The sequence below is a fragment of the Gouania willdenowi genome, chromosome 1 (assembly GCF_900634775.1).
Source record: "Gouania willdenowi chromosome 1, fGouWil2.1, whole genome shotgun sequence".
In the NCBI taxonomy this organism is placed as follows: domain Eukaryota; kingdom Metazoa; phylum Chordata; class Actinopteri; order Blenniiformes; family Gobiesocidae; genus Gouania; species Gouania willdenowi.
The window spans coordinates 43,728,652-43,800,740 of record NC_041044.1 but is presented as its reverse complement, the minus strand read 5'-3'; the positions used below and the strand labels follow the sequence as shown (position 1 = coordinate 43,800,740).

General features: G+C 39.2%; 1 protein-coding gene and 1 long non-coding RNA gene across 2 annotated transcripts in view; one reads left to right on the top strand and one right to left on the bottom strand.

Moving 5' to 3' along the window:
- Positions 1-41,209: 41,209 nt before the first annotated feature.
- On the bottom strand, positions 41,210-54,934 carry LOC114471907 (uncharacterized). Its single transcript, XR_003675041.1, has 3 exons — positions 54,772-54,934; positions 54,457-54,458; positions 41,210-41,244 (listed from the first exon to the last, which is right to left on the bottom strand). It is a non-coding gene; the product is annotated as an uncharacterized LOC114471907 (long non-coding RNA).
- Positions 54,935-64,913: 9,979 nt separating this feature from the next.
- Positions 64,914-72,089, top strand: part of LOC114466598 (uncharacterized) — a 9,129-nt gene continuing 1,953 nt past the window's right edge. The window contains exons 1-6 of the mRNA XM_028452173.1: positions 64,914-65,245; positions 69,244-69,447; positions 69,536-69,741; positions 69,861-69,963; positions 70,595-70,784; positions 71,825-71,932. Of these exons, the coding sequence (XP_028307974.1) occupies positions 64,964-65,245; positions 69,244-69,447; positions 69,536-69,741; positions 69,861-69,963; positions 70,595-70,784; positions 71,825-71,932 (1,093 nt within the window). The 5' untranslated portion in view covers positions 64,914-64,963. The remainder of the gene's footprint in view (positions 65,246-69,243; positions 69,448-69,535; positions 69,742-69,860; positions 69,964-70,594; positions 70,785-71,824; positions 71,933-72,089) is intronic.

The window sequence follows — 72,089 nt, the reverse complement described above, 5'->3', positions numbered from 1 at the left end:
GGTGTAATTTTCTGTATTTTTGGTTTTATTTTGTTCAGTTTTCTATATTTTTCTACTGTTGGCATCTTTTTGTGTATTTATTTTTTGATTTTGTAAATTTAGTGTATTTTTGACATCATTTTGTGTATGTTTGGTTTCATTTTGTGTATTTTTGGTATAATTTTGTGTATTTTTGGTATAATTTTGTGCATTTTTCACTAATATTGAGTGTTTTATTGGAGTAATGTTGTGCTTTTTTGTTGTCTTTTGGGTTTTTTCCTGCCATTTTTGTGTTTTATTTTGTCATTTTGTGTATTTTTGTGTGTTTTCGGAGTAAACTATCACTTATTGCTTTGATATGATCAGTGCTGCATGTACTGCTTCGTAGTCGACCCCTGAACTAAAATGAGTTTGAAGCCCTGCTATAAAGTGACCGATGTAAAGTTTTAAAAATATGTGTTTTATTTTGAAAGAGTGTGAGCACTGGTTTTTACTACGTCAATATTCTATAATCCGATCCAAGTGAGAAACTCGATGACTTAGAATAAATACTTCATCTGCTGCCGTTTCCTCATTTCCATCATTCAAGGTCAGCATCGAACGATCCAAGTGAAGTTTAACTCGCCGAACACCCGACTCTTACACGACCTCCACCCCCCCACCTCCCACCCTCCTGTCCTCAGTGGCTTCTGAAAGACGTCACGCTAACATCAGAAGGATTATCAGCCTGTAGGACGTCAGTGTGTAGTCAAAGATATACTCACATCTCCTCCTGACACCAGGAGAAACAGCAAGACCAACACAAACACACACTGACCTACAAACACACACTCACAAACACACACTGACCTACAAACACACACTTACAAACACACACTGACCTACAAACACACACTCACAAACGCACACTGACCAACAAACACACACTGACCTACAAACACACACTCACAAACACACACTGACCAACAAACACACACTGACCTACAAACACACACTGACCTACAAACACACACTCACAAACGCACACTGACCAACAAACACACACTGACCTACAAACACACACTCACAAACACACACCTACAAACACACACTGACCTACAAACACACACTCACAAACACACACTGACCCACACACACACACTGACCTACAAACACACACTCACAAACACACACTCACAAACACACACTGACCCACAAACACACACTCACAAACACACACTGACCTACAAACACACACTGACCTACAAACACACTGACCCACAAACACACACTGACCCACAAACACACACTGACCTACAAACACACACTCACAAACACACACTGACCTACAAACACACACTGACCTACAAACACACACTCACAAACACACACTGACCTACAAACACACTCCCTAAGTGTAGCAGGTGATTGGTGGACTGCTAAGGAGAAGAAGAATCATCTTCTCATCTTTTTACTGAGGACTAAACACACGCCTCTATCTGAACCTCGGTCTGTTTTTGTGAATCCCCCAAAACCCAGACTTTATCAGTGATATTTTTACTTTTATCACTGTCTCTAACGTGTCATAGTGAACTTTAATATGTAAAGTTGATAAAATATTATTTACAATATTTAAAACAAAAAAATTGCAAATAACAGCAAAAACACACAAAAATACAATCCAAAAATACACGTAACAAAGAACGACAATAAAAACAGAAAATTATTCAAGAAACACACAAAACAACAGAAAAATATAAAAATTGACTGCAAAAAACATCTAAAAAAAAAATGCAAAATGGCTCAAACATATGCTGAAAAATGCACAAAATGACTCCAAAAACACAATATGATTTAGAAAAAACATACAAAATGAGCAAAAAACACACAAAACAACAAAAACATAGACAAATAACAGCAAAAATTCACAAAAATATACAAAATGACAATAAAAACCATCAAAATTACCCCAGAAACACATTATAAATATAACAAAAAAAATGTGACGACTGAAAAAAACCCACAACTTCTCCAAAAAGATGCAAAACATCTAAAACACAGAAAAACACACAAAATGAGTCCAAAACATACAAAACAATTTCAAAACACACAAAACAACAGAAAAATATAGAAGATGATTGCAAAACAAAATCAGACAATACGGGTCCAAAAACACACAATATCACTTAGGGTTAGGGTTAAAAAAAAAACATACAAAATGAGTAAAAAACATACAAAACAACAAAATTATATACAATAAACAGCAAAAACTCACAATACTACATTTCTAAAACATGTGACAATAGAAAAATACATGAAATGACAAAAAACTGACAAAAACGAGTCAAAACACACAAAACAACAGAAAAAAAAAAAAATCTAAAGCAAATCCAAAAAACAGAATGATTGAAAAAATAGTTATTTCCTGTATTAATGCAGATATTTTTTAATACTGTTGATATTATTCTTAATATTCAATCAAAGTCAATATCCCTGTCTGCACAAACTGAATCAGCAGAAAAGAAGGTTTTCAGACTCTGATTAATTGTAACTTTGGGGCTCAGGGGCTTCTATTGTCCCTCTAACTTTGAGCGCTGTCACATAAATCCCTCCACAGACAGACTGAGCGTATAAGACACGTCCCCTGGGATCAATGACCTCCTAATGACCTTCTAATCCTGTTTATAAGGATCCATCGCTGCCTTTTCCTCTCACATCCATCCCAGGAGCATCACCTCCAACTCTGCTTTCATTTGATTTTCATTTCAAAATCTAACGCTGACATCTATCAATGTTCGCTGGTGACACACACACACACACACACACACACACACACACACACACACACACACACACACACACACACACACACACACACACACACACACACACACACACACACACACACACAGTTAGTTGTAATGAAATCTACAGGAAGCCTGATAGTGGGCGATGCACACGCAGCGTAATTCTTCCTCTCATTTAGCCTCCGTGTGGAAAACAAGCCGTTAAAGGGAATAATTGTGCGTGTGCCATCATCACTGATTCCTCTGTGGAGCGTTTCTCAGGGTCTCCGCCCTCTTACTCAGGAAATATTAAGTCGCCCGCGCTGCGCTTTAACAGCTAACTGCTAATTGTTGCCGCGTCAGCACAATCTAAATATGGCTTGTGGAGGTGGGAGGAGCCTGAGGACGGGGGATAGTTCCGGATTGTTTTCAGGAGAACAGACTACTCATCACGACATGACTCACATAAACAAATTAAAGCTGCAGCTCATCAGTTTTTTTTTTTCAACTCATGCAGCAAACGAAAAGATGAGAAAACTTCACCGGGACCCAGCGTTTATGTTTCACGTTCATTCACTGCCTAAAGCTGCAGTATGTAACTTTTTTTGGCATAATTTGGTCAAATATCCATCACCACCTTTGAGCATATTGATTGGTTGACGTCAGCCAATCAAAGATCTTTCTACAAACACGTGTGCTCCATGAGCTGTGTTTTGGCGTCACTATTGGCTGCTCAACTGAAGTCAGACGCGTTCACGTACCATCGGTATTAACAGTGCAATGGCGGCCGTTCCAGGAGGAGAAACGGACCGCCTCGTGTCCTCATGGATCCCTGTGACTGTGCAGGGTCCGTTTGTTACCCAGTGCACTAATCTGATGTTGACATTAACAGTTGTTTGTTAAAGGTCCAGTATTATTATTGTTCTAAACCATAGGTGGGCAAACTACGGCCCGCGGGCCACATCCGGCCCGCCGAAGCCAAAATTAACAATTAAAACACAAAATGAACCGTCTTGCTCCGTGATTTATCTCAACGCCCGTGGGAACCAAATGTTCTCCGCTAACGCCCCCGCCCTTTTCCATCCACCCAGCCAATCAACACGCAGAACACATGTAAACAAAGATGAACATTGGCAGAGAAAGCTGCAGGTAACAATGATGCCTTCAAGGCCATGGGAAACCACAACACTCGTTGAATAAACTACATTGGGTCTCAGTCCGTTACAATATCATAATTATGACTGCATTCCTTTGACTTAGTCCTGTGATGCCTGGCATCCGACTACGTATGGACAGAAAATGTAAGATGAGGAAGAAAGCAGAGTTAGATTGGTCGCCGACATAACACACCCACAAAGAAGAAGAAAAAGAAGCGGCAGAAGAACTTACTCATGGTAGGAGCAGAAACTTGGATATCTGGCCAGATGAACAGTTCTTCCACGTCGGATAATCAAAGTAAGCTGTTTGTTGATGTTTTATTGCGGGATCACGTGGTGTTGTGTGAATACACCTGGTGGAGGTTGACGGAGCAAAACCGCAGCGCTGACACAGCGATACACATCTACAACAATGAGTGGCCCAAAGAAAAGAAGAGTTGACAGTGAGTGTTTAATAATGAATGGACCAGTAAATACTTTTCACTGAAGTTCAGTCAAAGGCTGTTTGTCTTATTATTGGCAAAGAAACTGTTGTGGTTTTAAAGGAATAAAACATCCACCGTCACTTTTAGTCCAAACATGCTGTTAATTATGCTAATAACCATTATTAACAAATTATGTTGGAGGGTTTTTTCATGCAAATGCTTTTTATTTAACTGAGCTACTTTTACACACACACGCACACGCGCACACACACACACACACACACACACACACACACACACACACACACACACACACACACACACACACACACACACACACACACACACACACACACACACACACACACACACACACACACACACACACACACACACACACACACACACCTGTGCCCATTTCCCCCCAAATAATTCTGACAAATAACCAACAGGGAACAAGTAATATAATATTTCATAATAAATCAAAAACTAAATGAAAGTCATTATCTGAATTTAAAAACAAAACAAAAAACAAATGTAAAAAGTGCAGTAGAAAACCAAAAAAAAAAATGAATTCAGTACAAGTATGAAATCAACTAACAGGGAATCATCATGTTTCATAATGCAGGTATATTTCATAAATGAATCAAAACTGAAAAACTAAATGAAATTATTTACCTGCATAAAAAAACAAATGTAAAAGTACAGCAGTCCAAATATTCAGGAAACAACAACACTGTTTGCAATCTGTGCCAAAAAGCTTAAGAAAACAAAAAAGTAAATAACTGTTTCAAATCAGATAATAAAAGTTTGTTTCTGGTTCCACTTCATATGCTGACGTAAATCATTTTAGTTTCACGTTACATTTTGATCCCAGTCGCATATCTAATGTAGTCTTAAATTAATGATCTTTTAATTTCTGATACATCTTAGGATTCTAAATTTGCCTACACTGTGGCTGCCCACTGCTCCTTAGGGAGGGGTTAAATGTATAGAACACATTTTGTGTATGTAACTTTACATATATGACAATAAAGTATAAAATATATTCTATATTAAACTGCAGTATTTGTTTTAGCTGTGAGGTAGTTTGAGAGGGCAGAGCTCACATTCTTATAAGGTAGGAGGAGCCATGATTGTCAGGGGGAGGAGTTTCCGCAATGTGACGTCACATGGTGAGAAAATTCCAACTGTCCCGTTTGGAGCTGATTTTTACAAAATGTGGAATAACAAGAGATCGAGGAAACAAAACTTTAAATTTCTGTTATCACTGTTGCAAAACCAATAGAAAGTGAATATTTCATAATAGAGATGTAACGATTAATCGTAAGGCAGTTAAAAATCGATTCATAGGTATCACGGTTCACCTCGATATTCTGAAAATTGAATCGCAGTACTTCTCTTGTCCAGAAGTGTTGGTGGCGGGCGGAATCTGCTACTACTTTCTTTCTGGCCGCCTACTACTCTTAAACATGTTCATAAATGATTCCTTACCCCTTTAGCACCGAATGAATATCTGCAATATTACATGAATATCTGTAAAAGTCACGTTATTCTATTAGCTCTGTCTGCTAGCATAGCATTAGCTGCATGCCAACCGACCACCGGGTTACCAGCGCCCTCTGCTGGTCCAAACAAATATCTGACATAAATACAGGGCAATGACTTTTTTTTTTTTTTTTAAAGTCCAATCGTTAAGGCACAAAATACATTTTCAGTTGCACTTTTAGAAGAAAAAGAACTATTATGCAGTTTTGCATTGTTTATTATAGAACCAGAATTTAAATTAATAAGCTTCTTCATTTGTATTATCCATTTAATTGAAGATTTATTTTTAGTTAAATTGCATTATTTTGAATAGTTTATCAAGGGATTCTTTTGACAATGAAAAATAAAAGGAAAATAGTACAGTATTTTTTTTCCCCCCAAAAAAATAAAGGAATATTTTTCAATCATCATTTGTCTACAGTCTCATTTTGTAAAATAAATCGTGAGAGAATCGTATCGTGAACCCAGTATCGTGAATCGAATCGTATCGGTAGTTGAGTGAATCGTTACATCCCTATTTCATAATACTGCCCCTTTAATAAAATCAGTTTGATTACACAACATAATAAGCACAATATGTTCTACTACAACTTCACATCTCACTCTCACTGTAAAATAATCAGTTCTCCCCCACCCTTTCTATTTCCTGCCTTGAGTCTCTCCTCCCTGTTCCCTTCCCCCTCCCCCACCACCCCCTCACCTAGGTGTAACACTGCTCTCCCTTTTTATATCCTCCATATAATAACATGTTTCTTACCCTTCATAATGATTACACTTCTTGCAGTGTTGACCTTTGACAGCATGTGCAGACAAATAAAAAACATAAAAATAAAAATAAAAAAATTGATGTTTACCACTAAAACAAACGTAAATATATCATTTGTATGAGGAAGAAATAAAGTTTTAACTGTCTGGCTTGGATAATAATATCTGAACCCCTGTCGGGTTTGGGTCAGATGTAAATTCTTCTCCATGGAGAACGCGCACCAGCGTCATTTGAATTCATGTCCGCAGATCTGCGCAGGACAGCAGAACAAAATGTATCACACAATGTGTTCAAAGCAAGAGGGAGAATGTGTGTGGGCTCATTGTCTTTGGTTGTGAACCTTCCATGACTCATTAGCGTTAAAAGACTTAGTATTCATGTTTATTTTTTCACAAATCCTGCACAAAGCTTCTTTAAAGATGCTGCTTTGTTTTGACAGAATCGTCACAGAAAAGAAAAAGAGGAACAACTTCCAAAAGAGAGAGAGAATAAAAGAGACCAGATACCAGTAGACCCTCCTTGGACATGAAAACCATGAGCTGAACTTCCACAGTTTCCATCATGTGGTCAAGAACTCATCTCCTCCCGTCTCCATGACAACCGCCAGAATAAAGCTCTGAGTCAGCATGGAACCATGTGATGTAAACTTTACCAGTTATTTATTAAAGTGTATTTTAATAATTATTTAACGTTGTGTTAGCCTTGAGGGTTTTTTGTTCTAGTTTTAGTTTCTAGGAGGTGATGAGTCACCACTGTTTTTAAGTCTTTGTTATAAATTAATTCATTTATATATTATATTGTATTTTGTATTACAAGGTAGATTCTAGAAAACGTGGAAATCGAAATATGGTCACCTTACAAAACAGGAAAAATTATGGAACTCTGACCTTTGTCAGGAAAACTGTTCAATTCTTTAAAATCCAACCGATGTTGACTGGGGTTGAGTTTTTAGCGTTAGCTCCACATTTTCTTCAAACTGTGGAAGAGACGGGGAACATATTATAGTGATTCCCAGGAGGAAAAGTCCACAATAGGTGAGCACGATGGCAGATCCAAACAATGAAGGTGTAAAGATGGTGCAGACCAAGCCTCCATCATCTGCAGTTTTCTTTTCTTTCTGAGTTCCTGCCTGTGTGTGTGTGTGTGTGTGTGTGTGTGTGTGTGTGTGTGTGTGTGTGCGCGCGTACATATGTGTATGTGTGTCTTTATGTCTCCATATGTGTGTGTGTCCATGTGTGTGTGTGTGCGCGTCCATTTGTGTATGTGTGTGTCTTTATGTCTCTATATGTGTGTGTGTGTAAGTGTGTGTCCATATCCATTGGTGTCCAAATGTGTGTGTCCATATGTGTGTGTGTGTATGTGTGTGTGCGTACATATGTGTATGTGTGTCTTTATGTCTCCATATGTGTGTGTGTCCGTGTGTGTGTGTGTGCGTCCATACGTGTATGTGTGTGTCTTTATGTCTCTATATGTGTGTGTGTGTGTGTGTAAGTGTGTGTCCATATGCGTTTGTGTCCAAATGTGTCTGTCCATATGTGTGTGTGTCTATGTGTGTGCGTGTGTCTATGTGTGTGCGTGTGTCTGTGTGTGTGTGTGTGTCCATATGCGTGTGTGTCCATATGTGTGTGTGTCCATATGTGTGTGTGTGTGTGTGTGTGTGTGTGTGTGTGTGTGTGCAGAAAAAGGGATGGAAATTTAAGTGTCAGTAATGTAACAAAAAATACATTAAAAGGAGCAAAAATATGGCAAGAAAAAGTGATGAAAATAGGTTAAAATATGGAATGTTTGGTGTAGTTGGAGAAAAAAGTTAAAAATAAGTAAACATTAGTTTCTTGAAGGAATCTGACGACCCCCTCCCAATGTCTCGTGACCGCAAATGGGGTCCTGACCCTTAAGTTGAGAACTCCCTGTTGTGTATTTGAATTGTTGTTTATTGTGTTACTTTTTTTAAAATCTGAGACTTCTTTTTTAAACTGCTTATGAGTGATTTTTATTGTAGATTTTTCTGTTATGTAAAGCACATTGAAGCAACACTGATTGGTTTGTGTATAAAATATGTCACACAAGGACATTTCCTTTATTTTGCCTCACTTCAATACAAGCTTTAAATCATTTTAATGTATTTTAATTACTCCCACAGACTAAAACGTCCTTGTTTTTTTGCACAAATCCTGAACATTGTGTGGGAAAATAAATCTTCTTACGTCGACATTAAATCCTGAGTGTGTGACGATCGTTGTTAAAACACAAATCTATTGAAGGGAGTTCATTAAAGCCAGTCCCTTTATTTATAACTCATAATTATGACTTTTCCGGAAAAGCTTTTTCAGCATCAATGATGATATCACCGTATAAGCTCTACTAGTATCACATTTGGTTTAGTGTGCGAGTAAACTAGAGAAGTAAAAACGGTCACTAGTGCTACTAGTTAGCATCATATGCTCATAAGTGGGCGGGGAAAAGCTCATTCTGGCTTTCTGGATTTGAATCTCACCCCTCCTGTTTGATATTATGTTATATGACGATTTTAAAAATATGCAAAATGACCCATAAAACACACAAAATGAGAAAAAAGACAAAACAACACACATGGAAAATGACACCAAACAATAACTTTGCTGCCACAGAAATTGGCAACAAAGAAGTTACACAAAATGACAGACAGGCTTGCTATTTGCTTTTGAAAACATTCCAACCAATCAGAGAGCTGGATTTGGTTCTGATCCCTCCTACTTCATTTACTTTAGGTCTACTAGACTAGAACTACCAGTGACACTTTTTTGCATCACCAGTAAAGTCTACTCGTGCATTAGTAAACCTAAATCACTAGTAGAGCTTAACAATGATTGGTATCAGTGATATCAGATTTCCATAAGAGTCTACTAGTAAATATTTGTGCATTGTTTTAGCTTTGTTGCTATATTTTGGCATAGTTACATGTATTGCTGGTAAATAGATGTTCATTCATTTGCACTGTCCTTATCAAATAAAACCATGGGGCAAATTTAAGGCCAGGGGGCCAAATCTGGCCCTTTAAAACATCCAGATCATCCTGCAGCAGAAAGCCAAAAAAAGTCAGAGAAACAATGAATCTTTGTGTAAAATACCAACTAATTCAGATGTAGATCTCTTCAAAATAATACACAAAATCAATGAAACTCCACAATATTAGCAGGGCTCACATTTTTGCCCACACTGTTATCACATGATGGCAGTCATTTTTTTTAATTTTTTTTTATCTCAAATTATTAAAAGAACACTCAAAATTTCCACAATCCTGCAATTTTCTTCAAATTATTCTACAAAATGTCCCCAAATTACATGAAAATGGGTAAAAATGAATTGAAAGTGAAGATCCTGTAAGGACTGAAATCTGTCACTTACATATTGCTTTTATATTATCAGTGATGTACATATGAGTTTGACACCACTGCAATAAACAAATAGATAAAATAAAGGAATAAAAAAGTTAATTTTTAGATTTCCAGTAGTTGTTTTCAACTGGTATTGTTTACTCGTGCCATTTAGTAAACTAAAATGTGAGTACTAGCAGAGCTGTAGTCACAGAGTTATGGTGGAAAGGCTTTCTGTGTGTGTGTGTGTGTGTGTGTGTGTGTGTGTGTGTGTGTGCGTGTGTGTGTGTGTGTGTGTGTGTGTGTGTGTGTGTGTGTGTGTGTGTGTGTGTGTGTGTGTGTGTGTGTGTGTGGAACGCCTCACAGGGCCGTCCTGTTTCCACACTGATCATCACATCATCTGCTGACCTGATGAGAACTTACACTGAGAGATAAAACCCGACCGTTAAAAATCAAATGAGCAACAATGAAACAGCAGAAAGTTTATGAGAGAACAAATAAAGTGCAGCCTGCGTCGTAAAGCTCCTCCTTTTATGAGTGGATATGATCCCACTGTCACCGACCACAGAGGGGTTTCCCTCCGACCTAAATCAAACGCTGCCATTTTTATAGCAGGTCAGGCTAATGTTATTTTAGCGAGAGGATGCTAGGATGCTAGCTCTGACTGTCATCAGGAAATGATGAGCTCCACTGGTTTTAATGAGTGACTGCATTCCCACGGTTTACATAAAAAACACAACATTACATTATGTTCACTCCTTTAGAGCCTTTATACCAGTGACGTGCAGTCAGGGTAGGCAAGGTAGGCAGTGCCTACCCAAGGGTAAATTGATATTTTGATTATTTGTTTTAATTATAATATAATAATAAATTATTTATTTTTCCATTTCCAATAGCCTACAGCACCTATAAGTTTGAAAGTGTCAGCATTTTGTGCGTTTCATAGCTCAAATTAGTAAACAGCGCTATTTCCTGGAACGGCTGCACAGTCTCACTCCGTTGTACGGCAGGAGAAGGCCACGCCCCCCTCCTAAAAGCACACGGCTGCTCTGCCTCTGTTCCCATAACGTGTTTTTACGTGTTTGTGCATGCACAGTCAGTTCCCCAAGATGACGACCATTTACGTCCAGAGACAGCGTAGAGAGCTTAAATGTGAATAGAATTTACATGTGTGATATTGTCCCAAAACCAGGGCCTGATTTAGTATTAAAAAATGTTTTTTAAATCAGTTTATGTTAATTTTTCCATTTCTGAACGTGAATTATTTCATCTCTGTCTGTTTTCTGCATCGTCATCAGCTCCCCTGAGAGCCTGAGAAAGCAAACAGCCTTTTAATTTGAAGTGAAGCCTGAGGAAAGTCAGGAGTTACCTTTTAAACGCCTTCTCCTCTGAACTCAATTTCACAAAGCCATGAGGTATTGATCTCTGACGGAAGCCGTAGTGTTTGAGCTGCTATGTTATGAGGCTGAGGTAATACAGGAAGAAGTGAGCGTGTCAGGCCTCAAGTCATAAATCTACTCCCCACACCTGACAAAGAACACCACACCATCAGCTGATGGATGGAAGGCGTCGGAGTGGAAACGGCTCTGATAGACTTCAGGAAGTGAGAAGCAAAGGTCCTTAAAAGCACAAAACTGGACGACAGACACAACATAAACTCTGGAACTGATCATTCATCAAGTTCTCTTTTATAACATTCGTTTTGATGTCTCACTATGGGATTTACGCCTCTGCGTCATTTCTCAGAAGCCCTATCTCATTACGCCAATCCTGATTGGCTGGTGAAACGTATTCATCCGACGCAGGTAGTCCTGCCTACTATAAGTAGTGTGGGCGAGGAATACAGTGCCAAAAACCTCTTCTCAGAAAAAGAGAGCAACCGGACCGTTCTTCTCTCCTCCCGTGTTGCGGCTGGAAACTCTCCAGCTCTACCTGTCTCATCCCGCCGTCTCAGCACGATCGTTTCGGCTGCTCCAGAAAGCCTTCGGCCTCGGTTGCAGCTCCACTGGTATAGCCCACGCAGCACATCCAGGTCAGGTAAAGGAAAAAAGAAGCCTGACGCGCTCCTCTCGCCTTCTCTAATTACGCAGCTGGATGTCCCCTGTTCTTCAGCTCCACCTGTTCTGCTTCAAGCGTGCACCTGAGGGTCTCCCATGCCACCGCCTCCCCGCTACCATGGCTCGGCCCGAAAGCTATCGGGAGGAGTGGACGTTTTCAATGGAGGTTTCAGCTATTGCCCCTCTAAAAAGTGTCCAAAAACATGCAGACGCACAAACCTTTCAAAAAAAAAAAGTGTGACCCGCTGACCCAAGCCAAAGACTGAGAGCGCAGCAAATGAAACACAATGAAAAGCAGAAAATGTCACCTTAAGCAGCGTGGTGGTGGCACCCGCTGTTCCCTCTCGATGGGTGGACTGTGCCCCCCCGAGCAAGAGACAGTGGGGTCTCTGCCGTCTTACCCCCGGGGAGAGTGGCTCTACCTTCACCCTATCCTGGTTTGATGTGCTCTCAGAAAATACAGGTTCAGGATGCTTGAGTACGCCCTCCTACTGCGCCGTGCTCAGCTGAGCATTTGGATGGATCCCGATGTATCCTCCCCAGGAAGTCTGCACTTCCCGGGAGATATGTTACGATACTGCGTGCCCCTTTTCGGCCTTTCTTAAGCTCGAAGGTGTCTGTGCGATTTGCATAAGCAATGACAGCCTTGCTGGGACATCTGCTTGATCATGAGCCCCGAGCACACACCCATTTTATTACGACACCTGTCTGACAATGTGTTTCCTAATAAACGCGGAATGGGGAATGTTGTCCCAAGCAGGATATAATCCTCCTGGGGATATTCCTGCACTCGGTGCTTTTCATGTTGCGCCTCTTGGTGAGCGGCTGAAAGCTTTTAGGGCATGCCTCACGTTTTTCCAACCGGGAAAATGTGTTTCGTTCAGATTATGTCCTTGGTTACTCTGGCTGGTGACAGGACGCAAAGGGATTGTTAATCACACCTGAGTATGCGGGGCACTGCCCCACTGGCGCTCCCCACTTTTCCTGACACAAGGGTTGCCTATTGGCACTATCACATCCAGGAAAATTAAGGTGGTCATCACAGATGCAGGCCTGACGGGCTGGGGCGCAGTGCACGGGGGGCAATCTGTGAGAGGTCGCTTGGAGCTCTCAGTTGTGTTTCTATTGCTGAGTCATTTCCTTCCGTCCCTTACAAGCCACCATGTCCTGGTGAGGCCGGACAATGCAACAACGGTAGCGTAAATCAACTGTCATGTCGGATTACGCTCCCGTCAGTTGCACCTGCTAGCACGCAGGCTGATCCTGTGGAGTTGTGGTCGCCTACTCTCGCTCAGAGCAACGAACATCCCGGGAGCCCTGAACACAGACAAGGACCTGCTGTCCGGGGGGGGCATTGTTTTACGAGGAATGGATGCTACACCAGGAGGTTGTGGAACAGACCTGTCAAGCTTGGGCTGAGGGGGATCTGTTTGCAGTGGAGGTAAACGTACAGTGCGTGCTGTTTTACTCCGTGCACAGCCCGGAGGCTCTTTTCGGGGAAGACGAAGTAGCGCACGATTGGCCGCAGGCGGGGGCCTTGATCTTCCATCCTTGCCCAGAGCGCCTAACGCTATGGGCTTGGCCCCTGAGTGGCGTAATTCATCAGCCGTGGAGCTCTCGCAGCATGTGATTTCCAACATACAGAGCGCTAGGGCCTCCTCCACTAGGTCTTTGTACGACTGTAATTGGAGGGTGTTTGAGGATTTGTGTTACTAGACGGGACACGCCCCCTTCCAGTGTTCTGTGGGAGTGACTTTGTCATTCCTGCAAGACCTGAATGACAAACGGAGAGCTTTCTCTATGGTGAAAGTGTATCTGGCAGCTATTGATGCCTGTCACATGGGATATGGGGATAAACCTGCGAGTCAGCATCCGCTCATTGTTCATTTTATGAAAGGAGCACGCAGACTCCTCCCTGTGTCCAGGCCGCTGGTGCCACCGTGGGATTTGGCTGTGGTTCTGGAGGGACTTAAATATCCTCCTTTTGAACTGATGGGTCGCGCAAACTTGAAGTCTGTGTCCCTGAAGGCTGTGTTGTTGCTGGCTTTAGCATCAGCAAAGTGTGTCAGTGACATCCACGCACTGTCAGTGCACTCATCGTGTGCTCAGTTCTTCCGGGCGATGTGAGAATGGTGCTGAAGCCCGATCCGACATTTGTGACTAAGGTGTTGGGCTCGAGTTCTCCTATTGACCCCACAGCCTCATCTGCCTCACAGGGTGAGCAGTGGCCTCATTTGCTGTGTCCAGTAGGCGCTGTACCCTGACAGGGAGCTTCAGGAGGAGCGATCGGCTTTTTGTCTCATGGGCTCTGCCCCATAAGGGGAAGCCTGTTACTAAACAACGCCTGTCACACTCATGGTGGAGGCGTTTGCTTTGGCTAATACAAGTCAAGGTTTGCAGCTGCTGTTTGGCCTACGTGCACATTTGACTCAGGGGAGTGTCTGTTCAGTATATTTGTGCAGTGGCGTATTGGTCCTCACCCCTCACTTTTGTCCGGATTTACCTTCTGGATGTTTCCGCTTTGTGTATGGCACGAGCGGTTCTCCTGTCCTGATTGGTACAGTGCTTGCACCGCGGGCTGGTGTAGCGCACGATAAGCTTGCACGGGAGCTACCATATCCCATAGTGAGACATCAAAATGATTGTTATGAAAGAGAATTATAGGTTATTTACCTAACCTCTTAATAACATGAGTGAGATGTCTCACCAGACAGCCCCTCTTGCTGGGTGAGTAAGAAGAGGTTTGCTTATTTGAATGGTGCTGTATTCTCCACCCACTCTACTTATAGTAGGCAGGACTACCTTTGGCCGATGAATACATTTCACTAGCCAATCAGGATTGGCGTAATCAGATAGGGCTTCTGAGATATGACGCGGAGGTGTAGATCCCATAGTGAGACATCCTACTCATATTACTCAGAGAATTGGGGTTATGTAAATAACCTATAGTTTTTAACCCTCGCAGAACAAGGACGAGAAAGAAAAAGAGAGAGTTAGGCAGAGCTTAATTTGGATCCTGCCGGAGCAAGATCTGACACCTTCCAGATTTTGACCGGCACTTACTTGATTGAAGTTGAAGTTTTTTTAAGCCATTAAATGAAGCTAAACCTGAGGTAAAGAAGCCCAAGGTTGTTTCTGTGGAAATCGCAAAAAAGAACAACAGCAGTTAGCGTAGCGAGTAGCTGCACCTGTAGCAAAGATGCTAATGCAGGAGAACCTGCCTCCAACAGACACAGGAGGAGAACTATCCAAGGGACATGAGGAGGACTCAGGGATGGAGAGAAGAGAAGGAGACAACAGTAAAAGTTCTGATATAAACATTAAGACAGAGGCTCAGTTCAAAGCTAAGATGAGCTGCTGCTCTAGGTTTATGAAGGCAGGCCTCGGTAGTGAAATATAGAAAGCAGTTACGAGGATACAAAGTTTTCCACGGTTGTTTTTTTTGGCTGTTTTGACAAATAAAAGGTAAGAACATATTTTAATTTCATTTTCTACTGTGCTGCTGATACATTAGAGGAGTTATGGCCTTATGGGTGTAAACGTTTGTAAATATTTAGTATTTGTAAAATCTTACTGCCAGAACAACACTCAGCATGTGTTGTTCTGATACCTGATGATTTACAAATAAAGCACTGCAGTGAGGTGAAGCAGAGCTCTTCTAGTATTGAGTACGGACTAGTTTGATCATCACATTGTTCACAGACTAACACTGGATTTATTCTGTGACACGTGTGGAGAAAATACACAAAATTACAACAAAAAAAAACCAATAAATTTCAAAAACACATAGTTAGGAGTTTGCGTGTGTTTTCTCTTGTCGTTTTGTGTCTTTTTGGATTCATTTTGCATATTTTTAAAGTCATTTTATGTTTTTTTGTAAAATATTTATGTGAATTGCAGAGGTTTGCTCACATTGTGTGATTGTTTATTATTTTTTTCACTCATGTGTTTCTGGAGTCATTTAGTGTGTTTTTGTGTTGTCAATTTTGTATCATTTTCCATCATTTTGTGTATTTTTGTTGTTGATTCACTGTGTGTTTTGAAACATCTTGTGTGTGTGTGTGTGTGTGTGTGTGTGTGTGTGTGTGTGTGTGTGTGTGTGTGTGTGTGTGTGTGTGTGTGTGTGTGTGTGTGTGTGTGTGTGTGTGGCTGTGTGTAAGATGATTTATATGTAACTCAATAATAATCCACGCCGCTCTGACCTTCTCTGACCTCGGTGACGTTTGGTTTTATGAGGTTTGGCGTTTTTTCACAAGAATCGATATTTCATGAATGAAACATTCATCCCACACATGAACACGTACAGATACGAACACATCGCTACGGTTACCAGGGACTCGAGCCAAACCAGAGAAGTTTCACATAAATTTCTGTTGTTCATTTACATGTGGTAATGTTTTAGACGCCCTACTACTGTCAGTGCTGTTTATTTATTATTTATTTACTTATTAGTGGGAATTAACAGTGCACTTGTTAGAAACAGTGAACATGGAGATCAGAAATGGGAAACATTTATCAGAGATGGGGGCCACTAAGATGTGATGGTCTGATCTGAGGGCCACAGTATGTACAATTTTCTGTACATTTTGTGTCGGTCTGTAATTTTGTTTTTCTGGAGTCATTTTACACTTGTTTTCTCTTTTTTTTGTTGCTCTTTTGCATTTTTGTTTTGTGTATTTATCTGTAATTTTCAATATTTTTGTTGTCTTGTGTGTAATTGCTGTCATTTGTGTGTTTTTTCCTGTAATGTTTTGTATTTTCTGTTGTCCTCTTTTGTAATATTGTTGTCCTTTTGTACATTTCTCTGTAATTCTCTGTATTTGTGTTGTCTTCTTTCTCTTTTTGTGTATGTTTGTGGTCCTATTGGGTATTTTTGTTTTTGTAGTCATTTAGATGTTTGCTGTTGCTATTGTTTTTTTGTTGTTGTTGTTTTGCTGTATTGTGTTTTTCTGTAATTCTCTGTAACTGTGGTGTCCTCTTGTGTATATGATTGCTCTCATTTTGTGTATTTTTTTGGTCCTATTGGGTATTTTTCTGTAATTTTCTATGTTTTTTTAGTCAATGAGTTGATGTTGGCTGTTGTTTTGTGTACGTGTGGGGGCCAAGGACCTGATGTCACCTAAATAAGCACTAAAAGCTTTGACTGAAATCTTATTTCACTCTCTCTGTATATTTGTTCTTGTTTTATTATCATGCGTGTGTGTACGTTATTAATTAGTCCATAAATATGTGAAATAACCACTTAATTTCTTTAACTTTATTGTTCTCGGGTCATTGTTTTGTTGGTCAACATTTGTGGATTTAGTGAGTTTAGTTGTTTGACATTGATTATTTTCTCCCTTTGTCTGCAAATATGTAACAAATGTTGTGTCGATGCACAAAACATGCAAATATAAATCATCCAAATCACCACTAGAACATGAGGATATGCAACTTATAGCAAGATGAGACTTATTTGGGATTTATTTTTCTTTTAAAGATGTTTTTTGTATAAAATAACAGAGTACAATGTTACAATAAAACGTATTCCTGATTGTAGGAGCGTTACAGGCGTGGACAGATGTGAAGAAGCAGTGGTGTGAGCGGCTGCTTCCTGTCACTCTGACAAACACGGCGCTCTGCAGCCTGTGGTCAGCTGATCAATGGAGAGAGACTAATTGGCTGTTTCTGATGTCTTCCTCTGACATTTGGCTTCACTTCAGCTCTGATTCATGATGTTTGTTTCCTACACATGGATCACGTCTGCTTTGGTACACTGGGATGTTTGTGAAAGCATTTATACATGTACTACTAGTTCAGTGCCTGTCAGAATTATGTATTCATATAGTGGGAGGAGCTTAAGTAGACTTGTCAATTATGGCCAAATGAGTATGTGTTTGAAGGTTGGATGTACAACGAGGTGTTAGTGTACATACTCTGTAATCTGTAGTGTCATAAAGGGGTTTATTTGTGGTGCAAATTAAAATAGCGTATATGATTTCCCTGGTTTAATTTCCCCTAATAAATGTGTTTGTTGTTTTTTTTACTCATTTTTATATATATATTTTTTGTTTGTTCAGTGTATTTTTCTGTAATTATGTGTATTTTTGTATCTTTCAGTGGTCTTTTGTGTAATTATTGTTTTTTGTTGCCTTGTTTTTTGTTTTATTTTACTAATTTTATACATTTTTATTACAAATATCTGCGTGTGTGTCGCTACCTGTCTGTCCCTCTCTCCCACGTCCACATCAGTCCTTGTAACGTTGTGATTTAACAACTTTATGCTGTTTATTTTTTTATTACCTCTCTCTCTCTTTCTCAACATTACATTGGCACTCTGTGACCCGAAAAAAACTGTGACCACTGCGGCTTCTCTGCGGCAGAGAAGAAGTCAACTGTGTAAACCTCTGTAGGTATTAAGGAGCTATTTACTCCCCCTTAAACATGACGCTCCGGTGGGTGAAGTAAATGCAGACTGGAGAAGACTAACAAACGTGTGTTTAAGGGGGAGTAAATGTCCACCCAGAAGCCACAGGCGTAGGAACTGATGCCACCTGCGGTCACAGATTTGTTCGGGTCACAACAACGATCTTCTCCCGCTAACAGAGCCTCCATCCTGCGCTGCTGATGTTTTCCAGATCTGCCTAATACACAGACATGTTACCACTACAGCTAGCATGTATATTAGCCATAGTATCTGCCTACCAGCTGCAGTTTGAGGTGAAACGCTTGATGTTGTGCTGGGTACTAGGACCCTCGTTTGCTGTGTTGTGCCGACATCTTGGGCAAAAGTCAGGTACTGTGACTAGTCGACGTCACGTGGACAGAGTCGTGAGACAACACTAAAGTTGACTAGTCTGTTCAACCCCTAACACGCACACGTGGCTACTCCAGCTCTTTAGTGATTGGTTGGCTGTGGTGCACACACGTGACTATGGTGTGCAATGATTGGCTCTATGCATGCACGTGACTGTAATGGCTCCATCGGTTTTTATGAAATTACTCATTAACTCTACCATTACAGTCCAAACAAATTCAACTTTACACACCTTTGAACTAAGCTGCAGCCATGTTTAAAGTATCAGCAAAGATATTTGAGCCACAGCCACACACACACACACACACACACACACACACACACACACACACACACACACACACACACACACACACACACACACACACACACACACACACACACACACACACACACACACACACACACACACACACACACACACACAGATAGAGACTCCTTACTTTAATAGATATATGTTTATTAAAACTACAACTAAGGTGTATGTGTGTGTTAAAACAAAGACAAAGACACAACAAATACAAACCAAATTACAGAAAAATATCAACAAAATGACACTAAATCACAGAAAAATACACAAATCAACAACAAAAAAATACAGAAAATGACTCCAAAAACGAACAAATCAACAACATAAATTTAGAAAATGAGAAAATGAGAAAAACACAAAATGACATCAAAAATACACTTTAAAAGACTAAAAATAAGCACAAACGACAATAAAAATACACAAAATGACTAAAAACAAAAAACAAAATGACTACAAACGTACACAAACTGAAAACAAAAAATTCACAAAATATTGGCAAAAGCACACAAAAAAACTCCAAAAACCAAGCAAAGCAAGTCAGTGACAACAGAAATACAGGTAAAATTACTTTTAAAAAATAACAACAAAATTACACAAATTAACCAACAACACGCAATGACAAATTAATACACACAACATCAGAAATACACAAAATTATGATCAAAGCACACAATACCAACAAAATAAATGTAAAAACGCACAACGACAAATGAAATACACAAAATGACTAAAACAAACGACAACCAAATTACACAAAAAAGGCGCAAAATGACAAATAACCAGGAATGTAAAGATTAATCGTGAGGCAGTTAAAAATCGATTCAAAGGTGTCACGGTTCACATGGTTACTCCGAAATTGAACCACAGTACTTTTTAAAAAAATATATATATATTTTATTTTTAACAGTAGAGGGCGCTATCTATTTAGCATTTTAAATTCAGAACGCACAAATAACAAAATTACTACAAGAAAAAACTAAATGACTACGAAAGTACACAAACAGACAAAAACACACAAATTTACTCCAAAAAAGACATGAAAGGACAAATTACATAAAATGACCATGAAAGTACACATTCCGACACCCAAAATATACAAAATGACTCCTAAAAAAACCACAAAATTACAAAATTACACAAAGTGACTAAAGAAAATAACCCAAAATGAGTACGGAAGTGTACAAACCAGCAACAAAAATACACAAAATATTTACAATAAACTTTAAAAACGAAGCAAAGCAAGTCAACGACCACGAAAATACACAAAACAACTCAAATGACAAAAAAATTATACTAAAATGACTCTAAAAATGACAAATAAAAATAAACTAACTTTATAAAAACAAAAACAACAAAACTACACACCTTCAGTCAGAAAACGACAGCAGACACATGCTCGCTCTGAATGCAGTGAAGCATTATCCCCGTTAGCTTTAGCATTAGCAGCCTGATGTGGATAAGCATTCAGCGTGTGCACACACCAATATGAGAGGACTGCTAATGCTGCCTGTATAATCATCTGTAATGGCACACGCTGAGGATCAATAGGGGGCTCTGTGCTGGACGAACCCGGGTTGTTTAGTAGCGCGGTGACGCTAATTGAAATCAATGGTTAATCTGATGACAGTTAGTAACCTTTACACCTCAGAGAATTCATAAAGTGGGATGATCACAGATTAGCTTCTATCGTTCTGCTGAGTCATGCTTTTCAAGACGTTTAGAAAAGTTCCAAAGCCCTGAGTTCGACACGCAACGTCAGAGACATTATCTTCACAAATAGATCCAACGTTTACTCAAATATTGCATCGTTGAAGTCAGAGTAGAGTCAGAGTAGACATCTATACATCTATGCCAACACCATAGCTACAGTTTACACACACACATACAGTATATACTATACATAGTGAAGATCATCAGTGTTTATTATAAAATAATGACCAGCCTGAACATTGATACAAGAAAATAAAAAGGTGGCATCAATTTTGTCTTTGTGTATTTTTGTTGTCGTTTTTATGTCATTCTGTTGACATTTTACATGTTTTTTGTTGTTTTGAGAATTTCTGTATTTTTTTTATCGTTCATTCTGTTGACATTTTGTATGTTTTTGAGTTTATTTTGTTGGTTTTTATGTCATTTTGCATATTTTTCTTCACAGTTCGTATGTTTTTGTTGTCATTTTGTGTATTTTTCTTGTCTTTTCATTGACGTGTACACTTTGTAGTTAGTATTTTGGTAGGTCATTTTATGTCATTTGTTTGTTTTTTTGTTGTTCTCTTCTGTGTTTGGGAATCATTTTTTGTATTTTTCATTGTTTTAATAATTTTTCTGTTATTTTATGTTTCATAGATAGTTTGTACTTTTTTTAGGTCATTTTGTGTTTTTTAGTCTTAATTTTGGGGCATATTAGTATTTCATCACGTTTACCCATAATATTTTACAGAGCGTTTCTCAGAATAAGCCCAGTGTTAGCATTCTGTTAGCATCTTTATGGAGCTTTGAGCAAAGTGAAAAGAGCCTTAGCAGAAGAGCTAAAGAGCCATATGTGGCACAAGAGCCACTGTTATGGTGTTTCATCCTCAAAGAGCAACGTTTTTCATTCACTGGGTCACAACTTGTGGTGGACAGGTTTGTAGGCCTAGACCAGGTGTGAGCAACTGATGGCGCGGGGGCCACATGCGGCCATCGGACTAATTTTGCGCGGCCCCCAAAGTAAACACAAAATGTCTCGAAAATACACAACTAAAGTCATCACAATTACTGCAAATTACAATATGATACAAAAATCCCTCCAAAAACACTTAATATTGGTTAAAACGTGCAGTTAAAAATGTTTTTACAGTGTAAGAGGTCACACTGCTGTAATGCTGTAATTTGCAGCGTGAATGAAAACCTACAGGTGAGTAAAATATGCATGTGGGCGGACGTCAGTGAGAGTCTGAGCTGCGTGTGGAAGCCGTTAAGATGCTAATTGATTAAAACGGAGGCGTCTTAGAGGCCCATTGAATGGGTCAGCCACGGCCGGACTGAACCCACTTTACATGCAATGACACGTAAGGCCCTTAAACGCGTGCTTTAATTGATGGAGGAAGAACACAGGCCCTGGCCCCATGTTTAGGTGACAGCTGCAGAAAGAAAGACGGACTCAGGGCGGACGTTTTAATCACCAGCAGTCAATAAGCAATCAGACGCCGCGTCTGGAGAACAGGCGTCGCTTTGAGTTGTCAAACACATTGTCAGGAAGAATCATAAGAAAACACTGGAGGATGATTGGTCCCTGAACGCCTCGTCACCTTCAATCCTCTCAGGTTTCCTCACACTTTCAAACTTTCAAAGTGTCCAAAGCATCAGTGTGTGTGTGTGTGTGTGTGTGTCCGTGCTACATCATAATCACATGTTCACATCATCTACACAACCAACACTGATACACAGTGGACACACACATCCACCATGAGTACAGGGGAAACACACCTTTTGACCATTTGTTGTGTTTGTTGGACTAATTTTCTGTATTTTAGTTGTTTTGTGAATTTTGTCGTTATTTTATGTATTTTTCAAATCAAATTGTGCATTTTTATTTTTGTTTTCATTTTGTGTATACTTGTATATTTATTTTCTGTCTTTTAGAATTGTGTGTAGTCTTATTGTATTTTTGGATGTTTGTTATTTGTGTGTTTATGGAGTAATTTGTGGTTTTTCTGTGTGTAACATGTACTTTGTGTAACGGCATGTAACCCATACGGTGTGAGACTCACTGTAACTACTGTAGTCCTGTGTGTAACTCGTAGTGTGTGAGATTCACCGTGTGTAACTCATATTGTGCGTACTATGTTTAATGCGTACTGTGCGTAACTCGTACTATGTTTAATGCGTACTGTGCGTAACTCGTACTATGTTTAATGCGTACTGTGCGTAACTCGTACTATGTTTAATGCGTACTGTGCGTAACTCGTACTATGTTTAATGCGTACTGTGTGTAACTCGTACTATGTTTAATGCGTACTGTGCGTAATTCGTACTATGTTTAATGCGTACTGTGCGTAACTCGTACTATGTTTAATGCGTACTGTGCGTAACTCATACTATGTTTAATGCGTACTCTGTAACTCATACTATGTTTAATGCGTACTGTGTGTAACTCGTACTATGTTTAATGCGTACTGTGCGTAACTCGTACTATGTTTAATGTGTACTGTGCGTAACTCGTACTATGTTTAATGCGTACTCTGTGTAACTCATACTATGTTTAATGCGTACTGTGCGTAACTCGTACTATGTTTAATGCGTACTCTGTGTAACTCATACTATGTTTAATGCGTACTGTGCGTAACTCGTACTATGTTTAATGCGTACTCTGTAACTCATACTATGTTTAATGCGTACTGTGTGTAACTCGTACTATGTTTAATGCGTACTGTGCGTAACTCGTACTATGTTTAATGCGTACTGTGCGTAACTCGTACTATGTTTAATGCGTACTGTGCGTAACTCGTACTATGTTTAATGCGTACTGTGCGTAACTCGTACTATGTTTAATGCGTACTGTGCGTAACTCGTACTATGTTTAATGCGTACTGTGCGTAACTCGTACTATGTTTAATGCGTACTGTGCGTAATTCGTACTATGTTTAATGCGTACTGTGTGTAACTCGTACTATGTTTAATGCGTACTGTGCGTAATTCGTACTATGTTTAATGCGTACTGTGCGTAACTCGTACTATGTTTAATGCGTACTGTGCGTAACTCGTACTATGTTTAATGCGTACTCTGTGTAACTCATACTATGTTTAATGCGTACTCTGTGTAACTCGTACTATGTTTAATGCGTACTGTGCGTAACTCGTACTATGTTTAATGCGTACTGTGTGTAACTCATACTATGTTTAATGCGTACTCTGTGTAACTCATACTATGTTTAATGCGTACTGTGTGTAACTCATACTATGTTTAATGCGTACTGTGTGTAACTCGTACTATGTTTAATGCGTACTGTGCGTAACTCGTACTATGTTTAATGCGTACTGTGCGTAACTCATACTATGTTTAATGCGTACTCTGTGTAACTCATACTATGTTTAATGCGTACTGTGTTACTCATACTATGTTTAATGCGTACTGTGCGTAACTCGTACTATGTTTAATGCGTACTGTGCGTAACTCGTACTATGTTTAATGCGTACTGTGCGTAACTCGTACTATGTTTAATGCGTACTCTGTGTAACTCATACTATGTTTAATGCGTACTGTGTGTAACTCATACTATGTTTAATGCGTACTGTGTGTAACTCATACTATGTTTAATGCGTACTGTGCGTAACTCGTACTATGTTTAATGCGTACTGTGCGTAACTCATACTACGTTTAATGCGTACTCTGTGTAACTCATACTATGTTTAATGCGTACTGTGTAACTCATACTATGTTTAATGCGTACTGTGCGTAACTCGTACTATGTTTAATGCGTACTCTGTAACTCGTACTGCGTGTAACTTGTACCATGTATAATTCATATTCCATGTAACTCAAACTGTGTGTAACTCGTGCCGCGTGTAACTCGTGTGTGTAACTCGTATTATGTGTGAGGCTTCACTGATCGATCCTCCTGCTTGAGCTCCAGTTGAACGAAAGCCGTCTTTTATTCCAACGCCTTTATTTCGTCACCGTGTGAAGTTCCTCCTTCAAACGAGATCAGATTTCTGTTCACACTTTTTTTTTCAGGAGGAACTTTGGAAAAATACAAATGAGCGTCGTACGCCGCAGCTTTCAAGCTGCTGCGTCTCATTTGGAAGCCGAGCGCGAGTGTGTGTGTGTGTGTGTGTTTGAACACGCTCTGATTGTTGCACAGTCACACCCACTGATCCCCGTCTAATCCTCCATTGGACGAGACAAGGACACGACGACAACTTAAGACCTCGTCGCTCAAAACGCTACTAAACCATTCCGACGGCCAATCACGAGCCAAGAACACGACAGCAATAAGTGATTGTGTAACAGGGGCTGTGATAGTGTAAATATAGGAAGGAATATGAAACAGACTATCAAAAAGTAGACATGGGGAAATTGGTGGCTCAGGGGCCACAAATGGCCCTGGGTTTAAATTTGTACGGCCCCCAAAACTAAATGTACTAAATAATAAATATAAACAGAAAAAAAATATCTAACACGACTTTCAAAACAAATAAAACTAATACAAAATTAACAGAAGAATCTAACAATAACCAAAATACATGACAAATATTACAAAAATACACAAAAAGACTAAAAAAAAAAAAACATACAAAAGTAAAGAAAAAGATAAGATAACAAAAATACACAAAATTACTTTAAAACTTCCCAAAAATATACCAAACGACCAAAAAAATACATAAAATGACTCCAAAAAACATGACAAATTACAGGAAAAGATCAAACTGCCGTAAATCATACCAAACATGCTAAATAAGGTTAATCAAGAGATTTTTTTTAAACAAGATTATAAGTGAAATTTAAGACATTCATCAAAATAAAATCAAGGCAAGTACATACTTTCCAGAAGAATATACAAAACAACTGAAATACATGAGAAATACTCCAAAACCATACAGAATTACATAAAATACAAAAAAGACTAAAAAACATTCAAACGTTTAAAAAAACAAGGATAAAAAAAGAAAACAAAAACGACAACAAAAATACACAAAATTACTTCCAAAACCTACTGTATACAAAATGACCACAAAAATACATAAAATGATTCCAAAAAACCTTAAAAATTACAGAAAAAGATCAAACTTTGTAAAATCATACATGCTAAATAGGGTTAATCGGATAAAGTACTTTCATTAATTTATCCGGTTCAAGATTTTTAACGAGATTGAGTGAAATTTGTGATATTCATCAGAATAAAACCAAGGCAAGTACATCCTTACGTTATGTGTAGAAACTGAAAACTGTTTGTTTTGAAGGAAGTGAACTTTGTATTAAAAAGAAAAATGAATCCCGTCATTGACCAGCATGATGTCTGAGAACCTACAAAGTCACGTAAGACTTGTGATCTCATCTTAGTTGTAAAACTGTGTGTGCATGTGTGTGCGTGTAGCCCAGCAGGACGTTTCCACCAATCAGTGGCAGGTTAAAGATGAAACATGTGAGAATGGTGGTGCTCTGATCCAAAGCTGCTGCTGGGCTGGTCTGTAGGAGGCTGATGGCGCTCGGCTCTGCTGCGACGCATCGATTGGACCATTAACGTCGGAGCGGCGGCGTTCAGGGCTGCTTTAAACACTCACTCACGCTGGCACTTTGAGTGCCGCTATCAGTGTCAGCGAGGAGTGAGCAGCATTCACACAGACTTAAACACAGCTCTTTGCTAGTCATGCATTAGCTTCCCTTCACACTGAAGTGTAATGATCTGCTGACAGGGATCAGGCCTGCGGCGAGCTCAGCCAATCACTGCTCAGCATTCAAGGAATGGAGATAAATGATGAGATAAATACAGGGGCTGTTAAAGGGAGAATATGGATATCTTTAAAGACTCGGATCGTTTGAGTCCTGACTGTAAATGAAGAGTCCTGTCTCTTTGGTCCAGAACAATCACAGAGAAGGCTGTAGCCAATCAGAGCGTCCTTGGATAGGACTCCAACCAATCACAGCTTTTCTGGAAAGTCCAGGACCTACATTTTTAACCCAGAACACGGAGCCTTACCTTACTTTTAAAATCAATTGAGTCCTAAATCTTTCCATTGAGTCAACAATGTAAATTTTAGCTTCTATTACTTGTACCATCACTGTTTCCTTTGAGTCTGTAATTAGTTTTTTTTAATCTGGATTATTTGAGTCTTGAGTGCTTCAAAAACAGTATCGTTTGAGTCAAATGTTTCCTGGTTCCTAGAATTGGATCATTTGAGTCTGATTGTTCCCAAAGTTTGTGACCCGGAGTCACATACTGAGATTGTAACCCTCACCTAATCCATTAAACAAATAAAACATGTCTGTTCACTTTGAAAACGAAAATAAACAAAACTGAATTATTTTTTTTTTACCAAAAATGTATTATTTGGTAGTGCATGTGCCTCCACTTAATGGCCCTGACCCTAACCCTCAACCTAATCCATTCAACATGAACCCTTACCCTAAATCTGGATCCTAACCCTAACCACTACGGCCCCCACTTAATAGTCCTAACCTCAACTACTACCGCCTCCATTTAATGGCCAAATTCAGGGACCTTAAACTTCCACCAAAAACCCAGGATAAATTCAACACCTATAACCAACACCATAAAATGAACCTGAAAGGAAGAAGCAGGAATGCACCAGAAACTTCCACCTCCACCCATTCCTTACAACAGAAAATGGGGCGGAGGCTGGAAGCTGGGATGAGGTCCAAACAGACCCAACAGGCCACTCCCACTCCTGTACCTAACAGTTCTGTGAACACTCATACCAAACCACACGACACATGAATTTACAACAGGGTGTCCCAACAGACACAGAGTGGGGCGGGTGCATCCATCCCCCTCGTTCTGTTCCCGTCCCATATTTACAACACAGCACTGACACCACACTATACTGATACAACTTCACAAAACCTTTTGATGATTGACACAAGGAAGAGAGGAACACGAATGACAGGCGTCAGCCTGTGCCTGCCTTTGATTCCCTCGCTAACTGGAAGAGTCCCAGAACTCCCCTGGGGGGTCTCATAGAGAAAACACATTCTCCTACCAACAGGAACCCTAACCTAATCCAATAAACAAATAAAACATGTCTTTTCACTTTGAAAACAAAAATAAACAAAACTGAAATTTTTTTTTTTAGCAAAAATTAATTTTACGGTACATATACAATCTCAGTACAATGTAATCCCAGTTCACCACACCAGGTTGCAGAACTTTGAACTTCTATCACTTGAGTCCTCACTGTTTCTTTTGTCTGTAATTTGTTGCAGTGGTTCCCAAACTTTTCACAGTCCCATACCCCTTCAGAGATTTAACCTAAAGCCATGAAGCCCCTACTCCTGCCCCCCTAAAAAACATAATACAGTAATGTAATGTCATATACAATGCATCTCTACAGTGAAATTTGAATTTGACCTATCCTGTTGAGGAATAATATCTATCTATCTATAAAAGGAAAGAAGGTCTGTGTGCGTGGAGCGCATATTTCCCTGACAGTGTCTGATCGACCTGAAACTCTTTTAACAGCTTGCGCTTGACTCGAGGGTGTGCAGCCATTATTTTAGACTTTTTGGGTGATTACGTTTCAAAATGTCTATTTTCATTTTATTTTGACAGGACAAGAGAGGGGGAGGGACATCTGAGCCGCACGCACACAGAGCCGTTTAGAGAGAGAGTTGCGACAACGGAAGTTCGAAATAGACTCAAATAGTTCCCTGAAGTTATTGACGGGCAATGGCAGCAGCTGTGCTCAAAGCGAATAGCGAAACGTGCACATTTCTCCGCAAACACGGCGTTATGTGTAATTGTGCTTTTTTTATTAAATTGTTTCTCCCGTGGCTGCATGAGGAGGCTCTGCATGTGTCATTTGTGGCAATGCATGGAGGTATTCACGTATCCCCTATGGCAATAGCCCGTACCGCACTTTGAGAACCTCGGATCTAGATTGTTTGAGTCCTGAGCGTTCCAAAAACTGTATCGTTTGAGTCTTGAACATTTCCTAGAACTGTAGCATCCAAGTCTGACTGTTCCCAAAGTTTGTGACCCAGCTTGTAAAACTGAATCATTTGAGTCCATAACCCAAATCTTTAACAACTTTCAGTCCTCACTGTTTCCTTCGAGCCTGAAATCTGTTTTGTTAACCTGGATTCTTTGAGTCCTGACTGTTTGTGGTTGTTAATGGTGTTTCTAAAGGATTCTGTGTGAATCGATTCATCTGAATCTTTTAAGCCTATCGTTTCTTTGTCCTCAGTGTCATCAGCATCAGCGTCTCAAAGGACTCAGAGGATCCGGCAGGGATAGAGCAGGGAATTTAAAAGTGAGGATGTTCTAAGAGTCGACTCCCCATTTAGTTTATTAAATGAATTTACTAAAACTATGATAAAGCTGTTAGAGTCAGTGATTCTCAACATCTTTTTTACCTTTTCCTTTGTCCAATTTTTGCCCCTTTTCCAAAGAATTTGACACTTGGTCTTTTTTTTTTAATTTTAGCTTCATTTTGTCAATAAATGTCAGTTTGTCCATTTTTTAAAGTTCTTTTTAACAAATTTATCCAATTGTCAATTCTTTCACCATTTTTTTGCCACTTCTTTCCTTTTTCTCTTCATTTTGCCTCTTTTGTTTCACATTTTTGCCCTTTTTTTTTTGACTCTTTGTTTACCTTTGACAAATGTCTGGCTGTGATTGGCGTCATCACCATTCAATCAATCTAACTAGACCAATGTGTATTCAACAATGAATCCCTCTGTAAAAAGTTTTTGTTATTATGAAAGTGCAGGCGTCACATCCCCCTCACGGTGAGACGTGCCTGGGAACCGAGTTAATAGAGACAAGACGATTGTGAGTCCTTACTTAGTACAAAGATTAGACTCATTAACCCGGATCAATTGTTAACCCACATGAGTTGAATCCAGATTACGTTCATGCACTTGTTTTTACTGAAGAGAAGAAGCGATTAAAGATATGAAACTGAAAGTGTTTTTTCTTCTTTGAAAGTGAAGCGAGTGAATCAGCAGAACTCTTTAAGGCGGAGCTAGGCAATCACAGGCCAAGCAGGAAGATGAAGATGAAGAGTTGCGTTCCCAGAGCTAACCTGCCCTCCTTCCCAGGCCTCCTCCAATCAGCCGCGTCAGGCTGAGCCAGCTGAAGTAAAACCTGATTTTTTGGGGAACAAAACGCAGGTGGAGACGCGTTGGCGTCGTCTGAGCCCTGAAGGTTCGACTGCTGCGTTTCATCATCAACGACAACGACGTTCACAAAGGAGACGAGAAGTAGGTCAGAGTGAGACGCCGTCAAACACTCACTGCTTAGTTAGCTCGTCATAATGAGCTGCCATGCCATTACTGTGACTTCATCACCACCACTATCATCATCATCATCATCATCATCATCAATGTCACAATGAACAAAGCGCAACAATGAAGAATTTCTCCTTAAAAACGTCTTCACACTTACTTTGTTACAGACATAAAGTATAAATCTGTTCTGGTCCTGTGTTAAAAACAAGTTATATATCTGTACCTTTCTATGATAGACATATAAGCGGGGTGCACAATACGTCAATCGCGATCAACTGCGGAGGCACTTTGTGTCGATCGCACATGTGGGTCGCAAGACCTCATGGGGGGGGGGGGGGAGGACAGAGAGACCGCAGAGCCACGAGAATGAATGTTTGCAACGGTATTTCTCCCCTCTCCACTGGCCTTTTTGTTTTGTTTTTGTTTTTCTTTTGTTTTACTATCAACTAGGGATGTAACGATTAATTGTAAGGCAGTTAAAAATCGATTCAAAGGCAGCGGGCGCTACCTATTATCTATTTATCCTTTTCTTGTTTAGAAGCGTAGGCGACGGGCAGAATCGCCTACGACTCTTAAACATGTTCATAAATGATTCCTTACCCCTTGAGCACCGAAAGAATATCTGTAATATTACGTGAATATCTGTAAAAGTCACATTTTTCTATTAGCTCTGTATGCTAGCATAGCATCTCTTCTTCACTGCTAGAATAACTGCATGCCAACGACCACTGGGTTACCAGCGCCCTCTGCTGGTTCAAACAAATATCTGTGCAATGACTAGTTTTTTTAAAGTCCAATTGTTAAAGCACAAAATAAATTTTCAGTTGCACTTTTAAAAAGAAAAGGAACTATTATGAAGTTTTGCATTTTTTACTATAGAACCAGAATTTAAATTAATAGGCTTCTTCTTCATTTGTATTATTCCTTTATTTATTTCATTCAGGATTTATTTTTAGGTAAACTGCATTGTTTTGAATAGTTTATCAAGGGATTCTTTTGACAATGAAAAATGAAAGGAAAATAGTACAGTATTTTTCAGTCATCATTTATATACAGTCCCATTTTGTAAAATAAATCGTGAGAGAATCGTATCGTGAACCCAGTATCGTGAATCGTATCGGGAGTTGAGTGAATCGTTACATCCCGACAATCAACCAATGCTTTATTTTTAAATATTTTAATTTTGTCCCAAGCTTAATGTAGTGTGTTAATGTGAACTAATACTTGCTCTCACACCCGTATGTGTCTGTGGTGCAGTAAAGTGACGCGCAATTGTGAGTGCCACAAATCTGTCGTTATCGCCTGCTGAGGAGCATTCTTGAAGTCATCTTGCGACCCCCCACGGGGGTCGGGACCCCTGAATTGGAAACCACTGTTCTAAAGAACACTGGCAACGCTAAATGTGCTTTTTATTGTGTTATATGCTAACCATATTCACAATTTGTCATGCCCATTATTTTCCAGTTTAAACTGGTTGTTCCAATATTGACACTTTGAACCCGTTTTTACCACTTTTTTTTAACAAATTTATGTGGTTTTCCAACATTTTTTTGGTCACTTTTAACCTATTTTATTTCTGATTAAAACAAGTATTTACATCTTTAAAATGACTTTACACTATAGCACATAAAATAAACTTCTTGGATAACAGTGGATATTATTCAGATAAATAAATAAATAAGGTTATCACCTAAAACATGCAAAACTGAGGCTCCCCAGAACTCCTGGTTTATTCAAATGTTTTTTTGGTAATGTATTCCATCAATCCTAAATATCTTTGTCTTTGTCTCCCACTCCCCCGTCCTGTCAGTGTTTCTCTCCACTCAGGTGTGCCCCACTTCCATGATTCCCTCCCTGCACTACTTAAGGAGTGCTTGTATGCTGAATCGGTGCTTATGTCTCCTCCATCTAGTGTGAATTCGCTTTGGTTTTCAGTTAAATGTGAGATTAAAGTGAGGCGGGAAACATTTCATGAAAATAACATTTCCTGAACCTTTACCTTGAGCTTAATTTGATGAGCATCTTCTCATTAGACATTAGCAACAAACCTTTCAGAGCCGCCTCTTCAGTTGGTAGTACAAAGTCAACCCGAGTCGTCCTTGTGACGGTACATCCTCATCATCCCCGAGGACGCTTTCCTTTACACTCCGATGATAGTACGCTGTTAAAAGAGAGAGAAAAGAGAGAGAGGGGATGAAGCTGTGCTCCATAAATCCTCCTTGCCTTGATTGGTTTTCTCTGACAGGATGACAAGAGAAAAAGAAGAAAGACTTCAGAAGAATCTTTGTGGCAAATAAAAATGAAAAAGAAGAAAAAAAATCCACAAATAAAAGTGATTAAACAGAAAAACATCATCACTCTGCCTGCCGGGATGTTTCATGATCTTTTAATTACACTCACAAACATCTGACCTCTACAGCCTCTGATTGGTTATTTTATTTTATTATTACGTTGTATTTACTTTTTCATAATTTAATGTAATTACTGAGAAACTCAACATCACAAAGTAACGGAAAACAATAGGAATTGTAACTGGGAATGGGAAGTAAAACATGACGGCTAGAGATCAGCATTATTATTATGTTTAACAGATGTGATCTTGATAATACTGCAGCCATATGGACTTTATGTTGGCCAGCACTTTTATTTCTGACAGTTGTTTGAGACCACATGTTCTGCTTGTATCACCAACTAAATGATTACGTTAAGGCAGTGGTTCTCAACCTTTACAGGTCGCAACTCCCAAAATAAAGTTGCCAAAGAACAGGGGACCCCCACTGTACCTGAAGGTAGTTCAACAACATGAACATTGGAGAAGTAATTAAAAAGTAGGAACAACTAGAGTTAGGACCCCCTCTCGTATGTGATATCAAGGCTTGAGGGGTGCAACATAAACAGGACGCCAGACACAGAAGTAACGATTATCAAAAGTATTTATTAACAAAAGGTTTTAAAAGTACCAACAGAACAAACTAAAAGCTACTGGAGACCCTGGCCAAACTCAACAAAAGTAGGGAGGACACTGGTCCAACCCTATACAGGGCCGTCCTCCCAGCGTCAACCTCTAAACTACAAAACTTACAAAACACTAAAACAGGACTACCAGAAATCTTTAGTCCAAAGTAAAATAACAAACTTACAAAGACGTCGAGTGGGGAGCAGGAAAACTCTCCCTAAATGTCTGCTACTGGTCTGATGCTGTACCTCCTTCCTTCTGGTCCTCTCAGTCCTTTAGAAGCTCCTCCTCCTCCCTCTCCACCTGATTACTGATGTGAATCAGGTGAGAGGGAGGAAGGGCAGGCTGAGAGGCCATGAGGCACCAACCGTAACACTAATTTAAACTGGCAAAAAAAAATGAGCATGACACATCATGAATGTGGTTAAATTGGCCTAAATAAGCATGAAATACGGTTAATAGAGACAATAATGATTCAACATATGTGACATTAAGTAGAATAGTGGTGGAAAGGGTTTATAAGTGCTGAACATGTCTTGAAAGTGGAAAAAATGTGCAGAAAAGGCATTGTCAGAGTGTCAGAAATGGGAGTAATGAAGCAAAAATGCATTAAAAAAGCAAAAATATGGAAAGAAAAACAAAAAAAAAAAAACATTGGGAAAAGGTTGTGAAATGGGATTTTAAATAGAAATTGGTTAAAAGCTGCAAATTAGAGCCAAAAACTGGGAGGGTGTTGGGGTTATGTACTTTAAAAATGGGAACAATTAGTTTAAAATGGCAAATAATGGGCATGACACATCGTGAATGTGGTTAAACTGGCAGAAATAAGCATGAAATATGGTGAAAAGAGGTTAAAAGTGACAAAGGTGGTAGAAAGGGTTTATAAGTACTGAACATGTCATGTGAAACAACAAATGTGCAGAAAGGGCATTGAACTTTGATAAAGAAGTGTCAGAAATAGGAGTAATGTAGCAAAAATGTGAGTTATAACAATGACAAACCCTGGTTCACAGCTAAGCTCAGAGGGCTGAGGGCAGACAAAGGGGTCGCTTTCAGGAGTGGAGACAGAGCCAGGTACAGAGAGTCGAAGTACACGTTTGAAAAGGAGGTGAGAAAAGCCAAACGTTTGTACTCAGAGAAGCTACAATATCAGTTCTCTGCAAATGACTCGGCTTCTGTCTGGAGAGGGCTCAGGCAAATTACAAACTACAAGCCCAGAGCCCCTGCTGCTGCTAACGACCTCTGCCTGGCCAACAGTCTGAATGAGTTCTATTGTAGATTTGACAGACAATGGGACAGACCTGACTCCAACCCCCCTCACACCTCTGACCAGCCTCACTCCAACACCTTCACCCCCCACATCAAAGCTACAGTTTCACCCCAGCTGCCTACGGAGGCTCTCTCCCCTATCTTCCCCCCCTCCTCCCCCCCTCCTACAGAGACACCTTTCTCCATCAAAGAGAGAGATGTGAATAGACTTTTCAGGAGACAAAACCCCCGTAAGGCTTGTGGACCGGACTCTGTCTCTCCCTCTACCTTAAAGCACTGTGCTGATCAGCTGTCTCCAGTGTTCACAGACATTTTTAACACCTCACTGGAGACATGCACCGTACCAGCCTGTTTTAAGGCCTCCACCATCGTTCCTGTCCCTAAAAAGCTGAGGATCACAGGACTTAATGACTACAGACCCATCGCTCTGACATCTGTGGTCATGAAGTCCTTTGAACGCCTCATGCTCTCCCACATCAAGGACATCACCGACCCCCACCTGGACCCCCTGCAGTTTGCCTATAGATCCAACAGGTCAGTAGACGATGCTGTAAACCTGGCTCTCCACTTCATCCTCCAGCACCTGGACTCCCCAGGCTCCTACGCCAGGATCCTGTTTGTGGACTTCAGCTCTGCTTTCAATACAATAATCCCAGCTCTCCTTCAGGACAAGCTTTCCCAGCTGAACGTGCCAGACTCCACCTGCAGGTGGATCACAGACTTCCTGTCTGACAGGAAGCAGCACGTGAAGCTGGGAAAAACCATCTCTGCTCCCCGGACCATCAGCACTGGATCTCCTCAGGGCTGTGTTCTTTCTCCTCTGCTCTTCTCCCTGTACACCAACAGCTGCACCTCCTCTCACCAGTCGGTCAAACTCCTGAAGTTTGCAGACGACACGACCATCATCGGTCTCATCGCTGATGGAGACGAGTCCGACTACAGGTGGGAGACAGACCGGCTGGTGTCCTGGTGCAGCCAGAACAACCTGGAGCTCAATGCTTTAAAGACAGTGGAGATGATAGCAGACTTCAGGAAGAACCCAGCCCCCCTCACCCCCCTCACCCTGGGAGACTCTACAGTGAGCTCTGTAGAGTACTTCTGCTTCCTGGGGACCATCATCACTCAGGACCTCAAGTGGGAGCTGAACATCAGCTCCCTTATCAAAAAAGCTCAGCAGAGGATGTACTTTCTGCGGCAGCTGAGGAAGTTCAGTCTGCCAACAAAGATGATGGTGAACTTCTACAGCTCCATCATCCAGTCCATCCTCTGCTCCTCCATCACCATCTGGTACGCTGCAGCTACGGCCAAGGACAAGGCCAGACTGCAGCGTATCATCCACTCTGCAGAGAAGGTCATCGGCTGCAATCTGCCCTCCCTCCAGGACCTGTACGCCTCCAGGATTTTGAGGCGTGCAGGAAAGATTGTGGCCGACCCCTCCCACCCCGGTCATAAACTGTTTCAATCTCTCCCTTCTGGTAGGAGGTTTCGGTCCATCAGGACCAGAACCTCCAGACACAAAAACAGCTTCTTTCCCTCTGCCACCATCCACATGAACACACCCCAAGTCACCCACTGAACCCCCCCCCCCCCCCCCCCCCACCCGATCACCACCTCCACCAGCTTGATACCTGCTGCACTGTATATATATATTTATATTTATCCTATTTATCCTTTATTCTCTATCTATCCTTTATTTATCCCTCATCCTTTATATTTATCATTATTATTATTATTATTGTTGCTGGGTTGTTCTTTGTTGTGTTGTTTTTATTTCTTTTATTTCTTTTTGTTGCTTGTTTTGTGCACCAACCACCAAGTCAAATTCCTTGTACTGTCCTCAAAACTGTACATGGCAAATAAAACATTTCTGATTCTGATTCTGATTCTAAAGGAGCAAAAATACAGCAAGAAAAAGTGACGAAAATAGGTTAAAATATGGAAAGTTTGGTTAAGTTGCAAAAAAGGGATAAAAAATACACAAAAATGGGCTCAAATTGTTCCAAAAAAATATTCTTAGTTTCTTGAAGGCCCATCTGGCGACCCCCTCCCAGTGTCTCACTACCCCAAGGTTGAGAACCCCTGCATTAAGGCACAGCAACATCCAAAGCTCATATATGAGACATACGGTGGAGGGGGCATCATGGTCGAGGGCTGTGATAAAAATCTAAAAAAAAAGGTGCAATCGTCACTTCTTAAATCCACATGTTTCCAGTCAAAGTTTTTTTGGGGGGGACAAGGCTCCCTCGTGTGGAGAGAGAAAGTAAATCTGACACCACATGGTTGTGATCGCTGCGTGAAGCTTGTTTTATGCAACACAAACACACGTAAATAAAAGCTTGTCCTTTCTCCTGTAAGTGATGCAAAGGTCGTTGTTTTTGCTGAGAGTTTTCTCCGTGATCTCAGTGATTTTACAGCATTTACAGACTTAGGGGATCAATAAACATCCTAATCTGCACAGAGCACCATTTAAATGAACCCAGAGCATTTCTACATCAAACATGTGGAGGAAAACGTGTGCCTTTGTTTATTTCAGCCCCACAGCTGCAGCGTATCTGAACACACACAGCAGCAACAGTACATAACGTCTCAGAAAGAGAAAAAGAAAGATAGGTTTCCCCTTCTCCTTAAAACTTATTCTAGCACTGCTAGAAATACAAATACTACATCGAGCACAAAATGACATCAAAACAATGTGACTCAAAAAGCACACGGAACTAAATGAGAAAAAAGACACACAAGTGACTTTGGTAACGCACAAAACACCAACACTGAAAGAAAGAAACTAAACTTTAAAAAGCAACTATAAACACACAAAACTACAACAAAAAACCAGGAAAAATACACAAAAGCCTACAGAAACGAGAACAAAGACAGTCAAGTGACACAAATAACACTCAAAATGGCAATAAAGGTGCACAATTGGCTCCACAAACAAAAAAACCTGAGTTGAAAATGAACAGAACAACAATAAATACACAAAACAACAGCTAAAACACAAAATGATGATAAAAACACACAAAACAAAACACAAAAACAACAATAATACACAAACTAACTGAAAACAAACGTGACGTAAAAAACACACAGTCACAAAAAACTGAGCTAAAAATGAACACAACATCAAAAACACAGAAAACAAGTAGAAAGACACAAAAACAAACAGAAGTGACTCTAAAGAGACAGTGTAGTTCAAATTGTGTGTGTGTGTGTGTGTGTGTGTGTGTGTGTGTGTGTGTAGATGAACCAGTACGAGCTGGTGATAAAGCTTCACCTGTCAAACAAACAGGTGATTAATGAAATCATTAAAACGTGTTAATTAAAACTCTGTCACAGAAGCGATGTGATGTAATCAGCTGAAAACGAGCAGATCGTAGCGACATCGCAGCGACTGTTATTCCTGCTCCGAAGGTCATAAAACAACATGATCGCCACTTTGTGTGAAACAGCCTTCAAATGGGACGGTGATTTCCTGCTTTCAGCTGATTAAACTCACAGGAATCATTCACAGAGTTGAAGTTCTGCACCAGTGATTAACTCCCAGAATGCACTGGGACCGATAACTCACAGCACCACTCACTCACTCATTTCTGAAGACTCAAACAATTCTTTTATACGACCCAGGTAGCGGTTCGTGAACCATTCAGAACGAGACTTAAAAGAACAAATTACATTATTTTGTGTAATCCTATTTAAATGAGCATAGGGCAGGATGTACAGTATAAATCAGACTCCATAGTGACACCACGGTGCTTAGTGTAACTGCAGTCATCAGCCAAGCAGCCGCAGGGGCATCAACTGTTTAGGACTGGAGCACAGCTGATTAGTTACTGTAACTGGAGGATGGATACCCCACCGAACCCTGACGGGGCCCGACGACCCCTGATGGGTCGGGTTCGGAAAGATATTTAGAACGTGTTGGGTCACATGGTGTGGTTAGCGTGCAGCGTTCTTCATTTCCTGCGGCAGCTGAATAATGTAGCTTTAACTGTAACAGTGAGAACAGGATCCAGTGGAGCAGAGGAATAACTACATACTATCATTATCTTTCATACATGGGTTATGGAATTAGATACCATGGGTCTCTTACCCTTGCGCTGATTTGATGTTGACATTAACAGTTTGTTAATAAAGTTGGTGTTGACCACTAAAATAAAAATAAATAAGTAAAATGAGGTTTTCACTGTTGGGTCAGACTCGGCCCAATCGTCACTCCAACTGTGACACGGTTATTTTATTTACTCTACGTTCATGTGACTGTTTACTGTAAGACCTGTGCACATGCCTCTGCGTACATCTGAGGAACCAAACAGTAGTTTATTCCACCGTGCTTGTCTTCTTTCAGTCTTCAAGCCATCTTCTTCTCATTCTTCTTTATTTACGGTAGTGGGCCGCCTCCCCAAGCTGTCGAGAACGTGCACCAGCATCATTTGACTTCACGTCTAGAGAACTACGTGGGAAATCGCCATCTGTTCAAGGCCAACGGGAGAAATGTGTGTGGGCTCATTCTCTCTGGTATTGAACGCGTCATCAACCATTAACATTAAAAGACTTAAAATTAATGTTTATTTTGTCACAAATCCTGCCCTATGTTCCTTTAATTCATTTCTGGGTGTTTTATTTTGAAAAATTCCTACTTTGGCTTTAATGCCTATCACTCCTGCGCTTGATGCTGTGCATTTTAAACGGGCTGGATCTGGATACTCGCAGTTGCGTAAGGTGAGCAAGGCACCGCAGCAGCATTCACACACACACGCACACACACACACACACGCACTCTCACTCAGGCCACGTTTTTTGGAACTCTTTGAAGAGCGAGATCAAAATATTAAGTTTGAAAATGCCAGTTTCCAAGAAGAGATGTTATGATTCCAGATTTTCTTGGTGTGATTATTGTCAGAGAATTAATTCCGATATCATGATTATTTTTGCATTATCTAATTTCACACTACCATGAATAGGTAAAATCACATGAACACTCCTTATAGGTCTTGAATTTATTTCCATCTTTCAATGCTTTAGTAACAAAATATTATATCAACAATGTAAAAAAAACAAAAAACAAGCAGTACAGTACTGTTTTTTTAGGAAACGTTACACTGCTGGATAGATGCGTCCCAGATGCAAAATCTTTCCTGTGCGGCGGTGCGGTCCGGTCTGCCCGTCAAGAGCCTTGGCCGTGCGAGCGAGCTCCGAATTTTTTGTCATATTCGCACATTCGCTCGAGTTGAAAATATTGAACTCCTGCGACTGTTTCGCATGACGAAAGCCAATCAGAGTCTTTGTTGACGATGACGTCAGGCCGTCAACACGGACGCCGGTCTATTCACCAATTCAACCATGGAGTAGAAGCTGTGTGTGACCACCTGGAGCTGTATGACACGCCCTTTATAACCAGGACCAGACTAGGAAGGATTAGGTGTGGAGGAGAATCAGTGAGGAGGTGGTAGTAGCAGGTAAAAGTTCTCTCTGTAGCACTGAGCTAGCATAGCATTCGCCGCTAATCACACCGGCTTTTTTCACTGGTGGTTTATGTTTGTGAGAGGAGAAAAAGGAGAGCAGCTCCTCTCTTCAGCAGGCAGTGAAATTCACCGAGATAGATGTGTCGCTGGTGGGCGGGGCTTCGCATAAGAAGCAAATGGGGACATTTTTTGATCCTGCAAAACCTGCGGAACGTTTCATGCGGCAGACGCATCCGGTGACGCAGAAGACGCATCCGGTGACGCAGAAGACGCATCCGGTGTGAACGCAGCATAAGAGGCCATAACGTGGACTTCAGGGGGAGGGGCTAATCGCACCTCTGTGTGACGCAAATCTGGTCAAAACTCTATAAATAGCACCCCTTTAATGATTCTAATGACTCAACTGAACCAGATCAATTTAATAAGTAACTCAATTAATTTTATGGATCCAAATGATCCACATTCACCTTAAAATAGACTCTTCCCCAGCCTATCCATTACCTACCCTGACTCCCTCTCCCCTGTTGCCTTCCCGCTCTCCTAGGTGTAACAATGTCGGATCCAAGTTGATCTGATTCACACAGTTCTTTCACTCCCTCCTTCCCTTTGGCTCCACCCACTCTTCCCTCATGGTGAGACAATGATCGTCCCTGTGAATTCCCCAGTGAGCAGATCTATGTTAGATATGATGAAAACAGCTGACAGAACCATCTCTCATTGTGTCCCAGTGAAGAGTCGTTCTGATGAATCCCTGCTGACTCAGCATGATAATCATCTCTGTGTCGTGTGGATAAAGACTCGATGTTTGTCAATGATGAAAACCTTGGTGTGGACAGAGTTCAGGATGACTTTGTCTGAGATTCACCGTTCATCCATGGCAGCGTTTTTAAAGCAGCGGTTGGTTCAGTACCTCCCACTGAGTAGAAACATCTCAGCTTTGTGTATAGAAACCTCTCCTAATCCTCTAAAGCCTCGTGTCTTATGGCTCTGGGTGAAGATACAGCTGCTCTCAAATTAGCCAAAAAACTCTTTGCCGCCAACACATTAAGGACTCTCGTGGAGTTTTTTTTGGGGGGGTTTGGTTAAGCAGAACCAGACAATGAAGGACTCTGAGGTCACGTTTCGTAGCGTCTGTTTGTTGGTAAATTACAGCCACGCTCGGTGGAGGAAGCGTCACCTCAGTGAGTCACAAACTGACTCATTATATATGTGTGACTCTTTTCACCGAGCTGCTAAAAGTCAAAGTCACTCTGACTCCTCAGGAAGGAAAGTAATTGTTGGTTCTTTCAAATGTCGTGACTTCTCTTCATAGATCTGAGTTCATCTCAGTCACTCACTGAGTTCCTATGGTTCATTTGAGTTTTTTTTTAAATCACCAAATGGTGGAAAAGGTGTTGAAATGAGATTTTAAAAACCACAATTTTAAAAGTTGCAAATTAGAGTGGCCAAAAACAAACTGAAAAAGTGGTAAAAAGGAAATTTGGATGTAAAAGTGTCAGAAATGGGAGTAATGTAACAAAAATGCATTAAAAAGAGCAAAAATGACAAGAAAAAGTGATGAAAATAGGTTAATATATGGTGAGTTTGGTGAAGTTGCAGAAAAAGGTTAAAAATAAGCAAAAATGGGCTCAAATTGTTCAAAAAAATATAAATTTCTAGATCTTAAAAGGCATCTGGCGACCCCCTCCCAGGGTCTTGTGACCCAAAATGGGGTCCTGACCCCAAGGTTGAGAACACCTGCCCTGATTAATACCCTCATAATGTGCCTGAATTGTTTGACCAGGATCTTGAACCCAGATCTTTTGAATAACGAGTCCCAATAATCTGATTTTTAACTGAGTTACTACAAATATCTACACACGCCTGCTCCTCCTTACTGCTCCATGTCTGCGTATCACTCATTTTATTGTTTTAACAGATCTCTGTCCATTCGTTTCTTCCCGAGTGCGTTTAACTCCAGTGAAAGAGCCAAAGGGTGACGGGTTAAGGCTATGCTATTAATTAAAAACCACATCAGAAATAAACTAAAGAGGCCATTGATTGAACGATAAATCTTTCTCCGTCTCCTCCTTTATGCCTCTGAGATCAGAACACCACATGGTTCATTAAGGCCAGAGCTGAACTGGATCGAGGAAGAATTGTTGGGTTTAATGAGGAGATGTTGGTGTTGAGGAGCAATCTGGACTTCTGGGCAAACGAAGGTATTAGCAGCGCTCGCCTGATAAATGTAGTGAACAAACTTTCTTTGAGAGGGCATCATTTTCCCAGCAGCAGGATTTAAAGACTTGGAATGGAGCTGTGCAGATAAAAGTTGGAGTACTGCGGCGCTCATGCATTAGATATTTTCCCTTTGAAGATGTTTCCGGGTTAAAGTAAGTTTTTAAAGAGAACTGTTGGGGGTGGGGGGGGGGGTGATTCCTGCTGGTGATTAAGTGCTTTAACTCTGTTCTGTTTGATGTGTGAACGTTGCAACACGTGTCGAATGTCCGTAATAATTCCTGACCACGTGCACAACCATCAGTTTTCACATGCCAACAGTTAAAAGCAAAGAGTGTAAAAATATGACTTGTTTAATCTTTGAAGATGCTCAAAAATCCAGGGATCGCTTCCAGCTTCCAAAGTAAATTTGTTATTCCAGGTGAAATTACATGAATTTTGGGGGAGAAAGAACCTAAATAGCAGTTAATCTGTTAGTGTATCAGTTCAACTGGTGATCGTCATAACTGGTGACACATCTGAAACAGTGGGGCTTTAATGCTGTGTGTCAGTATTTACATTACAGGACAGCTGTACATTTCTTCTGCCAAAGTGACTTCCCAACACATTTCTAGTATTTTCAACTGTAATTCACCGAAAATTCGGCCACCAAAAACTTTGGCCAAAAAAGGCCCGAAAGTACATTTTTGATTAAATTTAACCAAAACAACAGGACAGAAACAGGATCGTGCAGTTTCTGGATACGGAGCGGGCATTTTTCAACACATCTGAGCCCTAAAGCCTCTTCTAAGCAGAGGTTGAGACGGAGCAAAAACAATGTAATTCATCTTTCTGTGTCACGTTGATGCTGTAGCTACGTGTAGCTTCTGCTTCCACTCCTGACACGCTTCCAAAGAATCCAAACTACTTTTCAGATCCTCTGAACTTTATTTATTTATTTTCTTTGAAGAAATACTATTTATATAATTTATAATTTATATAATTGCAATGCTTTAATTTTAGTGTGGTTACTATACAGTATGTATACCCATAAATGCAATGGTCCTAAAAATTGGCATGATCATTTCTTTCTGTGTTTCGGATTTCCCCCTTGATTTTCGGTTTCAGCCAAAAATTTTTATTTCACCGCATCCTTAGTTTTCACTCAATGTTATTCCTGGGAATACTGGGAACAAACCAATTACTAGCTGCATTTCTATTACCCCCCGAGAAGTGCAAAATCTAAACAGCGCAACAAAGAAAATTGGTAATGGAAACACCCAAATTTTAAAAAAAAAATACTGAAATATCACAAAAAATGTATTTACGCTTTCATGAGGAGGAATTTCAGACGTTTCAATATTGAAATGTGTCGCAAAAGCGCTAGGGAAACACTTTTTCCGCAAATACACGTCACAGGAGGTGACGTACCTGATCACATGACCACTTCTCTCTGAGTAAACATAGCGTGGTACGTGTAGACAGAAGCGGAGACCCAGACATTTCTTAGCATTAGACTTAAAATATTATTAGTGCCACATTGGGCATGAAACACCAAATGCATACACAACAGTAATACACAAATTTACTCAGAAAAACATACAAAATTACAAAAATGACAACAAAAGTACACAAAAAGACAAGAAAAACAAGCAAAATGACTACTGAAATACAGAAATTATTCCTAAAAATGCAAAATGGCAGCACAAATACACAATATGACTCCAAAAAACATATTTTACAGGAAAAATACACAAAAGAACTACAGAAATGCACAACATGCCTCATAAAGAGAAACATACACAGAATGACAAAAAAACAAAACACAAAATTACTACAAGAACTCTTTTTTCTTCCCGGCGTTAACCCTCAGATTGGTGATTATTCTAAGTGCTGACATGAATGTTGAAAACGTGGCCTTTCGATCAAACAAACACATTTTTGTGGCCCCGCTGTCCTACACATTAAAACTCAAGGCTTACAGAACAGTAAATTATCATTAAATATGCACTTCCATAAATAATCTTTTCAATTAAATCCAGTTATTTGGTCTCTTTTAATCTCTTTCCACCTGTGTGACAATTTCATCAAAACACAGTATCTTCAATGATTCTGTCACTTGTGAGTAAAATTACCATAATGATACAATATTGGCTGTAAAGAGCAACCATTAGCGTTCAGAAACTAGTAGAATGGCTCCAATAGAGCAAATATTAGCAGGAATACGTTGTTTTAAATAAACGTGTTCCTGGGATGCGTTCAAAGAAACCCGGACAATTTCATTAGTTTGTAAAATGTGCCCTGACAAGGTGTGAAAAAAGGACACATATGGTCACCCCACTATCCAGGCCTGTGTGACCCTCCGAGGGACAGAAAGAGCTCTGATGTGACACCATCCATGGTTCTGAGGGTCACACGTTCACCCTCACGACGTAATTAATTTGTAACAATGTCACGTTCTCCTCTTGTTCCCGACTAAAACAAACGAGCTCGGCCACATTCGGAGTCCTGCGCTGTCAACATGGCTTCCTGCGAGCGCTGATGAATAAAACCAAGCTGGGATAATGAATAATTTATCACGGTGTATTAATTTCATGCTCTGCTAACATCCTGGACAGAAGGAGAGCATGAAAGGTCCTGCAGGGACTTTCCTCTGAAGAGTGCCACTGTTTCTGCTCCGTCATTAATTATCCTGTTTATTGAACGCTTGGTTAATGAGGACTAACTAATCCTGACTAATTTTACACCCAGAGTACCCAAAAACATTTAGTTTCTATAGTGGCACATGTTGATATGTATGTTCCATAAAACATACAAGGAATCCAATTGTCTCTGTTAGCACCATGTGGGTCAGTCTAATTCCTGATAAACTTAATGTCAACTATGTGTGAGTCAGTCTAATTCCTGAGTTTTTATATCTAAGTTCAGTCCCATTTGAGGAGAAACAACTATTTCTACCATAAGCTGCTAAACAAGCACTGCCATTGGACACGTTCACAACCACAGTGACAGGTTAGTCTCATTAAAAGAATCAGGTGTGCACACTCACGAGTGGGAGTGGCTTCCACCTGGTCCCTCCCTCTGCTTAGCAGGAGGGAGGGAGGGGCTCGCAGGCACTTGTGGCTCAGTCTAATTCCTGGTTCATTGTGGGAATGCAAAACCATTCCCACTTTTAATTTCCAATTTCTTTATTATTGTGGGAATGCAAAGCATAAGATCCAAATAATTACATTTCTTATGACCATACTTTGACCCGTTGCTACTCTGTCAATTCTTAATTGATTTACACTATTCAAGTATGAAAACGTTACAGTGCTGCTATGTATATACTTTTACTTTTAAAGTAATATCAGGTTTTATGCTTTTACTATAAACTGCTGCATCACCGTCAATATGTAACTCAGACACAATTTTTGCACTAAAATGTTGTGCATTTTCGAATTGACAAATCTATCTGCGTTGTACAGGTTTCACTCTGACAAATCTTAACTTATTTACACCATTCAAAGATCAAAATGTTCTGCTGCCTAGTGACAATGATAATAATGAATTTGTTAAATTCTAACTGTCTTACTTTTAATGTGATTTAAGGTTTTTCTTTTGTCAGCCTTAGAGCGCTTGATTAGGCCTGCTAGAGTGTGACAGCTGCTGCTCATGAACTTTGAGAAAAACTGCTGTTAAAGCTTTAATCTGGCAGCTACAGTCACAAATTGTATCTTAAAATGTTGCTCCAATCTTCCTTTTCTCATAATTATACTTTTTGTGAGAATATTTAACATTAATCCCCTACTTTGCTTCCACAAGTTTTACCCTGAGATTTAGCTTTAGCTCAGTGTGATCAGAGCCTCCTTCTACCTTCCTTTGAGCAATCATCAAGTGGAACCTAGTTCAATTCCCTGCACAATTTCTCTAACTTTAAATGTAAACAAATGTCTAGTAATTGCTCAATGGGTAAAAGTAATGCTGTTCATTCTGCTCACAAATATCTAAGCTTTTAGTAATGTGTACAAACTTGTGTTCATTGACAATAAACACATACAGCCAAAAGAGTTGGCAATTCTTTTTTTTATTGCCATAGCAACGCAAATTCTTTTAGTCCAAAGTGCTCCTCTTAAATCAATGGCTTTGTGAACTATAAACAATAACATTGGACCTATGAATCAAATAAGCTAATGCTAGCTCCACTAACAGGATGAGGATTCCTAAAAATGGCGTCGTCCTGTGTTTCCTTCTTTGTTTTGAGGGATGTGTGTATTCAGGACGACACACGGCGCCGATGCTACATACTGACCTTTAAAAAACACACGATGAAGCATCTCAACGTTAATGTTTCTCTACACGGTGTCGACTTTAAACTGGAAACTACAAACCATGTCTCATCACTGGAGACTAATTAACTGATGGCTCAGATAACCGTTAGCACAGCTGCTAATTATTTAAAATCAGGGACCTGTCACTCATGTTATGGCTACATTACCAACTTATTATTGGACATAGAGAAGTTTCGTTTGACCAAATACTGGGATAATAATGTTCGATCACATTTGGGTTTGTTTTAAAGGAGGAATTTTGGTCCTAGATGAAAAAAAAAAGGGCTTAGTCCATAAGTTTATTCATGAGAAACCAGGGAATAAACTCTAACACTAATAATCTAATTTCTAAGAAGGCTCCAGAAATAACGGGCAGATAACTTCTAACTTCTAAATCAGGCCAATAAAAACACAAGCGTGTTTGAAAGAAATACGAAACGACCACTGCACAGACGGGAAGAAAAGACCTGAAATATTTGGATGTTTCCATTTAAACAACTGCATCTAAATGTTAATGTTCTATTCTTTATATGTCTGTAATAAGGATGCACCAATCGATCACTACCTATTTCCCTCATTTTGGGGGATCAGCAATCGGCCAATACTTGCATATGAAACCGATATTTTCTACCTCTGCAAAGGTCTTAAAGTCAGCCACTGTCCCCTTCTGCTGTTAGATGATTGACAGGCCCCGCCCACCAGGTCATGTGTGCATGCCTCAGGTTAACAACAACAGTCACCCAGAGCACGGTCAACCTAGCATGTCGACAGTTTGTCAGTATTACACAAAAAAAGAGAGCAAAGGATCGCAATTTGTAATTTGTGTCATGTAGAAATAAGTCTTGGTTAAAACGTTACCTCAACCACCATTCAAGAAACCACCACACCGCTGAGTATGCAGCGTTTTAAGCTAGCAATCAAGCTAATGCTAAAGCTACGTTGACTTTTGAAAATGTTACACATGAAGCACTTTATCTTATTTTTTGGAGAATGTTTGACTTTTAGGAGATTTTGTCCTTTAAGCTGTTGCAAGTTATTTTTAGATATTTTAGCTATTTTTACATTTAAATATCTACAAAGCTGCTGCATTTGGACATTTTTTGTTTCTGAACTACAAAGAAACCTAAAATTCAGGACAATTTATTGGTGGTTTACAGTTTTGTTAGTTTGTCCTGTAGATTATTAATTTATCATCCACATAAACATTGTGATTTTTGTTATTTGTAAAACCAAAATACTGCTGTGTATTTTTTCTAGTTTTTGAAAAATGAAAGACTAAAGGAAGTGATATAATTCAGATAGCCAAAATGGGAATCAGCAGGTCAGGCTGCCTGTAGATCAGTGATTGGCCAGATCGATGCACCCATGGTCTGTAACAAAGAACAGGAGTGGATCTATTCTTCATATATCTGTAACCAGGAACAGTCACATGGTGTTTCAAAGATTGTATATCTATAAACAGTGTTGCTCGCTTCTCTTTCCTCTAGTTTCTGATATAAATCTGATCTGTCGTTGGTGGAATCGATTCCCAGTCGTGGTCGTACCTGGAAGAAGAAAAGGTCACGACACAAAAAACGTCAATTCTTCACTAAGGCATGAAAGAGTTCAGAGAAACGTCACCACACTCGCAGCGCTGCTCCCTCTGTTAGTTTCAATATTACATTTCTGCTGATGAATAATGAAAAAAAAAAAAGGATGTTTGGGGGGATTTATTTGTTTAATAAAGCACAAAGATGGCAATAAAGTCAATGTGTGCATCCATTTATCATGAAATTACAGCTGGTTTCCCATTAACATGCTGCTGGCAGAAAGCCTCGCCGTTACTGTAATTAAACAGACTCCAATAAAGCACACACACACACACACACACACACACGTTTCACAACATGTGTTTAATGGGACATTAAAAGTGTAATTTAACAAAATTAGGCACCAAAAAAAAAAGTAGTGACAAAAGAAAAATGTTTTTCGTAAAAGCGATGAGAGCGACGACACAAACTGATCCAACTCGTAAACAACCATCAGTGACTACGGACTTTTTTACCATAACAACTCGGAATGAGGAGACTTGAGTTTAAACATGTGATCCAAGCCCCGCCCCCTCAGCTTCACGCACAAACTAACAGGAAGTTTTCAAATTACAAGATCATTTAATGTAATTTCATCAAATGACCCATGCATTTCAATTACCAAGGGTTCCATTTTCGTTCGTCCTAATTTTTCTTCCATTTTCATCTTCTAATATATCAGGAACTCCATCACATAGAAAGGTAAATATGGTATATTAATAAGCTCCACCTACTCTCTCAGAATATAGACAAAGATCTGCTATACATCCTATCTGGTGGACATGTCAGTGTGTGTTTGGGTCTGGAACATGTTTGGGTCTTCAGTAAACTACATAGCATATGTCTCAGCTCCCTGTAATGTGATCAGCTTAGAGCTATGAACATAGACTGTTCACATCACTAATCATTAGGCACATATATGCATTGGTTCTTGGGTCACACGCTTTGGAAATATGAAAATATACTTTTTTAAAACTATTTTAATTGGCCAATAACTGCATGTGGGAATGTAAGAAAAAAATCATTTAGATTTACAGTGTGCCTATTGAATAATCACAGAACACTTTTAGAATTGTTTGAGACCAAAGTGCGTGGGATGTCCTAAAAATGTGTTGAAATTACATTAAATTCAATTCAACTTTATTTGTTTAGCGCAAATTACAACAAAGTCATCGCAATGCACTTATCAAAATATAAAATTCATAATAAGAAAGAAAAAAACCCAACAAGATCCACATGAACAAGCATTTAGCGACAGTGAGAAGAAACAACTTCCTTTTATCAGGAATAAATCTCCGTTAGAACCAGGTTCAGAGGTGGCAGCCATCTGCGTGGACTGGTTGGGGTTAGTGGACAGAAGGACCAACAGAACAGGATAGAGAGATAGAACATCAGAGTGTCCAGGACTAGTTGAGTCGTGAACCACAGATCAGGAAGTGACATCATCAACTTCACGACACCTGAAACAGAGCAGAGAGAGAAGGACGAGGAGAAGACACTGACTGCAGAAAAACATGATACATTATTATCAAGTCAGCCTGTGTTGGCCTTGGGCCTCACTCCCAGTGCCTAGTCAGCACTTATTATAAAGACAATGAATCTCTTCCCATTTATTGGTAAGCTAACAGCGACTCCAAGGTCTGTAAATGCGACCGTTCACAGACGAGCCCATGTCCGCTTTAGCGATTAGGTTATGTTATGATTTCAGTGGAATGACTTTCTATGTATTTAATTGGAAAATAGATTATTTAAAAAAAATTCTAATCCATTTTTCATACGCTTTGTGTGTTTGTACTTAGCACTTGTACACAAATCGCACAACTTTGCAAACTCACACATGGTAATCCCAGTTGGTGATTTTCTTTCTATGAATACGAATCTGTACGTATTATTTTAATGTATCTATTTTGAATTTATAAACTTTGGTACAATTGGTTTAATCTAATTTAAATTCAACCCCAGAAGTATCCTAGATACCACAGCACACCTCCACAGGACCCAACAGGTCAGAGCTGTGCAAACAGAAAAAGAAAACTGAAGAATTGTCTTGGCTGAAGGTCGGCGCCTTAAAGGCCGAGCCCACAATCAGCTCTCATTAATCTGTGCGAGGGAAGGACACTTGTGGGCGTTCCATGACTTATTGATAGCAATAAGAAATCAATCATTGTAAATCTGAAATTAGTGCTGTCCTCTGGAGTTCAACGGGCGGCCGTTACCACGCTCAAATGACAGCGATGTCTCGGGGACGTCGTCCAATTACATTAATGTGTCCAACAGCCTGGACGAGGAATGATAAGCAGCCCCTCGTCCACCTCTCCATCCGACCCATCCATCAGCATGAATGTGACGTTCAGCTGGACCGTGACATTTAACTCATGCTTTCAAAGTAAAACATTTAACTCATGGTTTCACAGTAAAGCATTTATTTCAAAGTACAACATTTACGGCAAGTCATGTTTTCAAAGTAAAACATTTAACTTGTGCTTCCACAGTAAAACATTTAACTCATTCTTTCACAGTAAAACATTTAACTCATTCTTTCACAGTAAAACATTTAACTCATTCTTTCACAGTAAAACATTTAACTCATTCTTTCACAGTAAAACATTTAACTCATTCTTTCACAGTAAAACATTTAACTCATTCTTTCACAGTAAAACATTTAACTCATTCTTTCAGAGAACAATTAAAACTTGTGATTTTAAAGCAAAACATTTAAATTGTGGTTTCAAAGTGAAACATTTATAGTAAGTCATGTTTTCAAAGTAAAATATTTAACTCATGTTTTCACAGAAAAATATTTAAATCGTGGTTTTACAGTAAAATGTTTAACTTGTGATTCCAAAGTAAAACATTTATTCCATGGTTTCAAAGTAAAACATTTAGGTCATGCTTTCACAGTAAAATATTTACGGTAAGTCATGGTTTCACGGTCAAATATTAAACTTGTCATTTTACTAAAGGTTCAACAATGTTTGTTTTCTAGTGATTCAAAGCAGCTGTGTTTGTATTAACTAGTACTCTGAGTACTCTGAGTACTATAGTACTCTGAGTACTACTAGTACTAGTTAAGTTTCCTGTGTACTGGTAACAAACCTTGAGCAGAACGTGTCTGCAGTCTCTCATTTTTCCGCAGTGAAGGAAACCCGATTAGCGCTGACACGGCGTCCCAGTGTTGTAATGACACAATATGGATTTTCCTCAAAATGAGTCGCTCTAAATCAGCCCCTATCGATGGAGTCGTGTCCTAACTACGGGAATTATTCCCACATCAGCGAGAAGCAGCCAGGACGGACACGGATGACTGCCCCAGTCTGACAGTGTGTGTGTGTGTGTGTGTGTCTTTCAGTGTTAAGTGTTTCTATTCTAGTGAGTCATTAGCAGTAAGAAAAGCAGTGTGTTTACACTCTGTTTAGTCTGTTACACGCACAACAAACACTGTACACACTGCATGTAATCACACAACAACATACACGATGTTAACAGTGTGTTTACAGTGTGTGTTTACCATGTGTGTAATACATTTGCAATGTGTGGCTGTGTTGTAAATGTCACACTAATGTTCCACACACCACACCATATACTGTCTACTATATACTATTAGTATGATGATGAGCATTCCCACTGAAGTATATTTCCAAGTTTCCAAAGATTAATTTGAATCTCATCCCATTCAATGTTTATTATTAAAAAAATAAACAAAAGTAAACATTTTTGTTTTTGCTTCATATTTCATGACTTTTACAAATTTGATGGGACCAACATCAATGGTTCACTGTGTGAGAGTCATGAATGTGCACCCCAATATATATAATAATGTATTATAAAAGATTTGGATGAAAGATTTATAAATCATTTCTAATTTAAAGGTGCTACAAAACAGGTCAAGATTTCATTATCAAGGGTTTATTTATGTATTCAATAAATAAATAAATAAATAAATAAAGTGTCTGACACCAAAACTTGGTCCACAATTTTCTGACAATAATTTTCTGGAGGCAAATATTCCTGGGGTCAGATTGACCCCAAGGGGAAAATGTGTTGGTAATATTTGAGGGTTAAGTATCTGTCACTTATTGCTTAGATATTGTTGATTCCATACTTTACGTCTAATCCATAACAGGAAGTGCACATTGATGTTGAAATTCGGCCCCTGAACTAAAATAAGTTTGACACCCCTGATCTAGAAAGAGGACAATCATACTCTACTACAAGTGGCCGCACATGATGATGATGATGGTCCTTCTTCTTCTGTTCAAATTCAGTTTGAAAAGTGTGGAACTAAACTAGTGTGTATACCAGTGACGTGCTGTGACCACTAGGGCTGGGTAGGCACGTTGCAAATGGAGACCACCAATGACAATTTCATATGTTTCTGCTGTCAAGTGTTAATTCAATTCAAATCAATTTTATTTGTATAAAGCAATTTACAACAAAGTCATCTCAATGCACTTATCAAAATATAAAATTCATAATAAGAAAAAAAAAATCCAACAAGATCCACATGAACAAGTATTTATCCATCTAACAAAATCAACATCATAAACACCATTAAAGAAACATAAACAATTATTAATATAGCCTCCATACTCTCCAACAACATATATCTCATGACAAGGCAGCGCATCTGTTGTTTGTGTTGGAAACAGAAACATGGAGAAAATGACAACAACAACAACTCAGAACATCCTCAGTGAGGAGCATCCACAAAGTCAATCCTTCCTTTTGTTCCATTCACTGTAGAAAATACCAACAATGTTCTGACCTTACCTTTGCTGAAGGTCTGGTAGCTCAGGTGTTGGTCTCCATCTTTTAAAAGCTGTCGTTTTTCCTCAAAAAAAAGTTTCTTTATCGTCTCTAGCGCTGTCATCCTGACTGTAGTGTTATCCCGCCCACTAGTTAGAGAACGTAGCAGCAGCGGTCACGTGGAATCTATTCACTAATGTACTGTGAACTTAAGTATAGCATCTAGCATAGCGCGGTTACGTCCAAAGGCAGCTCTCTACGCTGCCTTTGGACGTAAATGGTTGTCATCTTGGGGAACTGACACGTAAAAACACGCAGTGGGAACAGAGGCAGAGGAGCAGCGTGCCTTTGGGAGGGGGCGTGGCCTCCCTCTGCCTTACAGCGGATTGAGACTGTGCAGCTGTTCCAGGAAATAGCGCTGTTTAGTAATTTGGCCTATGAAACACACAAAATGCGGACACTTTCAAACATGTAGGTACTGTAGGCTATTGGAAATGGAAAAATAAATAATTAATAATTATATTATAATTAAAACAAATAATCAAAATATCAATTCACCCTTGGGTAGGCACTGCCTACCTTGCCTACCCTGACGGCACGTCACTGGTGTATACAACAAAGGTTTGATCCTGCGTCTGATTGGATGAGACCTCGGCAGATCCTTTTTTGTGTTCTTTCTGTCTTTTAAAGGTCATCTTAAAGGTCATTATTGTCTCTATTTTAAACATATTACAACCATTTACAATCAAATTTAAGCTATTCACCTTTTCCTTAATTTAATCTAATTTGTCAAACATTGTGTATCGTACATTGGTATATATTTATCTCTTTTTAACTTATATTATGTTGCTTTTTGTGCTTAGATTTCTTTTAATTAAAAATGTATTCCTCTCCACTTCAATCCTATGGTTTAATAATCTGCATTTTGGGGGGAATTCCACTTGTGCGTGTGTCTCATAATTGTAGCGTTTAGCGAGTTTCATATTGTTGTGCAGCTTTAATGTGTGTGTGATGTTACTCCTGAGCCATATTTCACCAATTGTTGGTCACATTTGGGCTGTTGTGCGTCTCATAACCACCGCTGTGCTGCTCTTGGCGGTCATTCAGTGTCGGTTTGGTCTGGTTTATGTTTCTCTGTTTAACGTGAGTGAGTGTGTGTGTGTGTGTGTGTGTGTGTGTGTGTGTGTGGGGCGTAAAGCAGATCACGGTCCTGAATTATACATGATTTAATTAAACTGATCTGGGAGTTGATTCTCAGAGCACAAAGGAAATGAGATTCCCGACACGAGACGCACGCTGCGTCTTTTCACGCAGAGATTAGCATTAGTATTGTGTTGCTTCTTTCTTTGGCCGCTGACGATAATAGCTGTGATTCCCCCCGTCATTAAATAATGAGCAGTGAGTGGAGGAGAAATGTGCTGAACCTGGAGAAAATAAAAGTCCTGACTCAGTGATTCCTGTGGCTGATATATATATATATATATATATATATATATATATATATATATATACATATATATACATATATATATATATATATATATATAGATCTTCCACCAGGAACTACATGTGATCAGATTTACTTCGTCTCAGGCAGATGCCTTCAAGAAACTAAGAATATTTTTTTTTACCAATTTGAGACTATTTTTGCTTATTTTTACTCTTTTCACCAAACTAACCATATTTTAACTTATTTTCATCACTTTTTCTTGCCATATTTTTGCTCCTTTTAATGCATTGTTGCTACATTATTCTCATTTCTGACACTTCTACATCAAATTTTTATTCCTTTTCTGCACATTATTTTCACTTTTAAATACATTTTCAGCTCTTATAAACCCTTTCCACCACTTTTCCACCTAATCTTGCATATGTTGACCCATTATTGTCACTTTTTACCTCTTTTCACCATATTTCATATTGTACATTTAACCACATTCACCATTTGTCTTGCTCATTATTTGCCAGTTTACATCTGAATAATATCCACTGTTATCCAGAGTTAAGTATTATTAGCTCCGTAGTATATAATCATCTTAAAGATGTAAATCCTTGTTTAAATCAGAAATAAAATGGGTTGAATGTGACCAAAAATGGTGGAAAAGGTGGTGAAATGGGATTTTAAAAAGTCTAGAAATTGGTTAAAAGTTGCAAAAAACTGACAGAAAAAGTATTAAAAAGGGTTCAATGTGTCAACATTGGAACAATAAGTTTAAACTGGCAAATAATGGACATGACAAATATTGAATGTGGTTAAATTGGCCAAAAAAAGCATTAAATGTGGTGAAAAGAGGTTAAAAGTGACAATAATGGGTCAACGTGTGACATTTGGTGGAAAAGTGGTGGAAAGGGTTTATAAGTGCTGAACATGTCTGGAAAGTGGAAAAAATGTGCAGAAAAGGCATTAAAATGTGATGGAGAAGTGTCAGAAATGGGAATAATGTAGCAAAAATGCATTAAAAGGAGCAACAAAAAAAAAAGTTAGGGTTATGGTGAATGAAAAATAAAAAAGGTAAAAAATGGGCTTAAATTGTTGTGAAAATATTAGTTTTGTTAAGAAAAAAATTCTTGAAGGCATCTGGCGACCCCCACCCAGTGTAGGATGAAACAAGTGGGGTCCTAACCCAGAAGGTGAGAACCACTGATGTAGAACATCATGGTGGACCTCTAAGGATAAACCCTTAACACACATCTGCACCTCGGTTTCAAAATAAAAGACTTTTATAACTTTATTTATGGTGGAAAAACTGTTGATTATTATTTTTATAATGAATTAATTAATTTTATCTCACATATTCTTCATCTGTTGTCCTCTACAGTAGCTCATTACATTAAAAATAAAAACATTTACGGTTGTTTTTAGTTTCAGAGGCAGAAAATCAGAGGAAAGGTCAAATGAACTGATAATGTCTTGTATTTTCCACGCGTCCTCCTCCTCTTTCTGCAGCTGAAATCATTTACCTGCTGATGAGCTGACTCGACCTCTGCCTCGGCCTCAGTCGATGAATCCCGCAGCGCCGTTGTCTCGCTGACCTTCATTTCCTCGTTGTCGTCGGCCAGATGATCCGACTCCAGTTGGCGGCGGCGACACAATCGACGGGCGGACAATGGAGCGGAAAATGAGGCCGTTTCCCAGATTGCTATTTAGGATGCTGACATTTGTCACACAGCGATTGGATCAGCTATTAACAGGCTGCTTTGGTCTCGCACTCTACAACTGTTTAGTTTCCAAATGAGCCGACTCATCACCAGAGGACCAGACCAGTAAAACAACTCATCAATGGTTTAAGGACAATAACTCAAAGATGGTTACCATGAAAACAGTGCAAGGTGTGCGCAGCTATGTGCTAAGCTAACACAAACATGTGGGACTGGTTTTATGTGCTACACTAACACCAACATGTAGTACTTGTTGCTACATGCTAAGCGAAAACAAACTTAAGGGATTGGTTGCTACATGCTAAGCTAACACCAACACGTAGGACTGGTTTTATATGCTACGCTAACACCAATATGTAGTACTTGTTGCTACATGCTAAGCTAAAACAAACATAAGGGACTGGTTGCTATATGCTAAGCTAACACAAACATACGGGACTGGTTTGCTACAAGCTAAGCTAACACAAACATGCAGGACTGGTGGCTACATGCTAAGCCAACAGTAACATGTGGGACTGATTGTTATGCGCTGAGCTAACACCAACATGTGGTACTTGTTGCTACATGCTAAGCTAAAACAAACATAAGAGACTGGTTCCTACATGCTAAGCTAACACAAACATTCGGGACTGGTGGCTACATGCTAAGCTAACATTAACACGTGGGACTGGTTGTTATGTGCTGAGCTAACACCAACATGTAGTAATTGTTGCTACATGCTAAGCTAAAACAAACATACGAGACTGGTGGCTACATGCTAAGCTAACACAAACATGTGGGACTGGTCACTACATGCTAAACGAACACAAACATATGGGGCTGTCCGCTATTGTGCTAAGCTAACCCAAAATAAACTGATCTCTAAGTGCTAAGCTAACGCAATCATATGGGACTGATCACTACATGCTAAGCTAACCCAGACATGTTGGACTGGTTGCAACGTGCTAAGCTAACTCAAAAATTTTAAACTGATCACTATGTGCTAAGGCTTAGCACATAGTGATCAGTTTAAAATTTGGGTTAGCTTAGCAGCTAAGCTAACCCAAACATGGAACACAAAGATTAATCTTCAAGTTTCCTTCTCTTTCACTTAGAAAGATACACAACATGATACACAGCAGGACTACAACAACAAAAGCACACAAAAATACGCACAGTATTTGCAAATAGACTCTAAAATGCAAAAAACTGTTCCAAAAAACATCCAACACCCAACACACATACATTAGATGACAATGAAGCAAGATAAGAATATTCTAAAGTTGTTTCAAAAACACACAAAATGACAAAAATACTCAATAAAAACACTAGAAACACACAAAAGACAAACAAAATCCTATAGAAATGCCAAATGACATAAAAAATCCAAGAGTCCCAAAAGTTTCCTTATCCCTCACCTGGATAAATGCCATCAGACACACACACGCACACACCAAAGTGTGTTGTTATGGGTTGTTTTAAACACACTTTGTGTCGTGTCTATGTCGCTGATCAAACACGAGGTCGCTTCCTGCACTTGTCGAACAGCGACCCGACGCGTCTCCACCTGCTTGTGTTGGCGTTAATCATATTTGCTCTCCTCGGTGATTGTTCCAGATGGCGTCCATGATTGCATTGTTTGTCCTGCAGATGCTTGCTGGGCTGCTTTCGGAGCGTTGCCAGATACGATGGAGCAACTGTTAATGGAAAAATAATCACTTTCCTCTTCAACGTCCAAGTTGTGGCACCCCCCAGTCGCACAAACTGTTTTACTGTCGCTAACGGGACACGCACGGCCACATTAGCATAGCCTCACCAAATTTAAACTATCTGGAGTGTGAACGAAGCTCCACATGTGCATTATGCAGGACGTCTCATTATCCCGGATGGCGGGAAAAGCAGCTGGAGCGGCACCAGCAGGAGTTTCTCATTCAGGGATTAAGTTCTCACGGAGCTGCTCTCTCCGCTCTGTTTGTAACACGAGATGCAGCGCCGAAAAAAACCAAACAAAACTGAGACAAACTTTGGTTCTGTGGTTATTGTCCGGTCAATTAGCGTAGCATGTGCTGGGCGGACTTTGGGATCTGACAAAATAAGACTGTTAGACGTCGAGAAAGAATTCAAATGAGAGGAACGGAAAAGATTAAAGAGAGATTTTGAAAAAAGAGGAAACACAAGATCAGAAAAAAGGAAAAAAGAGGGCAAAACGAGAGGGAATCACAGTGAAATAACAAAGAGGGATAAAGAGAAAAAGAGCCGTAAACAGGCGGCGAAAACAAGGAAATTCTTAGACAAAAAAATGGAAAATATCGGACAGAAATATTTTTTAAAAAAATGAAAGAGATAGAATGAAAACTAGGGTGAAAAGAGAGACAAAACAAGAAAAAAGGAAAAAATAAAATTGAGTAAAACAGAAGGAAATCACAAAATGAGGAAAGGAAATGAAAACAAGATAAAAAAATTAGAAAATTGTAAAAAAAAAAAAAATATATATAAAAAAATAGATCGAACAAATGGAAAGAAAAAAAGACAGAAATATTTTCTAAAAGAGTAAAAAAGAATGAAAACAAGGTGATAATTAAAGAGGAAAACGAGGGTCAAAGAGTGAGAAATAGTAAGAAAAGAAAGGAGGCTCATTCTGACCCCTGTGGTGTTTTAAATCAACTGGTGCCTCGTGTTGTGATTAATGATCAAAAGAGATATTCAAAAAAGAGGGAACACAAGAGAAGAAAGAAAAAAGGAGAGAGAAAAGAAATAAATAAATAGAAACATAAGAGAAGTTTGACAAAGAGAAAAAAATAAGGAAAATTAAACAAAAGAGCAAGAAAATTAGGAAAAGAGTAGAAAATAGAGGGCAAAAAGAAGTAAAATCTTGGACAAAAAAGGAAAAGAACCAAGGGAACTATTTAAAAGACTGAGAGGGAAAGAAAGAAAACTTCCTTTATTAGTCCCAGGGGGGAATTGCTTATGTTACACAAAAAATAATCACAAATAAAAGAATAAAACGTTTAACAAAAACGAAAGAAAGAATAAACGTTAAATAAGTGTATAATTAAGTAAAATACTGTTAAAAATAGGGATCAGATACACACATTACAGTAGTAGAAAATAAAGTAGGATAGATAATACTAATATTATTAATACAAATATACAATATGATAAAGATATTTACAAAAAGATGGACAAAAAGGGGAAAAGAAGAGTAAAACAAAATAAAATCATAAAAAAAGAGAAGGGAAATTAAAACGTGTTGAAAAATTTGAAAAATATTTTTAAAAAAAAAAAAGGAGAGAAAATAGACAGAATGACAGCAAAAAAAAAAAAAAAAAAAAAAGAAAGAAATAGATTCTTAAAAAGATCAACAACAAAAAGAAAACAAGGTGAAAAATAAAGAAAAAAACAACAAGGGAAATAGTGAGAAAACGGAAGAGGCTCATTCTGTGGAGTTTTAAATCAACTGGTGCCTCGTGTTAACTGGTGATTGAGTCTTGAACTGGGCTCAGAATCAATCATTAGTTACAGTAGAAACCAGTTTCACCAAAACACCAGCAAAGCTCATCACGTTTCACCCATAGTCACGGATTCTCCCTCCTTTGATGTCAGATATCATTAGATTATCTCACACCGTGTTCAGTAAGTGTGAGTTCCATGTGGAACACACGTGTGTAGTTGTTGTGTTTAGTTGGAGGTCATCACGGTTGATTCTACTCTCAGCCCAAAGCTCCACCTCCATGATTTCTTCATGAACGTGGAGATGTTTTCTGTTGATTTTCTGCACGGGAAGCTCATCGGGAAGCTAACCAAATTAGCACGGCTGACGTCCCGGCTACGAGACATCTTACGCTGGAAGCACAGAGACACATTTCTTTCATCAAATTAGGATTTGGTTTGAGGTATAAAAGAGAAGAATGCATCAGAATGAGACATAAGTGCGAGACGTGAGACGCACACAGAGGTAGAGCATGTTTATTTATTTATTTATACACTTGCATAAAGAAGAGGCAGTCCTTATTTCTCTACTTTAAATCTCTAAGAGCGATTCTGTTTTTAAACATCCATTATGTGGTGTGTTCTACCAGCAGGGGGCAGCGTTGGCTCAAACACAGCGACAGCAATTAACGAAAAGGCAGCATAAATACACAAAGCGACAAAAAAAAAAATATATATATATATATATACATACAATTATGACACAAATACACACAATAACATAAATCAACAAAAACAAACAAAAAGACAACAAAAACAAACATGGCAGAAATCATACAGACATGACAACAAAAATACAATAAACTATGAGACAAATAGACAAAAAGGCAGCATAACTACACAAAATGACAAAGAAGAATACACACAATTATGACACAAATACACACAACAAGAACATAAATCAACAAAAAGACAACAAAAGTACAAAACTGACAACATAAATCCAAAAAATTATGACACAAACAGACAAAATGACAGGAAAATTACATAAAAGTATGACACAAACACACACAACAAACAGAGAAACACACAAAAACATCAACATAGACAAAAAACAAAAAACAAACACAAAAAAACTAAAGAAATACAGAAATGACAAATACATTTAAATACACAGAACAATGACCAAAAATACAAATATTGTGAAGAAAACACACAAAATGACAGCAAAATAAAAATAATAATAATAATTAAAAAGATTCTCAAAAGAGATAAATCAACTCATGGTTTCCTTCTCCCTCTGTTTTCTTCTTATAAGTGTGATCAGAGGGAATCAGAGCAGGGGTTAAAGGTTTGGGGTACGTTGGTTCACGTTTAGGGAGAATCCTTCTTAATGTTAATCTTTCCTTCCCTTTAGTAGACAGTGTGTGCGTTTGCTGCCTGTTGCATCAACACCAGTGAGTGTGAGAGTCACAGTAGAAAAGGAAGGAGGAGGAGGAGGAGGAGGAGGAGGAGGAGGCGTCTCACTGAGATTCACTGGAGGATGAACATGAATATGTAACATCGTCTCCTCTGAGCTTCTTTTACATCATCTCAGTGAATTCAGCTGTAAGAAGCCCTCTGTCTCATTCCAACACTCCACACTACACTACTAGTGTGTGCGTGTGTGTGTGTGTGTGTGTGTGTGTGTTGTGTGTGTGTGTGTGTGTGTGTGTGTGTGTGTGTGTGTGTGTGTGTGTGTGTGTGTGTGTGTGTGTGTGTGTGTGTGTGTGTGTGTGTGTGTGTGTGTGTGTGTGTGTGTTGTGTGTGTGTGTGTGTGTGTGTGTGTGTGTTTGCGTGCGTGTGTGTGTGTAGTGTGCATGAGCGCCCCCGGATACCACAGTGTGTCTTACAGCATCCGCAGGAAGTTAACACCTCTTCATCTTGTATTTTATTCTACACACACACTTTTTCAAGCTTTCCCGTCGTAGATGTCCATCTTCCCTGGTTTATATCATCACAAGTTCTAATCATTGTGTTTCTGGCAAACAACCAACAATGTTTGTTCTATCTAATTAAAATCTAGACTATGATCATTAAAATTCGGATTTTTTTTTTTTTTTTTTTAGAATTTTCAGAATTAAAAAAATAGAATTTAAGATTTGGAATTCATAATTCGTCATTTAAAATTTTGCATTTTGAATACAATTTTGAATGTATCATTTGGAACTTAAAATTCAGGATTTACAATTTGGAAATCATAATGGGGACATTTAAAATTTGAAATTTATGATTTGGAATTTATAATTAATCATTTTAAATCCAGAATAAAAAACTGAGAATAAAAAAATTAGAATTTAAAATTTAGAATTTTACATTTTTATTGACATTTTAAATTTAGAATAAAGTTTAGAATAAAGAGTTAGAATTTAGAATACAATTTGGTATTTATCATTTGGAACTTAAAATTCAGGATTTACAATTTAGAAATCACAATAGGGACATTTATCATTTGGAATTCATCCATCCATCCATCCATCTTCTCCCGCTTAGCCGTTTCCGGGTCGCAGGGGCAGCATCCTCAGTAGGGAGGCCCAGACTTCCCTCTCCCCAGCCACTTCCTCCAGCTCTTCCGGGGGGACCCCGAGACGTTCCCAGGCCAGCCGAGAGACATAGTCTCTCCAGCGTGTCCTGGGTCTTCCCCGGGGCCTCCTTCCGGAGGGGCGTGCCGGGGAATGGATGCCCCCTGAACGCCTCACTAGGGAGGCGTTCAGGGGGCATCCTATTTAGGTGCTCGAGCCACCTCATCTGGCTCTTCTCGATGCGGTGGAGCAGCGACTCTACTTTGAGCCCCTCCCGAATGACTGAGCTTCTCACCCTATCTCTAAGGGAGAGCCCAGCCACCCTACGGAGGAAACTCATTTCGGCCGCTTGTACCCGTGATCTTGTTCTTTCGGTCATGACCCAAAGTTCATGACCATAGGTGAGGGTTGGAACGTAGACCGACCTGTAAATCGAGAGCTTTGCTTTTTGGCTCAGCTCCCTTTTTACAATGATGGACTGGTGCAGACTCTGCATCACTGCAGACGCCGCACCAATCCGCCTGTCGATCTCTCGCTCCATCCTTCCCTCACTCGTGAACAAGAATTCATTTTTTGAAATGTGCAATCTAGAATTTAAAATTTAGAATTTAAAATTTAAAATTCAGAATTTAAAATTTAGAATTTAAGAATTTGGGTTTGGAATAATTAAGAATTAAAATCTAGAAAATTTGGTTTGCATAATTCAAAATAAAAAAAAATGGAATTAAAGATTTGAAATTCAAAATTTATCATTTGGAACTTAAAATTCAGGATTTACAATTCGGAAGTCATAATGAGGACATTTAAAATATGGAATTTATAATTAAAAATTTTAAATTCAAAATTTAGAATAAAAAATTTAGAATTTAACATTTTTTATTTTTATCATTAGAAATTTGGAATTTATCATTTAGAATTTTATATTTTAATTACATTTTAAATTTAAATTTAGAATACAATTTGGAATTTTTCATTTTAAACTTAAAATTCAGATTTACAATTTAGAAACCATAATAGGGACATAGATCCTTTGGAATTTATTTTTTGAAATGTGAAATCCAGAAATTAAAGTTTAGAATTTGGGATTTGGAAATCAATTTTCAGGACAAAATAAAAAGGAATTAAGAATCACAAATTTAAATGTAGAGAATTTTGAATTTGGTTTGTGTCATTTAAAATTTGAAAAAATTGGAATAAAATTTTAAATGAAATCTTAAACAAAATTTTTAAATAAATTTTAAACAAAATTTTAAATTATATTTTAAACGAAATTTTAAATAAGATTTTGAATTTATCATTTGGAACTTAAAATTCAGCATTTACAATTTGGAAATTATAATGGGAACATTTCAAATTTGGAATTTATCATTTCAAATTTATCATTAACAATTTCAAATCCAGAAATACAAATTTAGAATAAACAAATTTGAATTTAAAATGTGGGATTCATAATTGGTCATTGGAAATTTATCATTTAGAATTTGAAATTGTTATTGAAATTTTAAATTTGGAATAAAGTTTAGAATAAAATTTGGGAATAAAATTTGGAATTTATCTTTTGGAACTTACCATTCATAATTTACAATTTGGAATTTATAATGGGGACAATTATCATTTGGAATTTATTATTAGAAATGTTAAATCCAGAATTTAAAATTCAGAATTTGGGGATTTTAGAGTTTGTTGGACATTTGTTTATGGGTGAAATTTCAGGTAATGTTCTTAAATAAGTTGTTTTCTTCTTTTCCGACTGTAGACAATATTATAAACCAAATGATAATAAGGAAATTATCAGCTGTTAGCGATTAGCTCCAGTCTCAATCCCTGAAAGCTAAAGTCCTAAACCTTCTGAAGAACATCACAACAGTGAAAGATTCAATGATAATTCTAATGTACACTTGTCTTCAAGTCAAAGTTTTCTCGATCGACTTATTGGTTCAAATGTTGAAAATAAAGCACTGTGCCAATCTTGTCCCATAACTTATCAGCTCCTTATCTCCTTTAAGACATTTCTTTGATCCTTCTTGTGAAAAACATCCTTTTCCTCTGATAAAGTCTGTGATTTGGACGCATCGTGTTGTCTCTTCCTTGAGCAGATCCAGGAAGGATTTCCTCTACTTTGATCTCATTAAACCAGGCCAATTAAAGAGATTTACGCCTCCTTTCATTGCAGAAGGACCGTGAACGTCTCTGCAGGAATGTGACAGGCCTGTTGATCGACACCAAGCCTCAGTGATCACTTTGCTCCGCGCTGACGTCTCTGCGTTTTTAAAAGCGTTTTATTTTCCAGCCGCTTCTTTCATTCCATCCTTGGAGCAAAACGAGTGACAGTAATGGACAGTTTGGCTGGAAAAGCTAATTCATGGATAGATGATTGCAAAGGGCAAACAGTGGCCGCGTCGTGACAAACGAAGCCAAAGGAAAAACTCGTCTCCTGGATCCCGAACATCATCGTCATCCAACTTAGGTCACAAGGAGTTTTTCATTCATCTTTCACTCTTTAAAGTCCAGTTTGTTTAAAGTATAGAAACAATAGTTTTAGTCAAATCTAGGTCATGCTACGAATGCTACCAATGTACTTTACAAATACCACAAATGCAATGAATGTTACAAATGCTACAAATGCTATGATAGGATGTATAGCAGATCTTTGTCTATATTCTGAGAGAGTGGGTGGAGCTTATTACTATACCATATTTACTTTTCTATGTGATGGAGTTCCTGATATATTGGAAACTGAAAATTAAAGAAAAAAAATAAAGATGCACAAAATAGACACATAACCCACTCACTATATTGTCCATATCTCAAAAAGTCTTCATCTAATCAAAACAAAAATTTGCAGTGTGACTATTGAGTAGTTTTGACACAATTGGTGAAAATTTCACAATTTTTTCAGACCGAAGTGTACGGGACATTTGTGAAATGACATGGAATGACTCATCAACAAGTTGGAACATACTACTTGTGTGAAAGAGAAATAAAAGAGTAAATTTCAGGATTAGAAAAACAAAGTTTGTCAGAAATAATTTAAAAAAAAATTAAAAAGGATAATCTCTGACAGACCCTAGCCTGTCTCCTGTAGTACAGTTAAACAGATTAATTCATCTCCCCCCTTCCTCATACTATACAAAATGACTCACAGGATGTGATTCAGTGTACTCAGACTCACAGAAAGCAGCGTTCAGGAAGTGAGCAGCTTTCTGACACTTCCTGCACTTTGAATCATGGCGCAACAACTCAATCTTTGGACAGAAAATACTCAGAGATATTCTACTGTGTACCATGAAGACAGTCGACATCTGTCTCTGGAAGAACTGAAAAGATGCCTGGGTGATCTGGAAGAGTTCGAGAGAAGGAATGGGGAGATGAAAATCATGAAATACTTGGGAGTTCAAAACATCCCAAACTATCCAAAACCAGAGTTCAGTGTGAGCCGCCTGAAGCACGAGACAACGTTGGACGGTCTTTGTGGAATTCAAGAAAGTGGAGGATTCAAAGCGTTTAAGGTGAGAGGAGGAGTTGAAACTAGGAGCAAAACAAATATAAAACACATGACCATGGGCGTCGTACTGGGGGTAAAGAGTAGTGAGTACCAGGGCCCAATGCAGGGACGCCCTCAGAAGTCTTTTATATTATTTATGTTGGAATGAAAATGAAAATAAGTGAAAATAAGCTGGTTGTTAAGCACAGTTTTGCATTAAATAAAATGATCAATGCTACATCAGGGCCCTATGGTATGACCCGCATGTGTTTCGGCTGACGCTGTGGCAGGTAGTCTGAACTGTGGATGTGACAAGGAGCTGGAGATAAACAGCAGCAGGAAACCATGTGTTTGCTCAAGAAAGAAAATATATATACTGTACATATAGTAGAACAGATTGATAAATTACACGCCATGGATATGGAGTCATTAGGTTATTGTGAAAAAAAAGAAAGCTTATATAATAATGCAAAAATACTAGTATATTTTCCGGGTGGAAAAAAAGTGTACATAACGTACAGTAGGGGCCCAACAAGATGGTTTGAACGCCATCACACGACTCACAGCAGACACTGGAGGCCCCTCCTCCACATTAATTCTATCCAATCAAATACTCCAAACGAAGCAGAACCGTCTATATCCTAAAAAGCTACAATCCAACAAATCCAAAACCTGATCAAAATCACATTTTTAAATAATACTATTGCTCAAATTGGACAATCCGACCATGGCTTTAAAGGGATCCTCCACTGCTTTTACATATGTGGCCTAAAGTCTTTGAAACGTACTCACTAGAACACGTGTTGAACTCAAGGACTTTTAGACCAATTCGGTCCACAGGAGAAAGTGAAAAAGACAGAAAAAGTGTAAATTATTGTCTAAATTACCAAATAATTCAGTTGTAAATATCTCAGCCTTTCTAAATAAACTAATTCAATGAAATTACATTATTTGGAGGATCGCAATTTTCCACATGATTTTATCATATGACTGCAGTCATTTTAAAATTCAAACTAACTCAATTTTTCTGAAATTAATTCACATAATTTCCCGAAAATTAAATAAAATTGAATTTATCAACACCTGATCATTTGTACGTTGGGATTGCTCAAATACGAATCTTTCATGAATCATGAATCACACATTGGTGCTGTCGTACGACCAAATGTGCACTCAAATTTCCACACGTTTTCACGCAAGGTTGATAAATGAGGGCCATTGTGTTTGTCTATATATATACAGTTGTGTGCGAAAGTCAGGGCACCCCTTTAAAAACAGCATATTTTATATATTTAAAAAGTTATATTCATATTTACTGTCTCTCTGGTATATGGGAAAAAAAGACAATATTGTCAGGAAACATTAATGCATAGTTACATTTTATTTTATAAATTGAACAAAATTACAAAAATGAAAAACATAATTTTGGCATGTGCAAAAGTCGGGGCACCCTACAGCATCAGTACCTTCAGTACTTAGTAACACCCCCTCTGGCAGATATCACAGCTTGTAAACGCTTCTTATAGCCAACAACAAGTCTCTGGATTCTATTATTTGGGATTTTTCCCCATTCTTCCTTGCAAAAGGCTTCCAGTTCTGCAATATTCCTAGGACGTCTTGCATGCACAGCTCTTTTAAGATCTACCCACAGATTTTCGATAATGTTTAAGTCCGGAGACTGTGAAGGCCATTCCAAAACCTTCAGCTTGCAGTTTCCACAGTGCGAGGCATAATTAAGAGATGGCAGGTGAGGGGAACTGTGGAGGTCAAGAAGAGATCTGGAAGACCAAGGAAACTCTTGGAGAGAACAGCTCGTAGTCTGGTCAGAAAGGTAAACCAAAACCCACATTTGACTTCAAAAGACCTCCAGGAAGATTTAGCAGACTCAGGAGTGGTGGTGCACCCTTCCACTGTGCGCCGATACTTGCACAAACAAGACCTTCATGGAAGAGTCTGTAGAAAAAAACCTTATCTACGACCTCATCATAAAATACAACGTCAAAAATATGCAACAGAACATCTACAGAAGCCTGATGACTTTTGGAAACAAGTGCTGTGGACTGATGAAGTTAAAATAGAACTCTTTGGCCACAATAAGCAAAGGTATGTTTGGAGAAAAAAAGGAGCAGCATTTCATGAAAAGAACACCTTGCCAACTGTTAAATATGGGGGTGGATCCATCATGCTTTGGGGTTGTGTTGCAGCCAGTGGGACAGGAAACATTGCTCGGGTGGAGGGAAGAATGGATTCAATTAAATACCAGCAAATTCTGGAGGCAAATATCACAGCATCTGTAAAAAAGCTAAAGCTGAAAAGAGGATGGCTTCTACAACAGGATAATGATCCTAAACATACCTCCAAATCCACCATGGACTACTTCAAGAAACGCAAGCTGAAGGTTTTGGAATGGCCTTCACAGTCTCCCGACTTAAACATTATCAAAAATCTGTGGGTAGATCTTAAAAGAGCTGTGCATGCAAGACGTCCTAGGAATATTGCAGAACTGGAAGCCTTTTGCAAGGAAGAATGGGGAAAAATCCCAAATAATAGAATCCAGAGACTTGTTGTTGGCTATAAGAAGCGTTTACAAGCTGTGATATCTGCCAGAGGGGGTGTTACTAAGTACTGAAGGTACTGATGCTGTAGGGTGCCCCGACTTTTGCACATGCCAAAATTATGTTTTTCATTTTTGTAATTTTGTTCAATTTATAAAATAAAATATAACTATGCATTAATGTTTCCTGACAATATTGTCTTTTTTTCCCATATACCAGAGAGACAGTAAATATGAATATAACTTTTTAAATATATAAAATATGCTGTTTTTAAAGGGGTGCCCTGACTTTCGCACACAACTGTATATCTATATTTATATAGATATACAGTATATAGAATGTCTCGTGGTTCGCTTCACAAATAAGGAATGAAAACAAATGTACCAATGTAACTGTTTTTATTATTATGGTAACTTCAATTTTGAAAGCTGTCTTATGGACCTACAAAAATGAAACCAAAATGCAGCTTGAAATGTTCAGCGCCCTCTGTAATTTAGAGAATGAGAGAGTGAAGTTGATCAAATTAAGCAGTGTTATTATTTAAGATGTTCTACCTGATATACCATACAACACTTGATACATGTGCTTTAATATGGGAAATACACTGTAACATGGAAGGATAGACTTGCTGTCAGTTGAATGTTGAAAGTTAAACACAGGTAAGGATAAAATAAAAGGATTAAAAGCAATTGAAAGTCCAACAACGTAGATTAAAGCATTAAAAGTCTTTAACGTTACTCCGCTTTCGCTGCACGCTCCAGCAGACAGGGATGCCAATTTTGTCACGGTGAGGGGGGGATTAAATTAGCACAACATCGCTCAATCCACCGCTTTATATCCAGACTAAGGCGCATTGAGTGCAGGGTTTGCTCGTTCGCTGTTCCAGTCGCTTGTTTTCTTGGTGAATCACTGGGAACAGCAGACTTCTACGGAGCACCCATGGTGTCCGCCATGTTGTAAACAAAGCTCTGAGCTGCTACGGGAAGCAGGAGGGTCAAATGTCATCGTGCTGCTGAGGTCCTTTAAAACTTTTTTACTTGATTTTATTTTGTGAACCTTTGAACTTCATATTTTTATTATTTCCTAGTCACTGTGTTTTTTTGGCACTAAAAATATTTGTATATTATGTAAATTATATAAAGAATTGTATTTTTTTGAATTAATTTGGGAAAATTGTAAGGAAAACTTTTGATCACTGGGGGGAAATGCCCCATCTGTAACACGCCCCCCCACCCCAACCTGCACACTCCGCGTATGGTGTGTGCCTCAGTCAATCTGCTACTGTTCAGTGCTCTCAGTGTTACCTATGTTGCTGATAGCAGTAGTCATAACATAGCAAAGCCTCCCCAGACAGAGACCTTGGTGAATGCTATCAGTGTACTGGCCTGCTTAGGGCAGAAGAGAGTTCTGTAATTACATATCACTGTTGAACGTTGTGCACCTTGGTGTGACTCTGTGTCTTGGTCAGTGTGGAAAGGGAGGAGATAGACTGCTGTGGTGGAGTCTGGCCGTAGGGCCTGAGGAGGTACGAGCAGCTGAGGGAGAGGAAGCCAATCAGGAAATTCCTCTGTGGAAGTTCGCCACCTCTCCAACCTTCACCGAGACGTCCTCGCTCGGATCGTTTAGGTTCACCTTCACCGTGCAGGAAGTGCTGGACCAGTATAGAGAGCAGGTACAGATCTGTCCAATGCTGTGCTTTACCTGGTGATCATGTTATCTCTTGCCAAAAGCTTCCTCGTGTTTTCTTTTGTGGTTTACAGATCTGCTTGGGGGAGGAGCCTGTCATGAGGGTGTACAGGACTTCTCTCTTCCCACAGAAAATTCAGTACACCATACTGATCCACAGTCCGGTGCATGAGAAGACTTTCTCCAAGTATTCTCTGCTGAAGGATGAGCCGGGCGCTGTCTGCAGCTACAGAGACGGACGCTTCATCTGGAAGTCACAGGCCATGTGTGGCACGCACCAGTGAGACTTTCCTTCTTCTCAGGAATCAGTTTGTGAGAAACTGTGTTGAAGTGAGGCATCATAGATTTAGAGTTGCATCTGGAGGTTTTGTGCTGATGGTTATTTGGTCTTTTACTCAGCTACATGTTGACAGACGATGGACAGGTGGAGCCATGGAGCAGTTACCCTCAGTACTATGTGTATGACAGCGTGGCCATCGCCCTGCAAATGGAGGAGGAACAGGTACCCTGGTCTCTTCTACCTTTGTATGATTCAGAGTGATTCCAAATCACAAAGTGAAACACACACTCAGTCCTTCAGGTCCTGACAAACAGGAGAACAACGTGTCATCAGCATAGAGGTTAACCCTTAACCAACCTTTAACCAATCTGCAGGTCACTTCCTGTGCTGCTGATCAATCAAAGGCACCAAAACTGAACCAAACATTCTCCATAAAATCTGATTAGTAATGATTTCAATGAACACACTGAAAAATCTGCTTTCCATGATCTCAGGTTGAATGGGTCATATTTAGTAATTTATTTTATATTGTGCATTGTTGAAATGTCACTGCTCAATAAATGTTTTCATTTTTTGCTTAAGGATTAATATAAACAAAATTATCTACTCCTTTTTTTTTGTGATTGGTCTGACGCTGCAATCTCCGCCCCTTTTATGTGACCGTGAACGCTGAAATCCTTTGGGTTAAGTGAACGTATTGATATCCTGCTTCGTAGTACAGCTGCTCTGTGATGGCAAATTGTTGGTTAGGTGAAGCTAATGTAGAGGTCTGGGAGGGCGTTCCACAGGTGGGGGGCAGCGGCTTTAAAGGCCCTGTCGCCCATTGTTTTGAGCCGTGTCCTGTCTTCTTCAGGTTTTAGAGTTTGATAAGGATCTCCTGAGGATGAACCTCAAGTTCTGTCATCGAGGTCCTGAAGCTTTTGGATCATGGGGTAATCAAATCTTTACGAGTCGTGAACATGCTGAACGTGAGGTCCGTAGACTCTGGCCTGATCATGAAGGAAACCTGGAGGAAGAACGTTCTCTTCAGGAGAAGTTCGCAGGTACGAGACAATGAGTGACTTGGACTGCATCTGAATATTCCCTCCTATCCAGTTTTTCTAACCCCGTGGATGAGGTCACAGCTTTAAAAAAAAAAATTGTTAGGAGACTTCCTAAAGGAGTTAGGAAAAGGCGATCTGTTGTTTTGACAATCAGACAAACTTCCACTAGGTGACGTAATAATAATAATAATGTTAGTGACGTCTGCAGTGGTGAAAAAACTACAAAGTTCCAAAAATGAACAAAAAGCACATTTACAACACTTTCCTCTGTGCCTCTAACCACTGATATAATCTCACATATCACAAGGTTTGAATGTAAATCAAAGGAAACGTCACATTGAGAATTGTTGCTCACACTCACCTTCTACTCACGAATCAACATTAATTCAAAATAAGTATGATTTTATGAAATGGTCACATTCATGCAAGATATAGGCCTACATAACTTTGTAGACATACACATGTAGAACCACACAAAGCATTCCTAGGTGAATGAAATATGTTGAATAAAATATAATGTAGCTAAAATTGTCTCTGATCCCTTTTTCTAGAACCACAGAGTGTCTATTTTATGTTTGTTATAATCTGATAATATGGCTGCATATCATAAGATATGGCTTTTAGAGTATTTAAAGTTGTTCAAGGCATTGTATTGCATTGGTAACTTACATGACCTGCGTCCCTTTTCAGTTATTGCAAGTTTCCGTGAACACTCTAATGAGCGGGTCCCTTTAAATGTTGTCACCGGAAAGAATCAGAATTATGTGGTCTCCTTTGGTTAAGGATGCATCAGTGTTTCCGAGGCTAAAGAAGGTTATGAAGAAAGCATTGAGCCTCCTTTACTTAGCTTTTACAGAATTGGAATGCTCCTTATCATGGCCGCCACTTAAACACTTCCGGGGGTTAAGGAAAAGTGGATAGGAAAGGAGATAGGAGTGAATATTCGGACGCAGCCATAGTTTCAGGTCTTTCCAGGACCTGGTCCTAAATGCTGAGTTCAGAATTAGACCCTGTGGATGTTCTCGATGTCTGTGTTTCAGTTTCCAACCTCCGGCTGGTTCTCCTCGGGAGGTCAGGATATGAGACGTCTGATAGTGCAGACTTGATCCTGGATACAAACACCTTCTCCAAGGTTTTCAAACTAAGAGGTGAGACAAACCCACAGCTGAAGGACATCAGTGATCAGGAACAGGTTCTGCTGTTTGTTAAAGCCACAGGGAGTCTAAGCTAAGCTGAGACATGTAAGGTAAGGTAAGAACACTCAGGAACACACACACTGTCCCTCATTTATCAACTGTTCGTACG